Source organism: Emydura macquarii, unplaced genomic scaffold (assembly GCF_026122565.2).
Source record: "Emydura macquarii macquarii isolate MOO-44397 ecotype Brisbane River unplaced genomic scaffold, CSIRO-AGI_Emac_v2 contig_3384, whole genome shotgun sequence".
NCBI lineage: Eukaryota > Metazoa > Chordata > Testudines > Chelidae > Emydura > Emydura macquarii.
The window spans coordinates 22,276-89,561 of NW_027133521.1; the positions used below are offsets into that span (position 1 = coordinate 22,276).

The following is a 67,286-nucleotide window of genomic DNA, read 5'->3' on the forward strand; positions in this document are numbered from 1 at the left end:
TTCCCCCTCCAGCACAGCAGTCGAGGGCTGGACGGGCCATGGGAACAAGGTCCCTGGGACACGCTGGCGGGGGAAGGGCTACGTGGGTGGGCTGGGCTCACACTCTGATCTGCCCCTGCTCTGGGGAGGATCCAGGAACTGCCCGGCTGGGGAAGCTGTTCTCTGGTTATCAGCAGCACTTCCTGGGATGCAGACTGGGGGTCACAGACACACAAAGGCGGGCTCCAGCCCTCTCCTACCTTGATCCCCTTCCCAGGCACCTGCCGGTATCTCTGCACCATCTGCCGCTGGTCTTCCAGGAAGCGCCGGTAGCCCCCGGGCACCGCGTAGAGCCCCTGCTTGATCCGATCATCCAGCTCACCCGACAGCTCCTTCACAGCGGCCGTGCAGCGCTCTGTGGAGGCGAGCTTGTTGCGCCGGCACAGGTCCTGCTTCTGCTCCTCCAGCTGGTGCTGCCAGGATGGGCACAGAGAGGCCAGGCGTGAGGCAGCGTGGGGGGTGCACAACGGCAAGGGTGCGAGCCACGAGGGGGCCCCAATGGGGCAGAGGCGTGAGCTGATGCGCCTGCGCCTGGGCTGGAAATTGGGCGGGGTCCCCTTGGCCTGGCATCTCGGCTCTCCAGCTAGACAGGGGCTGGAGCACGGAGAACCTCAGGGAACAGGGTCAGGGGAGCCCAAGACCGGCCCACCCCACAGAGGGGCAGCTGTCCCATAACCCTTGGGGCCGGTGCGAGGGGCTGTACCATGAGCTCCCTTTGGAAGCGGCCGTCATCGTCCTTCAAGGAGCGCGCCATGAACACCCGCAGCGCCTCCCGCTCGCACTGGGCGTGCAGCTCCAGCAGCTCATCCGCAGTCTCCGTGGGCAGCACCGCCCGCTGCCCCAGCTGCTGCTCGTACACAGCCATGGCCTCCTGCACTGCTGCCGAGTTCTCGATCTGCGCCAGGGCCAGCACCGCGCTCTCCATGCAGGGCACCGCCCCGCTGCGGATGGTGTCCACGTAGGTCACTGCCAGGTTCCCCAGCACTGCCGGAGGGGCGGGGTCAGTGTGAGGTTCCCCAGCATAGCCAGAGGGGCAGGGGCCCCATCAGGGAGCCCATCTCCTCCCACAGCCTCACCGCACCCTGCAGAAGCCTGGCTGCTCCCTGCCCCATCCTGCACCCAAGCCTGGGACGTGCCCCCATCACCCCCGGATACACCCCAGTGCCCCATCCCAGATGGAAAAGCACCCTGGTCTCCCCCGAGCCTCGTCTCTCCTTGGGACACACCTGGTTTCACCCCCATTCCCCCCGCCATCCAGGCCTCTCCCCATCTCCCCTGGGACCTGCTAACCAGACCTGCTCTGTCGGGCTCCCTCCTCCCGCCACGGGTCATTTCCGTGCCTCTGCTCTGCCCTTGATGATTTTCCAGCGACCCTTCAAACCACATATCCTAGAGCTGGGTGCAGGCACCAGAATCGGCCCCACCAGTGCCGGACACTGGGGAACCCCTCCCACCTTGATTCATCCCGACCAGCCCCTCACGAGCCCTATTGGTCCCAGCGTGGCACAGGGAGCCGCTGACTCCCCAGTCCGAGGGCTACGGACACTCACTCGCTCCGGTCACCACATGGCCACCCGGGATGGTCTTGGGCTGCGACGTCTCCCAGATGTGGTGGCAGAACCCGGCCACCTGCTCCTGGAACTCAGGCTTCAGCTCAGCCTCCCGAACATCCTCCACGTCCCTCTGGCCGGCCGGCTGGACAAAGATGAAGCATTTCCGGGCCGGGAAGAACTGGCGGATGCACTTGCGGGGCAGGTTGTACAGCTGGGCTTCCTTGGTGCCACCTGAGGAGGAGACGAGCTGGGCAGCAGCCCTGCACAGAGATGCAGCTGCTTCTGGGGGGCAGCGTAGCAGCTGTTGGTCTCCTCCCCACAGGGGAATGTGTCCTCGCTATCCACGGGGATGGAGGGGAACTATCCCAGCTGGAATTTGGCTGGGACAGCAAATGCCCCAACTCCCAGGGACCAGTAACACCTGTGAGGTGTTGACGGCTTGGGTTTCTGTCTCAAGCAAACACCACCCCCGTAACACTGCCCTGAAGCCAGCACCGCTCCCCTACCTGGCTTTAGTTTCAGGGCGTTCTCCAGGTACTCGTCCTTGCTGATCTCCCGCCCGTCCAGCTCCAGCGTGAAATCCTGCACGGCCCACACGAAGGCTGGGAAGAACCTCACGAAATCAGCCGATTCCTCCCCATCCTGCCGGCTGCCCCCGCCCGCCGCCTTCACCTTGATGTGCTCTGTCAGCTCCGTCACGTAGCTGGGACCAGATAAGGAACTGGAGACACAGCGCCCCTCGCAGGGGGGTCCCACTTCCCCAGGGCCCCCCCAAACCCACCTGCAATGGGTGCTCAGAAGGAACTGGGGCAAAGGGAAGGATAGTCCATCACCACCCCAGAAACAGGAATTGAACCCACTACCCCCAGGGTTCAGAGAAGCTGCCTGCAGTACTGGAGCTGAAAAAGCAACTCTGCAGCTGAGGGCAGTAGTGGGTTGTTACCTCCTTACTCGGAGCAGCTGCTAGAGGGCACCGTGGAGCACACACTGCGCTGTGGGTCACAATTTCACTGGGGTGAAGCGTTTGGATAGAACCGCTGGACCCTTCCACAGGGAGATGGACCCCCCCCCCACCCCGCCGCCTGGCAAGGATACTGCAGCTGGTCCATGGCCTGCTGGTCAATGGTCCCTTTGCTGTTATAGACCAGGGTGCTGCTGAGCAGCACGGCCAGCGCGAAGATCCACGTGTCGTTCTTTGTGTCACCCTGGAACAACACCCACCGTCACCGTCCCGAGTGCGTCCCAGCCACAGAGCTCACAGCCCCTCGCAGGGCAGGGCGGGATCACCAGCCCCTTGGCACAGAGGGGGAAACTGAGGCACAGGGATCAGACTGGCCCAGCTCTCTGGAGCCCCAGCCCAGGGCTCTCTCTGCCAGGCCACAGCAAATTCCCGTTCTTCGAGCCGGGAAAGTCACTGTTTGAGGTTGGCGTATTTCCCCCGCACACACCCGTGAAATCTCCAGCTCCCGGAGGCACGTGAAGGGAGGGGCTCCCATTGCTCGCCTGTTACTGAAGTAAGTTTCTGACGCGTGTGGCTGTGTTAAAGCTTTGGGAAGGCAACACCCTCCCCTCCACCCCAGGGGTGCAGCTGCAGCAGCCTGCAGCAGGGCAGGGGGTTCAGTTGCTCTCATGCATCTTTGGCCCCCGGTGGCTGGTGATGCCGGCTCCTTCCTCCGCTAACGGCAGGGAGATGCTGACACGCGGCCAAGCCTGTGGGATCCTTCTCAATGGATCCATCTTATCTGCAGTGTCTGAGCCCTCGCCAGGCTGAATGTATTTATCTTCACACTCCCTCTGGCAGGCAGGGCGGGGCGTTGGCCCCACTGCCAACATCTTGGTAAATTTGGACCAAGAAAAGAAAGAAAAAAAAGCTGGAAATTCAAAATGAAATGTTTGAAAATTATCCAATTTCTTTCACGTGACCCAGCCCCAGGACACGTTTCCCATTTTCAGTCCCTGCCACTTTTTCCCCATTTTGACTTTTCATCACGATTCAGGACAGGAAAGTTTTTCTATATCTCAGCAGTTCTCCCAGGGGGAGCCAAGCACTTCCAGCCACGCACCTGGGCCTTCCTTCCCAGCCCCACACGGCATCCCCTGCACCCCAGCACCGGTACTGCTCCAATCAAAGGGCATCGGCTCTACCTCAGACAGCACCTCCTTCCCCAACAAGGAGCTCCTTTGCTAGGAATCTGGCCCTTAGCAGAGGGAGCTCCTTAAATATCTCATCCCCTTTCCCAGCATGCTTTGCCCTGAACTACAATTCCCAGCAGCCCCTGAGAACGACAAGTCCCAACAGCTCCTGTGTGCCAATGGGCTTTACAGCTGCTCTGCAAATTGGCTGATTCTCACACACTGTTCCCCCACCCCCCACTCACCTTCTCCACGTCGCCCAGCCCCTCGGTGTCCAGCAGCACCAGGGTGTGGCCAGCCCGGCGGGGGTGGGGCTCGCACCACATCCAGATGCCCTTGGTGTGAGACTGCTCCGTGGAGCCCAGCGAGAATCCTGGGGGAGAGAGGGGCGGAGCTGGGACAGACGCAGAGCGACAGAACCCAGGAGTCCTGGCTCCCAGCCTCCCTGCTCTAACCACTAGACCCCACTCCCCTCCCAGTGCCAGGGAAGAGAACCCCGTCTGTCTCACCTGTTCTCTTGCTGGCCAGTTTGTTCATGAGGTACGACTTGCCGGTGCGGTACAGTCCGGCGACGGCCACCACCACCACGGGCTGGTGCATCTCCGCCAGCACCTGCAGCGCCTCCTGCTGAACCTGCAGCTCCCCGGCCGGGCTGTTCTCGATCAGGCAGACGGGGGCCGGCATGGGGATCTCCATCGCGCTAGGCAGGCGGCCTACGGACAAAGAGTGGGGAGGGGTCAGCGCAGGGGGGAGGCGAGATGCAGGGGGCAATGAGATACAGGGCCAGGCCCCCCCACCCACAAGAGTCGCCCGCTGCAGCTCACCCCAGGTGCAGACAAGCCCTGGCAATTCTGCGCATGGCTGCACACCCCCGGCCGGTGCCTCTTTAATCGTACCTGGCAGGGCTGCTGCTGGAGAGGCAGGACGGTCCAGTGGTCAGAGCGTGAGCCTGGGATATGGGTCAAGTCCTTGCTCCATCACTGACTCCCCGGGCAAATCACTCGGGCCAGATTTTTAAAGGTGCTTAGGCATCGCTGCACTCAGCATTGCAAAGCCTAACCATCCCCCCTCTCAGCCGCTCTGTGCCTCAGTTTCCCCATCTGTACAATGGGGAGAACAGCGCCGCCCTGCCCCCCCAATGGGAGGAGGGTCCAATACATGAGGCTGCGATGGTGGTGCCCATTGAAAGAGCATAAACAGGGTAGCCAGAGGCCATGGGGATGAACTCCCTGGGGGCGTACGGAGACCTCTTGCCTCAGTTCCACCCCGTCTCCAAGCTCTGCCCGGCTGCCCTGGAGCCACTGTTTCCCCTTCATTTTTTCATTTCATTTATTCCCCTGCAGCCGCGCCATGGCTCGGTTCGACCCGCGCGGCCCGTGCCCGCTCTGCAGCGCCCTCCTGCTGCGCGAACCAGGCGCAGCCAGCGCGACGTGGGGTGATGGGGCTGAGTGGCCGGATCGCCTGGCGCGGGGTCACCGAGCGGGAAAGACGGGCGTGTCTGGGGGGAAGTAGCCGGCTGAGGGGTCGGGGCTGACCCCCAGGGGGCAGATCAGGCAGAGACATGGGCTGCGGCAAAGAGGTCAGGGTTCAGGTTGTGGGTCTAGGGCTAAGCGGTGATGGTTGGAGGCAGGGGCAGAGCTAGGGGGAGGGGCAGAGTTACAGGGCTGGGTAGTTATGGGGTGGGAGCTGTGGGGCAGAGATACAAGGATGGGGGGTTGGTGAGGGAGTGCGGGTCAGCGTTCAGGGGTTGGGAGACGTAGTTAGGGTCAGGGTCAGACCCTGCTCCCCACCCCCAGTGCTGAGTTGGTCTCCCTCCCACGGCCCGGATCGACCCGGGATCCAGGCCCCGCATCAGCAGCCGCTCCTTTTGCTCTAGCGCCCGGGCGAAGGCCCCAGGACATCCTCGTCCGCTGGCTGGCACCTGCCCGGGAACTGCTGCACCGGTGCCTGGCCCCCGAATGGATCCGTTACTGTTGGGGGGAGCTGAACCCTGGGGGAAGGGAGCAGCCGGTGCCCTACCTGGCCGGGGCGAGGGCTGCCCAGCTGCGCTCTGCGTCCGTTAGTTCCCTCCCGCGGGTCCGTCTGTCCTTCCGAGCAGCTCGGAGGCTCTGATTTATACCGCAGCGGGTCCAGGAGACACGTGCAGAGTCAGATGGAAACTGAAAGTAGAAGCGGTGCCGGTTTAACTCCTTCGCAGCCTCCAAGACTCGAGGGCCAGCGCCGAGCATCAAGATCAGCTGGTGCGAGTCCGACCTCCTGCCCCCGGCGGCCGCAGCCCCTCGCCCAGCCCGGCCCGCCTGGGACAGCCCTGAGCTCGGCCTGAGTCACGGACGCTCCAGCCACGGGGAGTGACGGGAACCGCCAGTGACACGAGTTTAACCTGCACGTGACCCGGGCCCGGCTGCAGAGGGAGGCGAGACCCCCCAGGGTCGCTGCAAAGCTGCCAGGGGGGGAAATCCCTTCCCGACCCCAGACCTGGCATGCAGTGGAGGGGCTGTGCTGCGTCCTCAGAACCGCTGCGGATCAGAAGTCCTGCCTGCCACCGGCTGGGAACCTAACTGCAGCGTCAGCCACCGGTTTGGGAGAACCTGCTCCCCTCCTGCAGCCTGCCCTGCCCTTGACATTTTCTGGTGGGCTGCCCTAGGCACGGACGGTCACACCCACTCCCCTCCCAGAGCCAGGGAGAGAACCCAGGAGTGAGCGATTCGGGGGGCTCAGCAACCCCCACTGCCCCCCACCCACTACTGAGTCCCCAGAACCACTCACTGCAAGGTGGTATCCCTAGCAGTGCACTGGGACCAGCACGACTGTGAGAGTCAGAGTGGGGGGCTGGGAGTCAGCTGGGTGCACTTGGGACCACTGTGCTGTGTGTCATGGCCCCTGTACTGCAAACAGTTCCCTCAGCACCTGGAAACCCAGTGTGGCAGACTCTGGGTTTACACCCCCAGATATCACCCAGGACGGAGGTGCAGGCCCCAATGACTCTGGCCTGCTGCTCCGGAGGCATCATCCCCATGAACTGGGTGGCTGCAGACTCAGCCGGGGTTAAAAACTTGGAGAGATTCCTCCTCCCCGCACCCTCCTTTTCCCCGAAACGATCCCAGTGCTAGGAAAGGCAACGGCTGCTTTCGGTTTTGTTAGCTGTTTTTAGAGACAGGCCAGGCCATTCCACTCTGTGCAAGGATCATGGAAAGTTTGCTGGAATGCAGAAGGAGATGAGCCTCAGCTGGATTAAACAAGCTATGTAGCCTTAATAGATAAGATGTAGCTAACTGTAAAGCATCAGCAAAAACACCTTATGAATAATGTATATCTTTGTAAGTAGAAATAGAAATAATATAGGCCAATAGTGAATGAGGGAATCGGTTCAGGCCCTTGTAAGGGGGATATGTATGGTCTTGTCATGAATGTTTAAGTAGCAATAAGGTATAAAACTGTCTGTAATCCTTTGTTCGGGGTCTTTTTCCACTGTCCACTTGTGGGCTTGGGAATTGACCTTCTGCAGAATAAACGCTGTTGGAGACTGTCCAGCCTGAAATTCTGTGTGGGTCTCTTATCGGTGCAGGGTAACGAACCACACTTGGAATCTTTTTCCGGCAGTTTCCATCTGACTCAGACGTGTTCACCCGTATTTAGAGCTGCCAGACCCGATCGTCCCCTCCCTGCCATGGTGCGTGAGTCGGCAACGTGGACAGGTCTACAAATATCTGTTCAATGTGCAGCAGGGACAGATGATCAAAGAAAGTCTCCTGCTGCCACTCTATAAATCCCTGGCGCCGCCATGGCCGTGATTCCTGCCTGCGCTTCTGGGACCCCCCGGCCCCAGCTCCAGATAGATCTTTCAGCCTTGGAAAAAGGGCCGAGCAGGGCAGCGAACATGATCAGGGGCACGGCAGGGCAGGACCCAGCTTCTGCGTGAGGGAGATTAAAAAGCCGGGGACTGTTCGTCTCAGGAAAGAGCCGACCCAGGGGATATGATCATCAAGGGCTGTAAAATCCTTACTGGTGCGGAGAGAGCGTCACCAGGGAAGTGTTGTTCACCCCTTCGCACAACACCCGAACCCCGGGTCACCCAGTGACATTAACAGGCGGCAGGTGTAAAACCGACTCGCGGATGACTTCCCCCAGCACACAGGCAGCCTGGGGAACTCCCTGCCAGGGGACGCTGGGAGGCCAGAGCGAGACCTGGGTCCAGAAAGAACGAGATAAGACCCTGGAGGACGCATCCATCGATGGCTCCTGGCCGAGGTGCTCAGGGACACCACCCCTGCTCTGGGTGTCCCGAGGCGTCTGACTGCCGGGAGCTGGGACTGGACGACTGAAATGGTCCGTCTGTCCATTCGCTCTGTCAGCTGTCAGTGCTGGGCACAGAGTGGTGCTAGGGGCACCATGCTGCAGGGAGTCGGGGGGGAAGGGGCTTAGCAGGGGGCGCTGTGAGGCATGGAGTAGGGCGGGGGGTTGGTAGCGGAACCGTGGTGCTGGGAATAGGGCAGGGGCTCGGCGTGGGGGCACTGTGATGCAGGCAGAGAGACGGGGGTGAGTAGGGGGCACTGTGGGGGAGGGAGTTGGTAGGGCCACTGGGGGGCAGGGAGCAGTGGGCCCGGTCCAAGTTTAAACGTCCTATTCCCGGGGATTTCCTGGCCTGAGAGGCGGGGTCGTGGGGCAGTGTTGAGCTGCTTCGAGCTCCCGCGAAGGTGCTGTGGAGCAGTGACCCCAGCAGAGGATCTTGGCCTGGGGCCAGGCAGGATGAGCCCCTGGCACGGCCTTGGTGAGGGACCTTTGCCAGCAGCGGGCGTGTGACTCCTGCCATGAACCCTGTGGTTTGGGGCACCATGATACCCTGGCTGATTTCCCAGGGTGCTGGCTGAGGGGGGCCTCGGAGGATTTCCCAGATCGGCCCTGCGTGTCCAGGAAGTTTATAATATTGGGCAACATGGCTGGGATGCTGGGGATCCCCCACCCCTGTTCTGCACGCGAAGGGCCACCGTTATGCTGAACACTTGTCTGCTGCTTGTTTGCCGCCCGTTCCCCTGCTCCACTCCTAGTTATCAGGTGGGGAGAGAAACTCCTTGGAGAGATACAAGAGCAAACAGCAACTCAGACTGTACGGTGAGAAAGAACCAATATGATCACCTAGTCTGACCTCCTGCACCGCGCAGCCACAGATCCTCACCCAGCCACTCCTGTAATAAACCCTGACCTGTGACTGAGTTATTGAAGTCCTCAGATCACGGCTTAAAGACCTAAAGGTGCAGAGAATCCAGCAGCCAGTGACCCGTGCCCCATGCTACCGAGGAAGGTGAAAACCCCCAGAGCCTTTGTAATCTGCCATGGGGGAAAATTCCTTCCCGACCCCAAATACGGCGATCAGCTAAACCCTGAGCACGTGGGCAAGACTCACCAGCCAGATACCCATGAAAGAATTCCCTGCTCTAACTCAGAACCCGCCCATCAAACGTCCCATCACAGGTCACTGGCACATCTACCAGCAGCAGTCGAAGATCAGTCAATTGCCAGACTAGGCCGGCCCATCGTACCGTCCCCTCCAGACATGTGTCAAGCTCAGGTTTGAAGCCAGCTCGGTTTTTAGCCCACACTGCTCCCCGTTGGAGGCTGTTCCAGAACTTCACTCCTCTGATGCTTAGAAACCTGCGTCTGATTTCAAGTCTAAACGTCCTGATGGCCACTTTAAATCCATTCATTCTTGTGTCCACATTGGTGCTGAACTTAAATAACCCCTCTCCCTCCCTGGTGTTTATCCCTCTGATGTATTTATACAGAGCAGTCAGATCTCCCCTCAGCCTTCTCTTGGTCAGGTTAAACAAGCCAAGCTCTTTGAGTCTCCTCTCATAAGGCAGGTTTTCCATTCCTCAGATCAGCCTAGTCGCCCTTCTCTGCACCTGCTCCAGTTTGAATTCATCTTTCTCAAACACGGGGACCAGAACCACACACACTATTCCAGATGAGGTCTCATCAGCACCTTGTATAATGGTGCTAACACCTCCCTGTCTCTACTGGAAATATCTCTCCTGATGCGTCCTAGGACCTCATTAGCTTTTTTAATGTCCACATCACATCGGCGGCTCACACACACTTCCAGCTGCTGTGTCCCCAGCTTATAGCAAAAGTTCTTGTTATTAGTCCCTAGGTGCCTGACCTTACACTTTCCACTATTAATGTCATCCTGTTCCTATTAGTCCAGTTTACAAGGTCATCCAGATCTTCTTGTATGATATCCCGGTCCTTCTCTATATTGGCAACACCTCCCAACTTCGTGTCATAATTCCTCAACGCCTTTCTGAAATCTAGGTAAATCAGATCCACTGCATTCCCTTTGTCTAAAATATCTGTTATCTTCTCAGAAAAGGAGATCAGGTTGGTCTGGCACGATCTGCCTTTTGTAAAGCCGTGTTGTATTTTATCCCAGTTACCATTAACCTCCATGTCTTTAACTACTTTCTCTTTCAATATTTTTTCCAACACCTCGCATTTTACTGAGGTCAAACTGACAGGCCTGTAGTTACCCGAATCACTTGTTTTCCCTTTCTTAAAAATAGGAACTATGTTAGCAATTCTCCAGTCATACAGTGCATGGGATAGACCCCCCAAAAAACCCCCAGTCCCAGATACAACCCCGGTAACTCCCGTCTTGCAGAGTTTACTGCTGTACACTGCACCCTGCAAGCTCATTTACAATTGTCTGTCAGTTTATTGAAGAAATGGCTATACACCAGCTCTGTCACTCTCAGGGAGGTCTCTGCTCACACTCAATCCACATGTCCAGTTTTAGATTGTTAGGCCTGAGGCAATTTTCAGCTAGCAAACTGCAGGCCGAAACTCACATAACTAACAGGCAGGCAGGCCAGAGCCTCCAGGACATACCTGATAACTCGGAAGGCCAGATGTCCACTCTGTGATTCTGTCTCACAATGAGAACAGCACATTCCTTACAAGTCCTCTAGCACGCACCCTGCTACCTGTAAGGACCCTTCTCCTCCACCCAACCCACCCCCCAACTGTAGTCATCGATTCTTTGATGTAGTTAGAGGATCTCTGCACGTATGTTCTGTCTCTGTCATTCTCACTTCGGTTCTCTCTGCGTGGAACAATGTCTGTATCTGTCAGTGGGTCCAAACGGAGCTGGGTTGTTTTCAAAACACAGGCACAGAAAAGGTAAAAACTGCTTAGAAATGTCCTGGGGGGGGGGGGGGGGGTGGTTTGGGATCGAACGGTTCAATGTGTCCTTGAAAACCGAAGTTCACAAGTGTGCCAAGATTCCCTGATGGAGCTGCATGCCCAGTGCGAGCGGGAGGCGCTGCGGGCGTTCATGGCGCGCGCCTTCAAGGACGATGAGCAGCAATACCAGCAGCAGCTGAAGGTACCAGGGACCCCGCCCTGGGGGCACCCCCCACCTGTCCCAGTCTGGGACCAGCCCACAGGGGAATGGGGCGCGGGGCCTTCCCACTCCGGGGGCGCTGGCCCCAGGCCGGGCTGGCTCTGTGGGCTGGGCAGTGGCGTGTGGGGCCTGTCCCCTCCGTGGGCGCTGGCTGCCATCTCCCGTCTCTGCGCAGGACAGGCTGGACTCCAAGCGCGCTGAGCTGTGCCGCCGGAACGAGCAGGCGTCGTCGGACCGGTGCTCGGCCCTGCTGCAGGAGCTGTCCCAGGAGCTGGAGGAGCGGATCTGCGAGGGGAGCTACTCGGTGCCCGGGGGTTACCAGCGCCTCCTGGACGACCAGCGGGAGATGGTGGAGAGATACTGGCTGGGGCCAGAGAAGGGGATCATGGTGAATTGGCTTAATGGCATTAACTGGGGCTGGGACCAGGACTCCTGGGTTCTGTCTGGGGTGGTGGCTCTGAGTTGCACACGCTGCCCGCGGGCGCCCTAAGGCGGGGAAGTGCTGATGGTGTTGCTGGATCCTGCTGTAGGGCTGTGGTCCAGACTCTGCCTTGGCTGATGGGATGAGAGGGCAGTGCAGAGGTTCCTGCTGGTCTGGGGTCCCTTGGTGTGTGGGGGGAGGATGCAGGTGGGAGGGGCTGTGGGCCCCGGCTCACCCCCTTTCTCCCCGGCTCCCCCAGGCGGCCGAGGTGCTGCAGCAGTTTCTCAAGTCCAAGGAGACGGCGGCCCAGGCCATCCTGCAGGCAGACCAGAGCCTCACGGACAGACAGAGGGAGATTGAAGGTGACCTCAGAGCTGGGGCCTGTAGTCCTGTGACCTACACGGGTCCATGGATCTGGTGATCCCTTGGCCACATTGACTCAGCCCCCCAGAACCCTATGGCCCCATAGACTCGTGACCCCTGGGCCTCCGACATCCCTTGCCCCATGGACCCAGTGACCCTTGGCCCTCACGGCTCCATATATCCTGTGACCCCTGGACCCCAGAGATGCTTTGACCCATGGCAGGGCTGTGCAGCCCCATAGATCTGGTGACACAGTGTAGGGGATCTGTAGCCTCACAGGCCCGGTGACCCCAGCACCTCATAGATCCAGTGCTCCCAGGGCCCCATACACCCACTGCCCCTTGGAGGCGATGACTCGAGAGCCCCATGGACGTGGTGACCCCAGGGGCAGGGCTCTGTGGCCCCAGAGCCCCCTGGCCCTGACCATGTGCCCCCCACAGCGGAGCGGGCGCGGGCCGAGGCGGCTGAGCGGGTGGCCCAGCTGCGCAAGGAGATGCAGGCCAAGACGGAGCAGCTGCTGCAGGACCAGGAGCGCAGTCACCAGGAGCACGTCCAGCAGCTGACGGCTAGGATGGAGGAGGACAGGAGGAAGATGCTGGCTGAGCAGCAGCGCATGCTGGACCTGAAACTGCAGGTACCTGCCCTGGCCCCCCCGGGGAGCTGGGACTGGGCTGTGTAGAGCGGGCAGGGCTGGGAGCCAGGACTCCTGGGTTCTCTCCCAGCTCTTCCTCAGCCTGGGTCCCCATGGCTCTGTGTCTGTGGAGCTAACCCTCGGCTCTGTCCCCAGGAGCAGGAGCGGCTGCTGCGGGAGGGATTCCGGGGGGAAGCGGCGGGGTTGGAGAAGGAGCTGCAGAAACTGCGGGATGAGATGAGCCGGTGCCGGAGCTCTGAGCCCTGTGTTCTCTTCTGAGGATGAAGACCCAGGAGGACCCGGGGGGGTCAGGGCTGGGCTGGCTCCCTCCAACCAGCCTGTCGGAGACGGGAGGGCTCTGGCTAGAGCCAACCACTTGGGCTGTTATACTTCTGGGTGTGGGGGGCTTCTGAAATCATGCTAAATGCTACTTGATAGAGGAAAGCTGCATGCACCAGTGTGTTATTGTAGGGTCTCATACACACTGCAGCTGCTGCTTGTTCTGGTTTGTTATTGTAGCTGCCCTCCTGTGCCAGCTGCCCCAGAGGAATCCAGGGCAGAGCGTGACTCTCCTCCCAGGAGCGGCTCTTCCGTTCCCTCCTCCTTGAAATAAGCTAAGGGGGAAGGAAATGAGCCCCTAGAAGCATCTTTCGGACGGCAGGACGGCGGGGGAGGGGGGCGGCCTAGAAGCCCAGTGAGAACGGGGGACGGGGGGGCAGTGCCAGGGATATATTTTTTGCAGTAAATCCCAGGGGGAGAAGCATCAGGCAGTTCTAGTGGCAGGCAGAGGACTCAGAGAACAGACGGCGCCCACAGGACTTGAGCCATCGCACGTCTTAGCGCCCGTGCACGCTGCCCCGGTGGGCCCAGCACAGCCAGCCATGATGGTGAGAAGCAACATTTCCGTCCTGCGCGGTCGCTTCGCGGTGCAGCGAGCGAGTTACTGAGCCAGGCGCAGGGCATGGTGCCCGCTTGGAGGACAGCCGATCTCTGTCCGAAAACCAGCCATCCTCCCTGCTCGGTGATAACCCCGTTCCCAGGAGTGCCCGAGAGCCAGATTTCCCGCAGCGTTCAGCTGAGCTCTCGTGACCAACACGCGCTCGCGGGGCAGTGTTTGTGCTTTCTCATCTGTCGCCGGGTCGCCCTGGTTCCCCTTTCCTCGCTCCTGCCAGAGCTGGGAGAACGGCAAAAGGCTGAGGGTTGGCGGCAGGAGTCACGCGCCCGCTGCTGGCAAAGGTCCCTCGCCAAGGCCGTGCCGGGGGCTTATCCTGCCTGGCCCCAGGCCCAGATCCTCTGCTGGGGTCACTGCTCCACAGCACCTTCGCGGGAGCTCACAGCAACTCAACGCTGCCTCATGATCCCTCCTCCTAGGCCGGGGAATTCCCGGGAACAGGACGTTTAAACCTGGACCGGGCCCACTGCTCCCTGCCCCACTGTGCCCCCCACCGTGCTCTCTGCCCCACGGCGCCCCTGCCGACCCTCTGCCCCACAGCGCCCCCTACTCACCCCGTCTCTCTCTCTCCCTGAATCACGGTGCCAAAACCCCACCAAGTCCCTGCCCTGCTCCCAGCACCTGTAGATCCCGCGCCCCACTCCCTGCCCCATAGCGCCCCCTGCTAAGTTCCGCCCCCCCGCTCCCTGCAGCATGGTGCCCCTAGCACCACTCTGTGCCCAGCACTAATAGCTGACAGAGCGAATGGACAGACGGACAATTTCAGTCATCCAGTCCCAGCTCCCGGCAGTCAGACGCCTCGGGACACCCGGAGCAGGGGTGGTGTCCCTGAGCACCTCGGCCAGGAGCCATCAATGGATCCATCCTCCAGGGACTTATCTCGTTCTTTCTGGACCCAGGTCTCCCTCTGGCCTCCCAGCGTCCCCTGGCAGGGAGTTCCCCAGGCTGCCTGTGCGCTGGAGGAAGTCATCCGCGAGTCGGTTTTACACTGGCCGCCTGTTAATGTCACGGGGTGACCCGGGGTTCGGGTGTTGTGCGAAGAGGTGAACAACACTTCCCTGGTGACGCTCTCTCCGCACCAGTAAGGATTTTACAGCCCTCGATGATCATATCCCCTGGGTCGGCTCTTTCCTAAGACGAACAGTCCCCGGCTTTTTAATCTCCCTCACACGGAAGCTGGGCCCTGCCCTGCCGTGCCCCTGATCATGTTCGCTGCCCTGCTCGGCCCCTTTTCCAAGGCTGACAGATCTATCTGGAGCTGGGGCCGGGGGTGGGGCCCAGAAGCGCAGGCAGGAATCACGGCCATGGGGGCGCCAGGGATTTATAGAGTGGCAGCAGGAGACTTTGTTTGATCATCTGTCCCTGCTGCACATTGAACAGATATTTGTAGACCTGTCCATGTTGCCGACTCATGCACCATGGCAGGGAGGGGACGGTCGGGTCTGGCTCTAAATACGGGTGAACACGTCTGAGTCAGATGGAAACTGAAAGCAGCCATTGCCTTTCCTAGCACTGGGCTGGTTTCGGGGAAAAGAAGAGGGGCAGGGAGAAGGAATCTCCCCAAGTTTTTAACCCCGGCTGAGCCTGCAGCCACCCAGTTCATGGGGATGATCCCTCCGGAACAGCAGGGTGGAGTCATTGGGGCCTGCACCTCCCTCCTGGGGGATCCATGGAGATGTTAACCCAGGGTTTGCCACGCTGGATCTCCAGGTGCAGAGGCAGCTGTTATCAGTACGGGGGCCATGACACACAGCACAGTGGTCCCAAGTGCACCCAGCAGAAGGCTTTGCCGTAAAAAATCACAGACTCCTAGAAGATTAGGGTTGGAGGGACCTCAGGTGGTATCTAGTCCCACCCCTGCTCAAAGCAGGACCAACGCCAACTAAATCATCCCAGCTAGGGCTGTGTCAAACAGGGCAAATTGGGGCACTCCGCTTGTGACCGGCTGCCAGCTAGACATGGAGCCTTTGATCACTACCCGTAGATCTAGCCAGTTTTCTCTCCACCTTATAGCCCATTCAACCAACCCACACGTCTTTCACTTGCTGATCAGAATACCGCGGGAGACTGTATCCAAAGCTTTGCTAAAATCAAGGTCTAGCATGTCCACCACGTTCCCCACATCCATAGAGTCAGTCACCACATCAGAGAAGGCATCAGGTTGGTCAGGCATGACGTGCCCTGGTGAATCCATGCTGACTGTTCCTGTCACCTTCCTAGTGTTTCAGCATGGATTCCTTGGGGACCTTCCCCATGATTTTGCAGGGGCTGAGGTGAGGCTGACGGGTCTGTAGTTCCCTGGCTCCTTCTTCCCTTTTTTGCAGCTGGGCGCTGTCCCGCTGTCTGGGTAAGGGGGGCTTTGAGGTGTATTCAGGAGCTCTGATTACGGCAGTCTCGCGTTGGGCTGTCATGCTGGGTAGATGGGGGAGGCATTTGATATATTGTTTGACATCAGTACGTCAAAACCCTAATAATCCGTTTGAGATATGCCAGGCCAGGTGCTGTTAGGACGGTTGTAATGTGCGGAGTTAGGTGATGATACTTATGTTCACGTGTGAAATGGACATTATGGCTATATTTGCTGTGTCTGTGTTTCAAATTGTGCTGTCTGGGCAACCCCCAGACAGGCTGGCGGCAGGACAATGGCCTGCTTAATGGCCCATTAAGACATCCCCAGGTGAAGGGGCCCAGGGGAGAAACCAGAGATACACCTGATGAGGCACCAGGACTGGCCCATGTGGCTCTGGACTCCATTTCAGTTCCTGTAAAACTCTACAAACCACATGGCCAGGGCCAGAGTCTATATACGGCAGAGGCCTGGGGAATCCATTTGTCTTCAGTCACCAGGCTTTCAGTCAGACTCAGCCTCAGACACCTGTCTGCCTCGGAGTCAAGCCATCTGCAACTGAACTGTGAACAAAGGCCTGGGGCCCATCCAGGTACTGGGTGTATGTCAGGAACTGTACAAGCTGCAACTCCACCATTCACCCGGAAACCTGATGTATCTGGACTTTCAATCATGTGTATGTGTCTGATTTGCTCTAACCCTGTAACATTTCTCTTATGGTTTGTTTCTTTCTTTTTTCAATAAACCTTTAGTTTAGTTACTGAAGGATTGGCTGGCAGTGTGGTACTTTGGGTAAGATCCACACTTACATTGCTCTGTGCTGTGGTGACCCCTTGGGGTCAGAGGGAACCTTTGTAGTAAAGAGCAGAGAGTTAAATAACTGGTCTCTCTACTGGACATGGTGCTGATTTGGGAGCCTGGAGCTGCAATGCAGTAAAGGGGCTGTGGGTATTTGTGGACTGGCTTCTGTGTGGAATCAGAAGTGCAGTTTGTGGCTGGTTGGGAAGTCTGTCTTCAGTGTCACCCACCAGTGCTGGGAGAATCTGCTCTCCGTTTGCAGCCTGCCCAGACCTTGGCATTTTCAGGTAGCTGCCCTGGGCACGGGACGGGTCACAGGCGCTAGATTTCCTATCGTCCGGGACCTCCCCCGATCACCACAAGTTCTCAAAGATAAGGCCAATGGCTCTGCAATCACACCAGCCAACTCCCTCAGCGCCCTGGGGTGCATCCGGCCCATGGACTTGTGCATGTCCAGCTTTCCTAAACAGCCCCGAACCTGCTCCTTCACCACTGGGGCTGCTCACCTCCTCCCCGTTCTGTGCTGCCCCTGCAGTAGTCTGGGAGCTGTCTGCGAAGACGGAGGCAAAAAAAGCATTGAGTATTCCTGGGTTCTCTCCCTGGCTCTGGGAGGGGAGTGAGGTCTAGTGGTTAGAGAAGAGGGCTGGGAGCCAGGACTCTTCGGTTCTATTCCCCTCCCGCATGTTCTTCATTGGCCCTCTCTCCGGAGGTGCGGGTTGTCCCCCTTGCTAAGGGCTGCGATGGGCTCCGTAATCCAATGTCCTTTTCAAACCCAGCCTTGGGGTGATTTAATGGGGCTCCAGGGGCCACGGGGGGACGGAGGCTGGGAATTCCCGGGCACACACACAGACTGAGCCGGTGCCAGCTGGTGTCCAGCCGGGCCTCTGACTAGCTGCCCCGTACCTGCTCTGGCCAGCCCGGCTCTGTGCCCCATTAGAGCACCGCCGGGTGCCCGGCCCAGCCCCTGCCTGGGCGTCTCTAGGAATTCTGGTCTCCCGTGTGTAACCCGTCTGCCAGGCCGAGCCGGCAGCAGCCAGGGCTGGGTTCTATATCTAGGGGTCCCTGTCAATGATACACACCAAACTGGCTCGAGCCCCCACCCAGTCACTTGGGAAATTACACACTATCCCCTGGGCGCCCCAAAGGGCAATACTGCCCCTCTCGCACGCACAGAGTCTAGTGTAGAAAGAAACCTTTTAATAGCAGAGGAGAGGTAACACCGCACTGGTTGGAGGCAGTGCAAACAGCGTTCATGAACTCAATGAACCAAACCCCTCCCAGAGCACAGGGCGTGTCCTGCGCCTCCCCCTTCCTTCTTCTCCTGTATGGACCATGGCCACCTCTTGGGTGTAGCTCCACCCCCCCATGCCGCTCCTGTCCAACACAGGCTTGACCAGGCACCCTCTGCTGCTGTCTCCTACTGCCCTTGGGCCTCGCTGAATCCCTGACCACTAGCACCAACCACGCCTGGCTCCCGCCAACCGCTGGCACTGACCGCACCTGGCTCCCGCTGACTGCACCGGGCTGGCACCGACTGTGCCGGCCCCTCTGCCAACCGCTGACCGGGCTGGCATCAACTGTACCAGCCTCTCCGCCGACCACACCGGCCCCGACCGCATCAGGCTGGCACCGACTGTGCCAGCCTCCCACCAGAGTTGCCTGGTGCGCACTCAGCGCTGTCAGTTGTCAGGCAAGGTTTCCCAGGTCCTCTACGGGTTCAGCTCTTAGTGAGTTCAGCGCATGGTAAACCTGCTGACACACAGCCAACGGCCCTGCTTTCCAGACACAAAAGACTCCAAGATGAGTCATTAATTCTACCTTTTAACAACAGAGAGAGAGAGAGAGAGAGAGACGCGCCAGGCCTGGGAGCAGCCCTTGGCCAGGGCCAGTGCAATCCCCACAGGAGACTGCTCCACCTCCCGCATTCCCAGGCGGGAACATCGTCTGCCAGCCGTGTAGGGCTCTGGGGGCAGATTCTGTCAGACCAGACTAAGCACGGCTCTGCTGACATCTGTTCACACATTTCAGCACCCAGCAGTTCACACACAAGTGGTTTGTAGCCCAACACCAGCCCTGCTAGCCATCTCCCATCATGCTCAGCACCTAGGTCAGTTATGCTAAATACTTCCTTGTCCTCCTGCCGATACAAAGCCCATGCGAATAAAGTGCCCCCTGTCAGCTGCTGCGCAGGGAGAGCCACCGAGACACTCAGCCCTGCCTACACGTGTTACGAAAGCTGAATACAGAGTGGAGCCCGCGGGGGCAGAGACGGCGCGAGGATGATCCGAGGGCTGGAAAACCGGCCTGAGGAGAGGAGGCTGACGGAGCTGGGCGTGTTTAGCCCAAGCAGGCGAAGGCTGAGGGGAGATTGGATCGCACACTAGAAACACGGCGGAGGGACAAACACGGCGGGGGGGGGGGGGGTGTATTTCAGTTAGCGCCAGTGTGGACACAAATGGAACAAATGGACAGAAACTGGCCAGCAGGAAGTTTAGGCTCCAGGGAGGCGAAGGTTTCTGCCCATCGGGGAGTGAAGTTCTGGAGCAGCCTCCCAAGGGAGCAGCAGGGGCAAAACCCTAAGTGGCTTCAAACCGGAGCGTGATTCGTTTCTGGAGGGGCTGGTCTGCCAGCCAGGACAGCGTCTGTGGCCGATGCCGGTGATGGGGAGGGCTCCGAGGTAGGACAGAGAATCCTTTCCCTGCGTCTGGCCGCTGGGTCTTGCCCACACGCTCAGGGTCTAACCGGTGGCCACATTTGGGGTCGGGAAGGGATTTTCCCCCCCGGCAGCTTTGTAGCGACCCTGGGGGGGTCTCGCCTCCCTCTGCAGCCGGGGCCGGGTCACGTGCAGGTTAAACTCGTGTCACTGGCGGTTCCCGTCACTCCCTGTGGCTGGAGCCGTCCGTGACTCAGGCCGAGCTCAGGGCTGTCCCAGGCGGGCTGGGCTGGGCGAGGGGCTGCGGCCGCCGGGGGCAGGAGGTCGGACTCGCACCAGCTGATCTTGGTGCTCGGCGCTGGCCGTCGAGTCCTGGAGGCTGCGGAGGAGTTAAACCGGGCGCCGCTTCTACTTTCAGTTTCCATCTGACTCTTCACGTGTCTCCTGGACCCGCTGCTGTATAAATCAGAGCCTCCGAGCTGCTCGGAAGGACAGACGGACCCGCGGGAGGGAACTAACGGACGCAGAGCGCAGCCGGGCAGCCCTCGCCCGGGGCAGGTAGGGCACCGGCTGCTCCCTCCCCCCAGGCTCAGCCCCGCCCCACGGCCCGGATCGCTCTGGGGCCGGGCACCGGGCAGCAGTTCCCGGGCGCTAGAGGAAAGGAAGCGGCAGCTGCTGCGGGTGGATCCCGGCTCGCTCCGGGCGCTGGGGGGAGCCGATGGGTGGCGTGGGGCAGGCGGGCGGGGGAGCCCCCAGGGACGCCGGCCCCGGGCACGATGCCCCGTCAGCACGGCCGTGCATGGCCCGTGGACCCAGCGCCGCTTCCTCGGCCGCCGGGGGCTGCGTCTGCAACGAGACCCGCCTCCGCCCCGCAGCCCCGGGCGCTGCGCCCCCTCCCTGGGCCGGCTCCGCTCAGCGCCCGCGGCCGCCCGGCCTGTGCTGTCCCCGCACCGCCCCCGGGGCAGCGCTGCCATCCGCGGGCCGCGAGCAGAGCCCGGGCTGCACCGGGGCCGGGGCTGGGGCCGGACGGAGGGTGAAAGAAACGCAGCCGGGTCACGGCCGGTCTCCAGCCGGGGATAACTGGAGGGGAAACGGCGGCACCGTCTGGCTCCGAAGGGGCGGTTCGGGTCTGAGCCGCGCTGGGTTGTTTTCAAAGGACGGGCACCGAAGGGGGGAACCCGCCGAGACAGGCCCGGGGGGTCGGTTCGGGGCCGAGCGGTTCGACGTGTCGCTGGGACCCGGAGTTCCCAAGTGGGGCCAGATTCGCCTTCAAAAAACATAAAAAACCCGCCCAGAAATGAAATGAAAAATGATCATTTTGGGGTCAAAACGTGTCCTGCAGCCCCCGAACGACTGAACACCGGACACCGGCCCCTCTGGGTGGAGTCGAAACCATTTTCCCCCTGGGTTTTCCGGCCACTGAATGAAAACGATCAACCTCAGCTCAGCCCATGGCTGCAGGCGGCCGGACAGAGCTTGGAGACGGGGTGGAACTGAGCCAAGAGATCTCTGTGCGCCCAGGGAGTCCATCCCCGTGGCCTCTGGCTGCCCTGTCTGTGGTCCTTGTATGGACTCCGTCATTGCAGCCTCATGTATTGGACCCTCACCCCCCTGAGGGGGGGCAGGGCAGCGCTGTTATCCCATTGTACAGATGGGGAAACTGAGGCACAGAGCGGCTGAGAGGGGGGATGATTCGGCTTTGCAATGCTGAGTGCAGCGATGCCCAAACACCTTTAAAAATCTGGCCCAAGTGATTTGCTCAGACAGTCTGTGGTGGAGCAAGGACTTGACCCCATGTCCCAGGCTGATGCTCTGACCACTGGACCATCCTGCCTCTGCAGCAACACCCCCACCAGGTACGATTAAAGGGGCACCGGCCGGGGGTGTGCAGCCATGCGCAGGATTGCCAGGGCTTGTCTGCACCTGGGGTGAGCTGCAGTGGGCGACACTTGTGGGTGGGGGGGCCTGGCCCTGTATCTCATTGCCCCCTGCATCTCGCCTCCCCCTGCGCTCACCCTCCCCGCTCTGTGTCCGTAGGCCGCCTGCCTAGCGTGATGGAGATCCCCATGCCGGCCCCCGTCTGCCTGATCGAGAACAGCCCGGTCGGGGAGCTGCGCGTGCAGCAGGAGGCGCTGCAGGTGCTGGCGGAGATGCACCAGCCCGTGGTGGTGGTGGCCGTCGCTGGGCTGTACCGCACCGGCAAGTCCTACCTCATGAACAAACTGGCCGGCAAGAGATCAGGTGAGTCAGATGGGGCAGCAGGACACCTGGGTTCTCTTCCCTGGCTATGGGAGGAGAGTAGGGTCCAATGGTTAGATTGCGGAGGGCTGGGAGCCAGGACTCCTGGACTCTGTCGCTCTGCATCTGTCCCAGCTCTGTCCCTCCTTCCCCAGGCTTCTCGCTGGGCTCCACGGTGCAGTCTCACACCAAGGGAATCTGGATGTGGTGTGTGCCCCACCCCCGCCGGGCCGGCCACACCCTGGTGCTGCTGGACACCGAGGGGCTGGGCGACGTGGAGAAGATGAGTGGGGGGCAATGGAGGGGCTGGTCTCAGGTCTGGGGTCCGGGGAGTCATGGGGGGACCAGGGACCCCCTGAATGTCGGGTGGGGGTCTGTCTGAAGATCAGTATAGGTCAGTCTCCCCTATACCTTAACCCCTATCCGTCCGCCTCTGCAGTGGGGTCTGACGGGCCATGTTGCCCCCACTTGACCTGAAGGGGGAGCACCAGCTCCCTGCCCCATATCCCCCACCACTCTGGCCCTCTGCCGTGGGGCCCGAATCTGACATCCCGTGACTCCTACCCCCCCTCTCCCCCCAACAGGGCAACACCAAGAACGACGCGTGGATCTTTGCGCTGGCCGTGTTACTCAGCAGCACCCTGGTCTACAACAGCATGAAAACCATCGATCATTTCGCCCTGGAGCAGCTGCAGTATCCTGCCCCTGCTGGGAGGGACCCGAGTCCGGGAGATGGGGGCAGCTGGGTGAGGGCTGTGGGTGCTGGGCTCAGGGATCCCCTTGCGGGGGGTGCAGCATGTCCGGTTCCTTAGCCAGCCCCAGCTACGTGACGGAGCTGACGGAGCGCATCAAGGTGAAGGCGGAGGGTGGAGGCGGCCGGCAGGAGGGGCAGGATTCGGCCGAGTTTGTAAGTTTCTTCCCGGCCTTTGTGTGGGCCGTGAGGGATTTCAAGCTGCAGCTGGAGCTGGACGGGCATGAGATCAGCGAGGACGAGTACCTGGAGTACGCCCTGAAACGCAGAGAAGGTGCCAACAGTGGTCAGGGCGTGGGTCAGATGGGCCTGGGGGCCTGATCCTGGGAGGCAGGAAGGGCACAAGATACCAGGGTAGATAGGCCGGGGGGGCTGATCTGGGGTGTGGGATAATGGGCTAGGTGGGCCTGTGGGTCTGTTCTGGGGGCGGGATACCAGCCTGGCTGGCCTGTGGGTGTGATGGGGGCAGCAGGGTGGGGCTGGGGTACCAGGCTGGCTGGGTCCATGGGTCTGACCGTGGGGGTCTCTCCTAGGCCAGCCTGAGAAGCTGGATCTGCCCAAGAAGTTCCTGCGCCAGTACTTCCCCTCCCGCAAGTGCTTCGTGTTCAATTGCCCGGCCAAAGGCTGCGACCTGCCCCGGCTGGAGGAGCTGCCCGAGGAGGCGCTGAGCCGTGAGTTCCTGGAGCAGGCGCACCGCTTCTGCCACCACATCTACCAGCACGCGGGCACCAAAGCCCTCCCAGGAGGCCATGTACTGACGGGCACCAGTGAGTGCGGATCAGGAGCGGCCCTGGGGGGGATCGGGGTGTGTCCCGGGATGGGAGCCTGTTCTGAGGGGCTGGGGCATCGCGGTGCGGGAGGAGGATGGGACGCGTCCCAGGCTCAGCGTATGTGCTGCAGGGGCAGGGCAGGTCTAGGGATGCTGGCCAGGCCAGGCAGCAGCTGGGCCATGGGGTGGGCTCCAGGGCCAGTACTGGCAGGCCATGGCAGGGGCTGGGTGGGGAACGCTGCCCCTGCCCCCCTCTGGCTATGCTGGGCACCCTGGTGCTGACCCCACCCCTCCGGCAGTGCTGGGGAACCTGGCGGTGACCTACGTGGACGCCATCCGCAGCGGGGCGGTGCCCTGCATGGAGAGCGCGGTGCTGGCCCTGGCGCAGATCGAGAACTTGGCGGCGGTGGGGGAGGCCGTGGCTGTGTACGAGGAGCAGCTGGCGCGGGAGGCGACACTTCCCACGGAGACGATGCTGGAGCTGCTAGAGCTGCATGCCCAGTGCGAGCAGGAGGCGCTGCGGGCGTTCATGGCGCGCGCCTTCAAGGACGAGGAGCAGCAATACCAGCAGCAGCTGAAGGTACCAGGGACCCCGCCCTGGGGGCACCCCCCACCTGTCCCAGTCTGGGACCAGCTCACAGGGGAATGGGGTGCGGGGCCCTTCCACTCCAGGGGTGCTGGCCCCAGGCCAGGCTGGCTCTGTGGGCTGGGCAGTGGGGTGCGGGGCCTGTCCCCTCCGGGGGCGCTGGCTGCCATCTCCCGTCTCTCTGCAGGACAGGCTGGACTCCAAGCACGCTGAGCTGTGCCGCCGGAACGAGCAGGCGTCGTTGGACCGGTGCTCGGCCGTGCTGCAGGAGCTGTCCCAGGAGCTGGAGGAGCGGATCTGCGAGGGGAGCTACTCGGTGCCCGGGGGTTACCAGCGCCTCCTGGACGACCAGCGGGAGATGGTGGAGAGATACTGGCTGGTGCCAGGGAAGGGGATCATGGTGAATTGGCTTAATGGCATTAACTGGGGCTGGGACCAGGACTCCTGGGTTCTGTCTGGGGTGGTGGCTCTGAGTTGCACACGCTGCCCGCGGGCGCCCTAGGGTGGGGAAGTGCTGATGGTGTTGCTGGATCCTGCTGTAGGGCTGTGGTCCAGACTCTGCCTTGGCTGATGGGATGAGAGGGCAGCGCAGAGGTTCCCGCTGGTCTGGGGTCCCTTGGTATGTGGGGGGAGGATGCAGGTGGGAGGGGCTGTGGGCCCTGGCTCACCCCCTTTTTCCCCGGCTCCCCCAGGCAGCCGAGGTGCTGCAGCAGTTTCTCAAGTCCAAGGAGACGGTGGTCCAGGCCATCCTGAAGGCAGACCAGAGCCTCACGGACAGACAGAGGGAGATTGAAGGTGACCTCAGAGCTGGGGCCTGTAGTCCTGTGACCTACACGGGCCCATGGATCTGGTGATCCCGTGGCCACATTGACTCAGCCCCCCAGAACCCTATGGCCCCATAGACTCGTGACCCCTGGGCCCCCAACATCCCTTGCCCCATGGACCCAGTGACCCTTGGCCCTCACGGCTCCATATATCCTGTGACCCCTGGACCCCAGAGATGCTTTGACCCATGGCCAGGGCTGTGCAGCCCCATAGATCTGGTGACACAGTGTAGGGGATCTGTAGCCTCACAGACCTGGTGACCCCAGCACCTCATAGATCCAGTGCTCCCAGGGCCCCATACACCCACTGCCCCATGGTCGCGATGACTCAAGAGCCCCATGTACGTGGTGACCCCAGGGGCAGGGGGGGGTGGGCCCAGAGCCCCCAGGCCCTGACCATGTGTCCCCCACAGCGGAGCGGGCGCGGGCCGAGGCGGCTGAGCTGGAGGCCCAGCTGCGCGAGGAGATGCAGGCCAAGACGGAGCAGCTGCTGCAGGACCAGGAGCGCAGTCACCAGGAGCACGTCCAGCAGCTGACGGCCAGGATGGAGGAGGACAGGAGGCAGATGCTGGCTGAGCAGCAGCGTGTGCTGGACCTGAAACTGCAGGTACCTGCCCTAGCCCCCCCGGGGAGCTGGGACTGGGCTGCCTGGATCGGTCGGGGCTGGGAGCCAGAACTCCTGGGTTCTCTCCCAGCTCTTCCCTCAGCCTGGGTCCCCATGGTTCGGTGTTGGTGGCGTTAACGCTCGGCTCTGTCCCCAGGAGCAGGAGCGGCTGCTGTGGGAGGGGTTCCAGAGGGAAGCGGCGCAGTTGCAGTTGCAGCAGCACATGCAGAACCTGCGGGTTGCGATGAGCCGGGGCCGTAGCTCTGAGTCCTGCGTTGTCTGCTGAGGATGAAGACCCAGGAGGACCCGGGGGGTCAGGGCTTCGCTGGCTCCCCTCCCATCCGCCTGTTAGAGACGTGGGGGTCTGGCTAGAGCCAACCACTTGGGTTGTTGTACTTCTGGGGGTGGGGGGCTTCTGAAATCATGCTAAATGCTACTTGATAGAGGAAAGCTGCATGCACCGGTGTGTTATTGTAGGGTCTCATACACACTGCAGCTGCTGCTTGTTCTGGTTTGTTATTGTAGGGTCTCTTGTAAACCCTGGTGCTGCAGTGTGCCATGGTGTGTTATTCCTGGCTCCGGGGAAGGTGGAGGACGGGGCTGGGGAGGAGGCTTGGCAAAGTCCTTTGACAAATCTAATAAAAATGTATTTTAACTCCTCTGCCCCGGACTCCTGATGCCTGGGGGTGGCAGGGTGGTTTGCGGGGGTGTGTGATCTGAAGGGATTTCTTCCTTCAATTACTTCGTGGTCCACAAAGCCCCCCTCATCGGCCCATGGGATGGAGGCCTCCCTCTACCCCAATCCCTGCCCTGCCCCAGGGGTCCACGTGGACCCCAGGAACCAGGACAGAGCTGGCTTTGTGTGCACAGGCCTGGCTCTGGGAGGGCAGTGGGGTCTGGTGTTTGGAGCAGGTGATGCTGGGATCCAGGACCCCTGGGTTCGTTCCCTGTGTCCTGTACTGTCAGCCTGAGTAATTTTGGGCTAGTCAAATCACCTTTCTGTGCCTCCGTTTCCCCCCTGCCTCCCGGGGCTGTGAGGACGAGTGGATGGTGCTATCTACACACACAGTGTTAATCCGGGGATCTGCTGCCAACAGCCCCGAATCCTCTTTCTGCCCCTATGACCGTGTAAGTGCCCCCCTGCTCCTAGGGCCTCCACCCTGCCGGTGCTGTAACGGGGCCTCCAGGTGCCTGAGCTCAGGGCTGAAGCGCCCTGGGTGGGGGGAGTGGTGGGATGGCTCCAGATATGTCTGAGCTCTGCTCCCAGCCCGTATCTGGTGTTTGAGCTGGAGCGCGAGTGACAAAGCCCCCGTCCCGTCCCCAGCAACGCCTCTCCCGGGGTGAGGCCAAGACTGCGTGGAGGGAGGTCCCCCCCCAGGGGATCTGCATCTCACTGGCGCTGCCCTCCTGTGCCAGCTGCCCCAGAGGAATCCAGGGCAGAGCGTGACTCTCCTCCCAGGAGCGGCTCTTCCCTTCCCTCCTCCTTGAAATAAACAAACGGGGAAGGAAATGAGCCCCTAGAAGCATCTTTCGGACGGCGGAGGAGGGGGCGGCCTAGAAGCCCAGTGAGAATGGGGGGTAGGGGGCAGCGCCAGGAATATATATATTTTTTGCAGTAAACTCCCAGGGGGAGAAGCATCAGGCAGTTCTAGTGGGAGGCAGAGGACTCAGAGAACAGACGCCACCCACAGGACTTGAGCCCAGCACAGCCAGCCACGATTGTGAGAAGCCACGTTTCCGTCCCACGCGGTCGCTCTGCGGTGCAGCGAGCGAGTTACTGAGCCAGGTGCAGGGTGTGGTGCCCACTTGGAGAACAGCCGATCTCTGCCCGAAAACCAGCCATCCTCCCTGCTCGGTGATAACCCCGTTCCCAGGAGTGCCCGAGAGCCAGATTTCCCGCAGCGTTCAGCTGAGCTCTCGTGACCAACACGCGCTCGCGGGGCAGTGTTTGTGCTTTCTCATCTGTCGCTGGGTCGCCCTGGTTCCCCTTTCCTTGCTCCTGCCAGAGCTGGGAGAACGGCAAAAGAAGGCTGAGGGTTGGGGGCAGGAGTCACGCGCCCGCTGCTGGCAAAGGTCCCTCGCCAAGGCCGTGCTGGGGGCTTATCCTGCCTGGCCCCAGGCCCAGATCCTCTGCTGGGGTCACTGCTCCACAGCACCTTCGCGGGAGTTCGCAGCAGCTCAACTCTGTCTCATGACTCCCCACCCCAGGCCGGGGAATCATCGGGAACGGGACGTGTAAACCTGGACCGGGCCCACTGCTCCCTGCCCCACTGTGTCCCCCACCATGCTCTCTGCCCCACGGTGCCCCTGCCGACCCACTGCCCCACAGCACCCCCTACTCACCCCTGTCCTTCTCCCTGCATCAGGGTGTCCCCCAGCCAAGCCCCTGCCCTTCTCCCAGCACCTGCAGACCCCCCGCCCCGCTCCCTGCCCCACAGCGCGCCCCCCCCCCACGCTCCTTGCAACCTGGTGCCCCTAGCACCACTCTGTGCCCAGCACTGACAGCTGACAGAGCGAATGGACAGACGGACAATTTCAGTCGTCCAGTCCCAGCTCCCGGCAGTCAGACGCCTCGGGACACCCGGAGCAGGGGTGGTGTCCCTGAGCACCTCGGTCAGGAGCCATCGATGGATCCGTCCTCCAGGGACTTATCTCTTTCTTTCTGGACCCAGGTCTCCCTCTGGCCTCCCAGCGTCCCCTGGCAGGGAGTTCCCCAGGCTGCCTGTGCGCTGGAGGAAGTCATCCGCGAGTCGGTTTTACACCTGCCGCCTGTTAATGTCACTGGGTGACCCGGGGTTCGGGTGTTGTGCGAAGGGGTGAACAACACTTCCCTGGTGACGCTCTCTCCGCACCAGTAAGGATTTTACAGCCCTCGATGATCATATCCCCCTGGGTCGGCTCTTTCCTAGGACGAACAGTCCCCGGCTTTTTAATCTCCCTCACGCGGAAGCTGGGCCCTGCCCTGCCGTGCCCCTGATCATGTTTGCTGCCCTGCTCGGCCCCTTTTCCAAGGCTGACAGATCTATCTGGAGCTGGGGGCGGGGCCCAGAAGCGCAGGCAGGAATCACGGCCATGGGGGCGCCAGGGATTTATAGAGTGGCAGCGCGAGACTTTGTTTGATCATCTGTCCCTGCTGCACATAGAACAGATATTTTTAGACCTGTCCACGTTGCCGACTCACGCACCATGGCAGGGAGGGGACGATGGGGTCTGGCAGCTCTAAATACGGGTGAACACGTCTGAGTCAGATGGAAAACAAAAGCAGCCGTTGCCTTTCCTAGCACTGGGCTGGTTCCGGGAAAGGGCGGGGGGCAGGGAGGAGGAGGAGGGACTCCGCTTGTGAGCGGCTGCCAGCTAGACATGGAGCCATTGATCACTACCCATAGATCTAGCCAGTTTTCTCTCCACTTTATAGCCCATTCATCCAACCCAGACGTCTTTCATTTGCTGATCAGAATACCGCGGGAGACTGTATCCAAAGTGTCATGCAGGCTGGCTTGAGTGGGGGGGCAGTTAGTATATTGGGTGACATCAGCATGGCAGAATCATAATAATCCATGTGGGTAGGCCATGTCAGGTACCGTCAGGAAGGTTGTAATGTGCTAAGTAAGATAATAATACTTATGTCCATGTGTAACGTGACATGGAAGTTCTAGATGTATTTGAGATGTCTGAGTTTCAAATTGGGCTGCCTGGACAACACCCCAGATAGGAAGGCTGCAGAACAATGGTCTGCATAATGGCCCATTAAGGCATTCCCAGGTGCAAGGGGCCCAGAGGGAGAAGCCAGCATCACCACTGAGTCACCAGAACCTGCTTACGTGACTCTGGACACCATTTTGGGTCTTGTGACTGTCCACAGGCCGCATGGCCAGGGGAGGGGGTTTATAAGATCAAACCACAGGATCCATCTTGGTCTATGATCCTGTCCAGCTGCAGACACACACCTACCTCTGGATCTATTCATCTTGCAACTGAACCGAAGGACTTAGACCCATCCAGGTACTGGATGTGAACCAGAGGGAACTATACAAGCTGCAACTCCACATGTCTTCCAGAAACCTGATGTAAATGGACTTTGAATCATTTGTATATCTGTGATTTACTTTAACCCTTTAACATTTCTCTCATGGCTTATTTCTTTCTTTTTACAATAAACCTTTAGTTTAGACACTAAAGGATTGGCTGCCAGCGTGGGATTTTAGGTAAGATCCACACTTCTATTGCTCTGGTGCTGTGGCTGACCCTTTGGGATCAGAGGGAACCTTTGTAGTAAAGAGCAGAGAGTTCTAGTAACTGGTCTCTTTACTGGACCTGGTGCTGATTTGGGAGCCTGGAGCTGAAATGCAGTGAAGGGGGCTGTGGGCGTTGGTGGACTGGCTTCTTGATATCCAGTGTGGGGTGATCAGAAGCAGTTCGTGGCTGGTTGGGAAGCCGGGCTTCAGTGTCACCCACCAGCATGGGGAGAATCTGCTCTCCTTTTGCAGCTTGCCCTGACCTTGGCATTGTCAGTTGGCTACCTTGGGCACGGTCGTATTACACAAAGCTTTGCTGAAATCAAGGTCTACCATGTTCACCACGTTCCCCACATCCACAGAGTCAGTCACCACATCAGAGAAGGCAATCAGGTTGGTCAGGCATGACGTGCCCTGGTGAATCCATGCTGACTGTTCCTGGTCACCTTCCTAGTGCTTCAGCATGGATTCCTTGGGGACCTTCCCCATGATTTTGCAGGGACTGAGGTGAGGCTGACGGGTCTCTAGTTCCCCGTCTCCTTCTTCCCTTTTTTGCAGATGGCGCTAGATTTCCTATCGTCCGGGACCTCCCCCGATCACCACCAGTTCTCAAAGATAAGGCCAATGGCTCTGCAATCACACCAGCCAACTCCCTCAGCACCCTGGGGTGCATCCGGCCCATGGACTTGTGCATGTCCAACTTTCCTAAACAGCCCCGAACCTGTTCCTTCACCGCTGGGGCTGCTCACCTCCTCCCCGTTTTGTGCTGCCCCCTGCAGTAGTCTGGGAGCTGACCTGGTCTGCGAAGAAGGAGGCAAAAAAAGCATAGAGTGTTCCTGGGCTCTCTCCCCGGCTCTGGAGGGCAGTGAGGTCCAGTGGTTAGAGCAGTGGGCTGGGAGCCAGGACTGCTGGGTTCTATGCCCATCCAGCCTGTTCCTCATTGGCCCTCTCTCCGGAAGTGCGGGTGATCCCCCTCGCTAAGGGCTGCGATGGGCTCCGTAATCCAATGTCCTTTTCAAACCCAGTCTTGGGGCGATTTAATGGGGGCTCCAGGGGCCACGGGGGGACAGAGGCTGGGAATTCCCGGGCACACACACACACTGAGCCGGGTGCCAGCTGGTGTCCAGCCAGGCCTCTGCCCAGCAGCCCCGTACCTGCGCTGGCCAGCCCGGCTCCGTGCCCCATTAGAGCATCGCCGGGCGCCCGGCCCAGCCCCTGCCTGGGCGTCTCTAGGAATTCTGGTCTCCCGTGTTTACAAAAGCTGAATTCAGAGTGGAGCCCGCGGGGGCAGAGACGGCGTGAGGATGATCCGAGGGCTGGAAAACCGGCCTTAGGAGAGGAGGCTGACGGAGCTGGGCGTGTTTAGCCCAAGCAGGCGAAGGCTGAGGGGAGATTGGATTGCACACTAGAAACACGGCGGAGGGACAAACACGGGGGGGGTGTATTTCAGTTAGCGCCAGCGTGGACACAAGAACAAATGGACAGAAACTGGCCAGCAGGAAGTTTAGGCTCCAGGGGAGGCGAAGGTTTCTGCCCATCGGGGAGTGAAGTTCTGGAGCAGCCTCCCAAGGGGAGCAGCGGGGGCAAACCCCTAAGTGGCTTCAAACCGGAGCGTGATTGGTTTCTGGAGGGGCTGGTCTGCCAGCCAGGACAGCGCCTGTGGCCGATGCTGGTGATGGGGAGGGCTCCAAGGTAGGACGGAGAATCCTTTCCCGGCTTCTGGCTGCTGGGTCTTGCCCACATGCTCAGGGTCTAAGCGGCGGCCACATTTGGGGTCGGGAAGGGATTTTTCCCCCTCGCAGCTTTGCAGCGACCCTGGGGGGGTCTCGCCTCCCTCTGCAGCCGGGCCCGGGTCACGTGCAGGTTAAACTCGTGTCACTGGCGGTTCTATCTTTGAGTGATTGCTCATATGCATTCCAATGTAGGTGTGCACGCCCCGTGCACAGATTCCCGGAACTTTTTTCCCTAGCAAGCCCCGCAGGGCCAGCTCAGGCGCCCCTGGAGTGCCGTGCTCATGTTGCGGTATAAAGAGCGCTGCTGGCCCCCAGTCCCTTCTTTCTGCCTGTGACGGTTGCTGGAACTATCGCCTCTTGCTGTGTGCAAGTAGCACTCGTACCCTAGCTTGTTGATTGACTGTTCTTTAGAGTTTTCGTGTTAAGTAGTTGTTTATAGTGTTAATAGTTAAGTGTTAGATAAGTACCCCTAACGGGGATCTTTTCTTGGAGCCATGCCAGGCTCTTCAGGCTTTAAGAACTGTGATCTCTGTACTAAAGCCTTTCCGGTCAGCGACCCACACGACCATTGCCTCCGGTGCCTCGGGGAGCAACACAGACGTGACAAGTGCCGGATCTGTAAGTCCTTCAAGCCCCGACTCAAAAAGAAAGAGACGCTAGGCTGAAGGCTATCTTGATGGAGTCAGCGCTCCGGCCAGCGTCCGAGCCATCTCGATCACCGTCGGCACCGAGTGTGTCGTCGGTGCGGAGCGCACCTCCACCGGCACCATCCTCGACGCCGGCACCGAAGGTGCCAAAGAAGACGGCACGGTCCCTGACCGCACCTAAGGACTCCTCCCTGCTACCGCAGCAAGGAGTGAGCAAGGAGACACCCCAGCCACGGGCCGTGGAGATTACTCCGGCCTCAGTGTCTCCACGCGGGCTGCCTCCCCCACCTCCTGGGGGTGGAGGAGTGCACCTGCAAGGGCCGTCGACGCCGGAGGCGTTTACTGCGGCACGCACCCTCATGGCCATGCCTACGCCTCCGTCCCCCCCTCGGCCGAGGGACAAGGGACCTGCATCTCGGGGCAAACCCGCGCTGGGTGGTCCCAGGGGGTGGAGACGTCCTCAATCTAAGTCTCCATCCAGACGGTCACGGAGGGTGGAGTGCGTCGACTCCCCTCCGAGCTCCGACTCTAGGTCGTCGAGCGACTCGGTACCGCGGTACCGTGGGCGGTCCCGAGTCCATCGCCGGAGTCGCCGTCGGTCCAGCTCCGATCCCGGCAAAGGCCGTAGTTCGGGCTCGCGAACTCCGGTACGGAGCCCGTCCCGGCACCGGTCCAGGTCTCTGTCCGGTATATCAAGGGACAGTAGCCCACGACCGTCGGCACCGGAAACCCGGGAGCCTCCTTCCACGCCGGCACCGATGGGCCCGGCACCGACGACTTGGAGGACAGAGTCTCCTCCGCTTCGCCGGCACCGGCACCGCTCCCGCTCTAGAGGAGGTAAGCGGCACCGCAAGTTGTCCCGGCGTAGGGGCAGGTCCTCGACATCATCTTCCCCGGCCTCCTCCTCCCACCGGCACCGCAGACGTCGGCACAGGTCAACATCGTCGTCGTCCAGCCGCTCTCCACGTCGGAGTGGCAAGCGACGCATGGGAGGTTCTGGAGGCAAACGGGCTACGGTGCAGCAGCCATTACCCTTGCAGGCACCGGGTTGGGGCCAAGGGCCATGGCAATGGCCATACTGGGGTCCATGGAATGCTCCCATGGCCCAGGGGTCAGTGTCCCTGCAATCTGCAGGGGCTCCTCAGGTACCCCCACCGCCTAAAACACAGGGGCAGGTCTCAGAGGAGGACTCTGAGCCAGGAGAGGGACCCTCCACTGGACCCATACCTCCTTCCTCCTCCTCATCTCCAGATGAGGCGGCGGCCAGGGATCACAGGGCACCCCTGTTTGATTTCCGCGCCCATCAGGACCTCCTGGAAAGGGCAGCTGAGAACTTGGGCATGGAGTTTAAGCTCATGTCTGAGGAGGAGGACCCTTTATTTGGGCCCTCAAGGTCTCTGGGGCCATCTAGGGCTACCCTACCAGTTCATGACAGGGTCATGAAGATTGCCAGGAATCTCTGGCAGACTCCTTCCTCTCTACCTTCCACATCCAAGGCGGTAGAGAGAAAATACTATGTCCCCAAGGAGCCTTTTGAATTTTTGTATAATCACCCTGCCCCAAGCTCTTTGGTGGTCGATGCGGCCAATCAAAGAGACCGCCAGGGGAACCAGGGGAACACTCCCAAAGATAAGGAGGGCCGGAAAATGGACTTATTTGGGAGGAAAATCTACTCTACTGCAGCCTTGCAGTTTAGAGTAGCGAACCACCAGGCCCTGTTAGGCAAATATAACCTGAACCTCTGGGCCTCGATGCAACGGTTCGCAGCCACACTACTGCCTGACCAAGCGGCGGACTTTGCCACAGTGCTGCAGGAGGGGGAGGCGGTGGCAAATGCGGCCCTGCAGTCCGCCAGCGATGCGGCGGACACTGCTAGCAGGGCGATGGCCTCCGCTGTCGTCATGCGCCGCTGTTCTTGGCTTCAGGCATCCGGCCTGTCCCAGGAGGTTCAACAGGCCATACAGGACCTTCCCTTCGACGGGTCGGGGCTTTTTTCGGAGAAAACGGACGAAAAACTGCATGCCCTCAAGGACTCTCGGGCTACCCTGAAGTCCCTTGGGCTGTATACCCCCCAGGCCTCAAGGCGTCAGTCCCGGCCTCAAGTCCAGAGGCAGCCGCCACCCCCACCAAGGCAGGCGCCTAGACCCGCCCAGCAGAGGAGAGGTCGTGAGCGCTATCGTGGGCCCAACAGAGGAGGCCGGCAGGGGTCCTCTGCTGGGGGCCAGCAAGGGCCTTCTAAAGGGGGTAATGTTAATAAACGTTTTTGACCCTGTGCAGGAGGGTAGTACTCTTCCTTCTCCCTCTCTTCTTAACCGACCGTTTGCAGATAGGCTCCGTCCCTTCTTCACAGAATGGGAAGCCATTACTACGGACCGGTGGGTCCTAGAGGTGATCGCTAAGGGTTATACCCTCCAGCTCACGGCTTTTCCCCCCGACTCCCCCCCTAGGATGTCCCCCATTGGGGACCCTGCCCATGCTCAGCTCTTGCTACAGGAGATTGATTCACTCCTGGAGCTGGGGGCGGTAGAGGAAGTCCCGGTGACAGAGCAAGGTCGGGGATTTTATTCTAGATATTTCTTGATCCCCAAGGCGAAGGGAGGGCCTTAGACCCATCTTAGACCTACATCGTCTGAATAAGTACATCAGACGCGTTAAGTTCCGCATGGTTTCCCCCGCCACGATCATTCCGGTCTTAGACCCTGGGGATTGGTTCGCTGCCCTGGATTTGAAGGACGCGTACTTCCACATATCTATATTACCCAGCCATAGAAGGCTCTTACGGTTCATGGTAGCCGGGCGACACTACCAATTTCGGTCCCTACCCTTCAGGCTCTCCTCAGCACCCAGAGTCTTTACTAAATGCATGGCAGTGGTGGTGGCCCTCCTGCGTCACAGCGGGGTACAGGTCTTCCCCTACCTGGATGACTGGTTGATCCGGGGGAAGTCGAGGGCCCACATGAGAAGTAGCTTACGTCTCACCTGCGAGACATGCACCAGACTGGGGTTGCTTATTAATGAACAGAAATCCACTCTCTCCAGTACAACGTATAGAGTTTATTGGAGCTACATTGGATGCGGTTCAGGCCAGAGCCTTCCTCCCACAGACTCGGTTCGAGGCAATGGCGGACATTATCTCTGATCTCCACAGGTCCCCCACGACGACGGCCAGACATTGTCTGCAGCTGTTGGGACATATGGCAGCCTCCACGTATGTAGTGAGGCTGGCTCGCCTTAGGCTTAGGCCTCTACAGGCATGGTTAACCTCGGTGTACGTGCCAAACAGACGTTCTCTAACTAGAGTGGTCATGGTTCCCCCACAGGTGCTGTCCTCCCTCAATTGGTGGAGGGACCCAAGGGAAGTGATGAAGGGAGTCCCGTTCAGAGACCTAACCCCATCAGTGACGCTCATCACAGATGCATCCGATATGGGATGGGGAGCCCACATCAGTCACAATCGGGGCACCCAGGGGCTGTGGTCACCCGAGGAAAGGGCTCTGCACATCAATGTGCGTGAGCTCAGAGCGGTCCGCTTGGCCTGCAAGGTTTTCCTTCCATTTCTGAAGGACAGGGGTGATCCAGGTCCTCATGGACAATATGGCGGCTATGTTCTACATGAACAGACAAGGGGGAGCACGCTCCTCGGCTCTCTGCCAGGAGGCTATCCGCCTGTGGGATTTCGCGGTGAGGCACGATTTTCACTTATCTGCCTCTCACCTCCTTGGGGTCAGGAACAACGAGGCGAACCGCCTCAGCAGGTCGTTCTCACCCCGCCACGAATGGTCCTTACACCAGGACATAGTGACTTTAATCTTCCAGAGGTGGGGTGTTCCCCATCTAGACCTGTTCGCGTCAGCCTGGAACAGGAAGTGCCCGAGGTTTTGCTCGCTCAGGGGTCGCGAGCCGGGCTCGTTGTCAGATGCATTCCTGATAGACTGGACAGGGGGCCTAATGTACGCATTCCCCCCCATTCCGCTCCTGCCCAAGTCCTTCTCAAAATCAAGAGGGACAGGGCGAACATCATCCTTATCGCCCCAGCGTGGCCGAGACAGCATTGGTACAGCATGCTGCTCGACCTCTCCATCTCCGAGCCGATTCCGCTACCCAGACGATGCGACTTGATCTCCCAGGACCAGGGGCGCTTGTTGCACCTGGACCTGAACTCCCTCCACCTTACTGCCTGGAGACTCTGTGGCTGACGGAGGGAGAGAGAGCCTGTTCCCTACAGGTCCAGCAGGTTCTCCTGGGTAGCAGAAAACCATCCACGCAGGTTACGTACAGGGCTAAGTGGAGGAGGTTTTCGGGGTGGGCAGAATCTAAGGGGTTACAGCCGAGTCTCTCCCCCATACAGGCTATCTTAGAATACCTACTGCACCTTAAGCTGCAGGGCTTGGCCCTGGCTTCCCTCAAGGTACACCTGGCAGCCATTTCGGCCTTCCACCAGCCGATGGATGGGCAGTCCCTATTCTCTCACCCCATGTCAGTGAGGTTCCTTAAGGGGGTGGAGAGGACCTTCCCTCAGGTCCGGGACCCGGTACCGCCATGGGACCTCAATTTGGTCCTTAACATGTTGATGAGACACCCCTTTGAGCCCATGGCCACATGCTCCCTTCTCCTTCTGTCTTGGAAGGTAGCCTTCCTGGTGGCCATTACCTCGGCTAGGAGGGTCTCCGAACTAAAGGCACTGACCTTGGAGCCCCCCTACACTGTTTTTTATAAGGATAAGGTCCGGCTCAGGCCCCACCCAGCATTTATGCCTAAGGTGGTGTCCCAGTTCCATTATAATCAAGATATTTTACTTCCTGTGTTCTTTCCAAAACCCCACGGTTCGGAGGAAGAAAGGAGAGGACATTCGCTGGATGTCAGGCGAGCCTTGGCCTACTATATTGAGTGGACCAAGCCTTTCCGGAAGTCGACACAGCTCTTCGTGGCTGTGGCGGACAGGATGAAAGGCTCACCTGTCTCCACCCAGCGAATCTCCAACTGGATTACCGCCTGCATCAAAGCATGTTATGAGCAGGCAGGGGTGCCCTTTCCAGGTGCGGTGAGGGCACACTCAACTAGAGCCCAGGGCTCCTCCGCGGCCTTCCTGGAGCGGGTGCCCCTGCAGGACATCTGCAGAGCAGCGACCTGGTCATCGGTCCATACGTTCACGTCGCACTACGCCATCGTGGAGCAGGCAAGGGAAGATGCGGGGTTTGGCAGATCCGTGCTGTCAAGAGCAGGTCACCGATAACTCCTACCCTCCTCCAAGGTATGGCTAATTAATCACCTATATTGGAATGCATATGAGCAATCACTCGAAGAGAGAAAACAAGGTTACTTACCAGTAACTGTTATTCTTCGAGATGTGTTACTTAGATCCATTCCAAACCCACCCCCCGTCCCCGCTGTCGGAGTCGGCAGAAAGAAGGGACTGGGGGCCCGCGGGGCCAGCAGCGCCCTTTATACCGCGACATGAGCGCGGCACTCCAGGGGGCGCCTGAGCTGGCCCTGCGGGGCTTGCTAGGGAAAAAGTTCCGGGAATCTGTGCACGGGGCGCGCACACCTACATTGGAATGGATATGAGCAACACATCTCGAAGAACAACAGTTACTGGTAAGTAACCTTGTTTTCCCGTCACTCCCCGTGGCTGGAGCCGTCCGTGACTCAGGCCGAGCTCAGGGCTGTCCCAGGCGGGCTGGGCTGGGCGAGGGGCTGCGGCCGCCGGGTGCAGGAGGTCGGACTCGCACCAGCTGATCTTGATGCTCGGCGCTGGCCCTCGAGTCCTGGAGGCTGCAGAGGGGTTAAACCGGGCGCCCCGCCTGCAGTATCAGCTTCCCTCTGACTCTTCACGTGTCTCCTGGACCCGCTGCGGCAGGAATCAGAGCCTCCGAGCTGCTCAGAAGGACGGACGGACCCGCGGGAGGGAACTAACGGACGCAGAGCGCAGCTGGGCAGCCCTCGCCCGGGGCAGGTAGGGCACTGGCTGCTCCCTTCCCCCAGGATTCAGCCCCGCCCCACGGTCAAGGATCGATCTGGGGCAGGGCACCGGGGCAGCAGTTCCCGGGCAGGTGCCAGGCATTGGGCGAGGGCATCCTGGGGCCTTTTCCCGGGCGCTAGAACAAAGGCTGCAGACTCCGGGCCTGGATCCCGGGTCGATCCGGGCGGTGGGAGGGAGCCAATGGGGTCACCCCGGGTTGGCACTGGGGGTGGGGGTGTGGAGCAGGGTCTGACCTTGGCTGTAACTACATCTCCCAACCCCTGAATGCTGACCCGGACTCTTTCACCCACCCCCATCCTCGTATCTCTGCCCCCTGCTCGCTTAGCCCTCAGGCCATGACGCAAACCTGACTCCTGACCCCTTCAACCCAGCCCATGTCACTGCTGATCTGGCCCCTGGGAGTCAGCCCCGACCCACTCCGCCAGCTACTCCCCCCCCAGACACGCCTGTCCCTCCTGCTCGGTGACCCCGCGCCAGGCGATCCAGCCACTCAGCCCCGTTGCCCCACGTTGGCGCTGGCTGCGCCTGGCTCACGCAGCAGGAGGGCGCTGCAGAGCGGGCACATGCTGTGCTGGTCAGACAGAGGCATGGCGCGGCTGCAGGGGATAGCATGGAGTGGCCGGGCGGGGGAGCCCCCAGGGACGCCTGCTCCGTCAGCACGGCCGAACATGGGCTGGGGTCACCACCGATTTTCAGCTGGCGAAAAACTGAAGGGGAAATGGTAGTGATGTTTCGGTTCAAAAGAGCGGTTTGTGTCCAAACGGAGCTGGGTTGTTTTCCAAACAGGCACAGAAAGGGTAAAAACTGCCCAGAAATGCCCTGGGAGGTGAATCGGTTCTGGGGTCTGCGGAGGGTTCGTGCTTTGAGATCTCGTTAGTGAGAAAAGAGCAGCCGGATGAGGAATTATCCACACAGTCGTTTATTTAAGCTGGTAACTGCTGTTACAATACCTCAAGCTGCTAGAATCATAAATCAGGCGCCTGGGAACCGAAGATCCCAAGAAAGGGGAAGCCCATTGTCCTTTCTGTAAGTGAGTTGCAACCAGGGGGTAGACCTGCCACGCTGCGCCTGCTGGATCCTCTACAGGCCGGCGGAGAGCTTCGGGGCAGGGCGGCACCCGGGGGGTCCTGATATACTCTTTCCCCCCCAGTTTTAGCAATAAGCTCATTGGTTACATCTCAGTCCACTTGGGGATTGAGTCCTAACATTTGTTATTCTCTCTGCTATTGGCACTTAGCCAGGGACCAATCCACTATAAGCTGCAGTCACTTCTTTACAACTTCTGCTGACTTCTTGCTGGCTTAACCTGGTTTTGTGGTTAGCCTAGTTTCCTACAATTGACCTAGTTTTTCGCAGTTAGCCTACCACTGCGTGTCGGCCCGAGTTTATGCCCAGGTCATGAGGCACCCTAGCTTTTGCTCATGGGGCCTAGCTATTGTTACTTATGCTAACTCAGGCCTAGCCATTGCCACTTACACTGCCCTGCGTCACAAAATTCTTCCGCTCCTTACAGGTTTGGGGGTCGAATGGTTTGACGTGTTGTTGGGAACTGAAGTTCCCAAGGGGGCGAGATTCATCTTCAAAAAACCATAAAAAAGGTAAAAAACTCACCCAAAATTAAATGAAAAAAAATTTGGGGGGTCAAAACGTTTCCTTCAGCCCCTAAACTTATTTACTTTTCGGGTGTTTGCTTCGGCGAGAACACCAGACACCTTCCTCTTTGGGTGGAGTCGAAACCATTTTTCCCCTGGATTTTCTGGCCACTGAATGAAAAAGATCCACCTCAGCTCAGCCCGTGGCTCCAGGGCAGCCGGACAGAGCTTGGAGACGGGGTGGAACTGAGACAAGAGGACTCCGTGCTCCCCCAGTCATCACAGCCTCATGTACTGGATCCTCACTCCTCCTGGGGAAAGAAAGGGGGGCAGGGCGGCACTGTTCTCCCGATTGTACAGATGGGGAAACTGAGGCACAGAGCGGCTGAGACGGGGGATGGTTAGGCTTTGCAATGCTGAGTGCAGCGATGCCTAAACACCTTTAAAAATCTGACCCGAGTGATTTTCCCGGGGAGTCTGTGATGGAGAAAGGATTTGACCCCAGGTCCCAGGCTCACGCTCTGACCACTGGACCATCCTGCCTGTCCAGCAACAGCCCCGCCAAGTACAATTAAAGGGGCACCGGCCGGGGGTGTGCAGCCATGCGCAGGATTGCCAGGGCTTGTCTGCACCTGGGCTGAGCTGCAGTGGGCGACACTTGTGGGTGGGGGGGCCTGGCCCTGTATCTCATTGCCCCCTGCATCTCGCCTCCCCCCGCGCTCACCCTCCCCGCTCTGTGTCCGTAGGCCGCCTGCCTAGCGCGATGGAGATCCCCATGCCGGCCCCCGTCTGCCTGATCGAGAACAGCCCGGCCGGGGAGCTGCGGGTGCAGCAGGAGGCGCTGCAGGTGCTGGCGGAGATCGCCCAGCCCGTGGTGGTGGTGGCCATCGCCGGGCTGTACCGCACCGGCAAGTCCTACCTCATGAACAAACTGGCCGGCAAGAGAACGGGTGAGACAGACGGGCACCGGGACACCTGGGTTCTCTTCCCTGGCACTGGGAGGGGAGAGGGGTCTAGTGGTTAGAGCGGGGCGTTGGGAGCCAGGACTCTTGGGTTCTGTCACTGCTTCTGTCCCAGCTCCGCCCGTCTCTCCCCCAGGGTTCTCGCTGGGCTCCACAGTGCAGTCTCACACCAAGGGCATCTGGATGTGGTGCGAGCCCCACCCCCGCCGGGCCGGCCACACCCTGGTGCTGCTGGACACAGAGGGACTGGGCGACGTGGAGAAGGTGAGTGGGGGGCGGGCGGACAGTGTGTGAGAATCAGCCAATTTGCAGAGCAGGCTGTAAAGCCCCTTGACACGCAGGTCCTGTTGGGACTTGTAGTTCCCAGGGGTTGCTGGGAATTGTAGTTCAGGGCAAGGCATGCTGGGAAAGGGGATGAGCTATTTAAGGAGCTCCCTCTGCTAAGAGCCAGACTCCTAGCAAAGGAGCCCCTTGCTGGTGAAGGAGGTGGTGTCTGAGGTAGAGCCGACACCCTTTGATTGGGGCAGTGCCGGTGCTGGGGTGCAGGGGATGCCGTGTGGGGGCTGGGAAGGAAGGCCGAGGTGTGTGGCTGGAAGTGCTTGGCTCGCCCTGGGAGAACTGTTGAGATATAGAAAAACTTTCCTGTCCTGAATCGTGATGAAAAGTCAAAATGGGGAAAAGTGGCAGGGACTGAAAATGGGAAACGTGTCCTGGGGCTGGGTCATGCAAAAGAAATTGGTTAATTTTCAAACATTTAATTTTCATTTTCCACTTTTTTCTCTTTCTTAACTCAGTCCAAATTTACCAAATCACTGGCAGCGAGGCAGCGTTTTGCCTCGAAAAACGGGACGTTTCCGTTTACAAAAACAGCCGGTCGGGTCGTTTCCACAATTCTGACATTTTTTTGCCAATAATTTTTCAAGTTGGGAAATTCATCTCAGCCGACCCTGTTTCACCCCTGGTTTTGGTATCAACAATTCGACGTCCTTCTGTGAAAGTTTCCCAAGCTGTTGTCGTGCTGGAGCACAGGCCTGGCATTCGGGAACCCGGGTTCAAATCCCTGCTGGATTGCCCCTTGAGCTTGGACTCAATTTCCCATTTAGACGATGGGGCCAACGCCCCGCCCTGCCTGCCAGAGGGAGTGTGAAGATAAATACAGTCAGCCTGGCGAGGGCTCAGTCACTGCAGATACGATGGATCTGTTGAGAAGGATCCCGCAGGCTTGGCCGCATGTTGGCATCTCCCTGCCGTAGGCGGAGGGAGGAGCCGGCATCGCCAGCCACCAGGGGGCCAAAGATGCATGAGAGCAGCTGAACCCCCTGCCCTGCTCTGCAGGCTGCTGAGGCTGCACCCCTGGGGCGGGGGGGAAGGGGGTGTCGCCGTCCCAAAGCTTTAACGCAGCCACACGGGTCAGAAACTTACTTCAGTAACAGGCGAGCAATGGGAGCCCCTCCCCTTCACGTGCCTCCGAGAGCTGGGGATTTCCTGGGGTGTGTGGGGGGAAATACGCCAACCTCAAATAGCGACTCTCCCGGCTCGAAGAATGGGAATTCACTGGACCTGGCAGCGAGAGCCCTGGGCTGGGCTTCCAGAGAGCTGGGCCAGTCTGTGCCCTGTGCCTCAGTTTCCCCCTCTGTGCCAAGGGCTGGTGATCCCGCCCTGTCCTGCGAGGGGCTGTGAGCTCTGTGGCTGGGACGCGTTCAGGACGGTGACGGTGGGTGTCGTTCCAGGGTGACACAAAGAATGACACGTGGATCTTCACGCTGGCCGTGCTGCTCAGCAGCACCCTGGTCTATAACAGCATGGGCACTATCAACCAGCAGGCCATGGACCAGCTGCAGTATCCTTGCCAGGCAGCTGGGTGGGGGGGCCCATCTCCTTGGGGAAGGGTCCCGCAGTTCTATCCACACACTTCACCCCAGCGAAAGGGTAACCCAAAGCGCAGTGTGTGTTCCATGGCGCCCTCTAGCAGCCACTCCGTGTAAGGGGGTAACAACCCACTACTGCCCTCTGCTGTGGGGTCGCTCCTTCAGCTCCAGTGCTGCTGGTGGCTTCTCCTAGATCCTGAAAGTTGTGGGTTCAATCCCGGCTTCCGCGATGGTGAAGGAATATCCTTCCCTTCGCCCAGTCCTTTCTGAGCCCCCATTGTAGGTGGGCTGGGGGGCCCTGAGGGAGAGGGACCCCTGTGGGGGCAGTGCATCTCTGGTTCCTTAGCTGGCCCCAGCTACGTGACGGGGCTGACGGAGCGCATCAAGGTGAAGGCGGCGGGCGGGGGCGGCCGGCAGGAGGAGGATGATTCGGCCGAGTTCGTGCACTTCTTCCCGGCCTTCGTGTGGGGCGTGCGGGATTTCACGCTGCAGCTGGAGCTGGACGGGCGGGAGATCAGCGAGGACGAGTACCTGGAGAATGCCCTGAAACTAAAGCCAGGTAGGGGAGCGGTGCTGGCCCCATGGCGGTGCTAAGGGGTGCCAGGCTGCATGCGGCAGTGGTGGTGAGCTCCCTGGCAGTCAGGGCTGGCCCCAGGGTGCACCATGCTGCACGGGGGTGGCAGATTTTGCATGAGCCACAAATATAAGCAGTCAACACTTCATGGGCGTTACTGGTTCGTGGGAGTTGGGGCATTTGCTGTCTCCTCCCCTCCAGCCCCGTGAATAGCGAGGTCTCGCCATGCCAGGGGAATGTTTCCAACAGCTGCCCCGCTGCCCCCCAGAAGCAGCCGCATCTCAGTGCAGGTCTTCTGCCCAGCTCCCGTCTCTTCCCCAGGCAGCAGCCAGTGAGCCCAGCTGTACAACCTGCCCCGCGAGTGCATCCGCCAGTTCTTCACGGCCCGGAAATGCTTCGTCTTCGTCCAGCCGGCCGGTCAGAGGGACCTGGCCCGGCTGGAGGAGCTGGAGGAGGATGAGCTGGAGCCCGAGTTCCAGGAGCAGGCGGCCCAGTTCTGCCGCCACGTCTGGTAGACGTCGCAGCCCAAGACTATCCCGGGTGGCCACGTGGTGACCGGGGCCAGTGAGTGTCGGTGGCCCGTGGGCCAGGGGTCAGCAGCTCACTGTGCCACGCTGGGACCAACAGGGCTCGTGGGGTGCTGGGCAGGATGAACCGAGCTGGGTGCGGTTCCCCAGTGGCCGGCACTGGTGGGGCTGATGCTGGCACCTGTGCTCAGCTTTGGGGTTAGGAGGGGCACTGGAAAATCGTCAGGGGCAGAGCAGAGGCATAGAAATTACCTGCCGGGGGGGAAGTGGGTGGGGGGAGACCAACAGAGCAGTTCTGGTTAGCGGTCCCAAAGGGCTCTTGGGCTGCAGAGAAAGGCAGAGCAGGGCCCCACAGATTGGGGGTGAAGCTGGGTGTGTCCCAATGAGAGACAAGGCTCGGAGGGGACCATGGTGCATTCCTGGCTGGGATGGGGGAGTGGAGTCCATCTGGGGGTGATGGGGGCATGTCCCAGGCTCGGCATCCGTCCTGCAGGGGGAGGGCAGGTCAAGGGGTGCAGGATGCGGCAGGGAGCAGCCAGGTTTCTGCAGGGTGCGGTGAGGCTGTGGGAGGGGCTGGGCCTCATGGCATGGCCCCTTCCCCCTCTGACTGCACTGGGCACCCTGGCACTGACCCCGCCCCTCCGGCAGTGCTGGGGAACCTGGCAGTGACCTATGTGGATGCCATCCGCAGCGGGGCGGTGCCCTGCATGGAGAGCGCGGTGCTGGCCCTGGCGCAGATCGAGAACTTGGCGGCGGTGGGGGAGGCCGTGGCTGTGTACGAAGAGCAGCTGGCGCGGGGGGTGGCACTGCCCACGGAGACGATGCTGGAGCTGCTGGAGCTGCATGCCCAGTGCAAGCGGGAGGCGCTGCGGGCGTTCATGGCGCGCGCCTTCAAGGACGAGGAGCAGCAATACCAGCAGCAGCTGAAAGTACCAGGGACCCCGCCCTGGGGGCACCCCCCACCTGTCCCAGTTTGGTACCAGCCCACAGGGGAATGGGACGCGGGGCCTTTCCGCTCCAGGGGCGCTGGCTGCCATCTCCCGTCTCTCCGCAGGACAGGCTGGACTCCAAGCGCGATGAGCTGTGCCGCCGGAACGAGCAGGCGTCGTCGGACCGGTGCTCGGCCGTGCTGCAGGATCTGTCCCAGGAGCTGGAGGAGCGGATCTGCGAGGGGAGCTACTCGGTGCCCGGGGTTACCAGCGCCTCCTGGACGACCAGCGGGAGATGGTGGAGAGATACTGGCTGGTGCCAGGGAAGGGGATCATGGTGAATTGGCTTAATGGCATTAACTGGGGCTGGGACCAGGACACCTGGGTTGTGTCTGGGGTGGTGGATCTGGGTTGCACACGCTGCCCGCGGGCGCCCTAAGGCGGGGAAGTGCTGATGGTGTTGCTGGATCCTGCTGTGGGGCTGTGGTCCAGTCTCTGCCTTGGCTGATGGGATGAGAGGGCAGTGCAGAGGTTCCCGCTGGTCTGGGGTCCCTTGGTATGTGGGGGGGAGGATGCAGGTGGGAGGGGCTGTGGGCCCGGCTCACCCCTTTCTCCCCGGTTCCCCCAGGCGGCCGAGGTGCTGCAGCAGTTTCTCAAGTCCAAGGAGACGGCGGTCCAGGCCGTCCTGCAGGCAGACCAGAGCCTCACGGACAGACAGAGGGAGATTGAAGGTGACCTCAGAGCTGGGGCCTGTAGTCCTGTGACCTACACGGGCCCATGGATCTGGTGATCCCTTGGCCACATTGACTCAGCCCCCCAGAACCCTATGGCCCCATAGACTCGTGACCCCTGGGCCCCCGACATCCCTTGCCCCATGGACCCAGTGACCCTTGGCCCTCACGGCTCCATATATCCTGTGACCCCTGGACCCCAGAGATGCTTTGACCCATGGCCAGGGCTGTGCAGCCCCATAGATCTGGTGACACAGTGTAGGGGATCTGTAGCCTCACAGACCCGGTGATCCCAGCACCCCATAGATCCAGTGATTCCAGGGCCCCGTACACCCACTGCCCCATGGACGTGGTGACCCCAGAGGCAGGGCTCTGTGGCCCCAGAGCCCCCTGTCCCTGACCATGTGTCCCCCACAGCGGAGCGGGCGCAGGCCGAGGCGGCCGAGCGGGAGGCCCAGCTGCGCGAGGAGATGCAGGCGAAGACGGAGCAGCTGCTGCAGGACCAGGAGCGCAGCCACCAGGAGCATGTCCAGCAGCTGACAGCCAGGATGGAGGAGGACAGGAGGCAGATGCTGGCTGAGGAGCAGCGCGTGCTGGACCTGAAACTGAAGGTATCTGCCCTGGTGACCCCCGGGGAGCTGGGACTGGGCTGTGTAGAGCGGGCGGGGCTGGGAGCCAGGACTCCTGGGTTTTCTCGCAGCTCTGGGACGGGAGTGGGGTCTAGTGGTTAGAGCAGTGGGGAGCCAGGACTTCTGGGTTCTCTCCCAGCTCTTCCCCCGCCCCGGGTCCCCACGATTCCGTGTCAGTGGCGCTAACCCTCGGCTCTGTCCCCCAGGAGCAGGAGCGGCTGGTGCAGGAGGGGTTCCAGGGGGAAGCGGTGCAGTTGCAGAAGGAGGTGCAGAACCTGCGGGATGAGATGAGCTGGAGCCGGCGCTCCCGACGCTGCGTTGTCTGCTGAGGATGGAGACCCAGAGGGATCCGCGGGGCAGGGCTGGGCTGGCTCCCTCCCACCAGCCTGTCGGAGACGTGGGGGTCTGGCTAGAGTGTTACCTCACAGACTGGGATCTGCTATTAGTGTGCTCAGGAATTGACACGACTCTCGTTTGATAATGACAGAAAGGCTTTAATTACTACACTTATAAACATATAAAATGAGCCCCCAAACCAAAAGTCCAGTATATTTTAGCTGCAAAAGCGATTATCCTCACCAATGCAGGCAAGAGGCGGTGATGGTTTCTTAGCAGCTTCCCCCGAGAGCCTGGATCCGTGGTCTCAGAAGGCAGCTGGGCAAGATGGTAGTTCTTCTCAGCTTCTTGTCAAGAGTGATTCTTCTTCTCTTAAAGCTCGCCTGCTTGCTTATATCCATTGCTTCTCTTTTATATTCTTCAATCCAATGTTTTTCAAAGCATTTTGGTAATTTGCATGAGTAAACACAGGAATTCCAGAAAACAATACAAGAGGGACAGACCCATGTGCTTTACTTAGTGAAAAGGTGCTAGCCATCTAGATTTATTCTTTAGTTTCAGTGTTCCACCCTTCAAACAAAGGGGTATTGGGGTTGTTGTGATTAAATTGAGCAATACCTGTGGTGGCATCCAGCCATTAGCTTTGATCAGAAGGTATTTTGAGAGGTCTGGAGCCGTGGAGGTCTAGCACGCCCTGCATTTAACACATTGCTGTTTACTGCATAGATGAGTTACTCCCAGAGGATAAATTCATTAGGGAAAATGGTCCAGACAAGAGAGGCAATTAATAAACTGTTATCTTAATGAAATACCAGACATACTTTGAGAATAGAAAGACAGCATGGGTGTGTTGCAATGAGAAACAATCACCCCTTTTCAAAAGGGACTCCAGCCACCATTTCACATATTCTGCAATATGCACGTATTAATTTGGTAGTTTAATTTTATAAGTAGGCCCAGCTTAGCTGAAGTTCCACGGTCTACAAGAGTCAACCACTTGGGCTGTTGTACTTTTGGGGATGGGGGACTTCTGAATTCACGCTTAATGCTGCTTGATAGAGGAAAGCTGCACGCACCGGTGTGCTATTGTAGGGTCTCATAACCACTGCAGCTGCTGCTTGTTCTGGTTTGTTATTGCAGAGTCTCTTGTACACCCCGCTGCTGCTGATACTGCTGTATGCGCTGGCATGTTATTGTAGGGTCTCTTGTAAACCCTGGTGCTGCTGTGTGCCATGGTGTGTTATTGGGCCTGCCTCCAGGGAAGGCGGAGGACGGGGCTGGGGAGGAGGCTTGGCAGAGTCCTTGGATGAATCTAATAAAAATGTATTTTAACTCCCCTGCCCCGGACTCCTGAGGCCTGGGGGTGGCAGGGTCGTTTGCGGGGGGACGGGGTGGGGGGTGTGATCTCAAGGGATTTCTCCTTCAATTACTTTGTGGTCCACAAAGCCCCCACATCGGCCCATGGGATGGGGGCCTCCCCCTACCCCAACCCCAGCCCTGCCCCAGGGGTCCACGTGGACCCCAGGAACCAGGACAGAGCTGGCTTTGTGTGCACAGGCCTGGCTCTGGGAAGGGAGTGGTGTCTGGTGGTTAGAGTAGGGGATGCTGGGATCCAGGATGCCTGGGTTCGTTCCCTGGCTCCTGTACTGCCAGCCTGTGTAATTTTGAGCTAATCATGTCACCTTTCTGTGCCTCAGTTTCCCCCCTGCCTCCCGGGGCTGTGAGGACGAGTGGGTGGTGCTATCTACACACACGGTGTTAATCCGGGGATCTGCTGCCAGCAGCCCCGAATCCTCTTTCTGCCCCTATGGCCGTGTAAGTGCCCCCTGCTCCTAGGGCCCTCCACCCTGCCGGTGCTGTAACGGAGCCTCCAGGTGCCTGAGCTCAGGGCCGAAGCGCCCTGGGTGGGGGGAGTGGTGGGACGTCTCCAGATATGTCTGAGCTCTGCTCCCAGCCCGTATCTGGTGTTTGACCTGGAGCGCGAGTGACAAAGCCCCCGTCCCGTCCCCAGCAAAGCCTCTCCCGGGGTGAGGCCAAGACTGCGTGGAGGGAGGTCCCCCCCCCCGCGGGGATCTGCATCTCACTGGCGCTGCCCTCCTGTGCCAGCTGCCCCAGAGGAATCCAGGGAGAGCGTGACTCTCCTCCCAGGAGCGGCTCTTCCGTTCCCTCCTCCTTGAAATAAACGAACGGGGAAGGAAATGAGTCCCTAGAAGCAACTTTCGGATGGCAGCACGGCGGGGGAGGGGGCGGCCTAGAAGCCCAGTGAGAACGGGGGGCGGGGGGAGCAACAGTGCCAGGGATATTTTTTTTTGTAGTAAATTCCATGGTGGAGAAGCATCAGGCAGTTCTCGTGGGCGGCAGAGGACTCCGAGAACAGACGCCACCCACAGGACTTGAGCAATGGCACGTTTTAGCGCCCGTGCACGCTGCCCATGGTGGGCCCAGCACCTCGGCCAGGAGCCATCGATGGATCCGTCCTCCAGGGACTTATCTCGTTCTTTCTGGACCCAGGTCTCCCTCTGGCCTCCCAGCGTCCCCTGGCAGGGAGTTCCCCAGGCTGCCTGTGCGCTGGGGGAAGTCATCCGCGAGTCGGTTTTACACCAGCCGCCTGTTAATGTCACTGCGTGACCCGGGGTTCGGGTGTTGTGCGAAGGGGTGAACAACACTTCACTGGTGACGCTCTCTCCGCACCAGTAAGGATTTTACAGCCCTCGATGATCATATCCCCTGGGTCGGCTCTTTCCTGAGACGAACAGTCCCCGGCTTTTTAATCTCCCTCAGGCAGAAGCTGGGCCCTGCCCTGCCGTGCCCCTGATCGTGTTCGCTGCCCTGCTCGGCCCCTTTTCCAAGGCTGACAGATCTATCTGGAGCTGGGGCCGGGGGTGGGGCCCAGAAGCGCAGGCAGGAATCACAGCCATGGGGGCGCCAGGGATTTATAGAGTGGCAGCGTGAGACTTTGTTTGATCGTCTGTCCCTGCTGCACATTGAACAGATATTTGTAGACCTGTCCATGTTGCCGACTCACGCACCATGGCAGGGAGGGGACGATGGGGTCTGGCAGCTCTAAATACGGGTGAACACGTCTGAGTCAGATGGAAACCGAAAGCAGCCGCTGCCTTTCCTAGCACTGGGCTACATCTGTGATTTACTTTAACCCTTTAACATTTCTCTGATGGTTTATTTCTTTCTTTTTACAATAAACCTTTAGTTTAGACACTAAAGGATTGGCTGCCAGCGTGGGATTTTAGGTAAGATCCACACTTCTATTGCTCTGGTGCTGTGGCTGACCCTTTGGGATCAGAGGGAACCTTTGTAGTAAAGAGCAGAGAGTTCTAGTAACTGGTCTCTTTACTGGACCTGGTGCTGATTTGGGAGCCTGGAGCTGAAATGCAGTGAAGGGGCTGTGGGCGTTGGTGGACTGGCTTCTTGATATCCAGTGTGGGGTAATCAGAAGCAGTTAGTGGCTGGTTGGGAAGCCGGGCTTCAGTGTCACCCACCAGCATGGGGAGAATCTGCTCTCCTTTTGCAGCCTGCCCTGACCTTGGCATTATCAGTTGGCTACCTTGGGCACGGTCGTATTACACAAAGCTTTGCTAAAATCAAGGTCTAGCATGTTCACCACGTTCCCCACATCCACAGAGTCAGTCACCACATCAGAGAAGGCAATCAGGTTGGTCAGGCATGACGTGCCCTGGTGAATCCATGCTGACTGTTCCTGTCACCTTCCTAGTGCTTCAGCATGGATTCCTTGGGGACCTTCCCCATGATTTTGCAGGGGCTGAGGTGAGGCTGACAGGTCTCTAGCTCCCCGTCTCCTTCTTCCCTTTTTTGCAGATGGGCGCTAGATTTCCTATCGTCCGGGACCTCCCCCGATCACCACCAGTTCTCAAAGATAAGGCCAATGGCTCTGCAATCACACCAGCCAACTCCCTCAGCGCCCTGGGGTGCATCCGGCCCATGGACTTGTGCATGTCCAGCTTTCCTAAACAGCCCCGAACCTGTTCCTTCACCACTGGGGCTGCTCACCTCCTCCCCGTTCGGTGCTGCCCCTGCAGTAGTCTGGGAGCTGACCTGGTCTGCGAAGAAGGAGGCAAAAAAAGCATTGAGTATTCCTGGGCTCTCTCCCCGGCTCTGGGAGGGCAGTGAGGTCCAGTGGTTAGAGCAGAGGGCTGGGAGCCAGGACTGCTGGGTTCTATGCCCATCCAGCCTGTTCCTCATTGGCCCTCTCTCCGGAGGTGTGGGTTTCCCCCTCGCTAAGGGCTGCGATGGGCTCCGTGATCCAATGATCCTTTTCAAACCCAGCCTTGGGGCGATTTAATGGGGCTCCAGGGGCCGCGGGGGGACGGAGGCTGGGAATTCCCGGGCACACACACACACTGAGCCGGTGCCAGCTGGTGTCCAGCCGGGCCTCTGCCCAGCTGCCCCGTACCTGCGCTGGCCAGCCCGGCTCCGTGCCGCATCACAGCACCGCCGGGCGGAGTTAAACCGGCGCCGCTTCTACTTTCAGTTTCCCTCTGACTCTTCACGTGTCTCCTGGACCCGCTGCGGCAGGAATCGGAGCCTCCCAGCTGCTCGGAAGGACAGACGGACCCGCGGGAGGGAACTAACGGACGCAGAGCGCAGCTGGGCAGCCCTCGCCCGGGGCAGGTAGGGCACCGGCTGCTCCCTCCCCCCAGGCTCAGCCCCGCCCCACGGCCCCGGATCGCTCTGGGGCCGGGCACCGGGCAGCAGTTCCCGGCGCTGGAGGAAAGGAAGCGGCGGCTGCGGGTGGATCCCGGCTCGCTCCGGGCGCTGGGGGGAGCCGATGGGTGGCGCGGGGCAGGCGGGCGGGGAGCCCCAGGGACGCCTGCCCCGGGCACGACGCTCCGTCAGCACGGCCGTGCATGGCCCGTGGACCCAGCGCCGCTTCCTCGGCCGCCGGGGGCTGCGTCTGCAACGAGACCCGCCTCCGCCCCGCAGCCCCGGGCGCTGCGCCCCCTTCCTGGGCGCGGCTCCCCTCGGCCGGCTCCACTCAGCGCTCGCGGCCGCCCCCTGGGGCAGCGCTGCCATCCGCGGGCCGCGAGCAGAGCCCGGGCTGCGCCGGGGCCGGGGCCGGGGCGTCGGACTGAGGGTGAAAGAAACGCAGCCGGGTCACGGCCGGTCTCCAGCCGGGGATAACTGGAGGGGAAACGGCGGCACCGTCTGGCTCCGAAGGGGCGGTTCGGGTCTGAGCCGCGCTGGGTTGTTTTCAAAGGACGGGCACCGAAGGGGGGAACCCGCCGAGACAGGCCCGGGGGGTCGGTTCGGGGCCGAGCGGTTCGACGTGTCGCTGGGACCCGGAGTTCCCAAGTGGGGCCAGATTCGCCTTCAAAAAACATAAAAAAGGTAAAAAACCCGCCCAGAATGAAATGAAAAATGATCATTCCGGGGTCAAAACGTGTCCTGCAGCCCCCGAACGACTGAACACCGGACACCGGCCCCTCTGGGTGGAGTCGAAACCATTTTCCCCCCTGGGTTTTCCGGCCACTGAATGAAAACGATCAACCTCAGCTCAGCCCCTGGCTGCAGGCGGCCGGACAGAGCTTGGAGACGGGGTGGAACTGAGACAACAGATCTCTGTGCGCCCAGGGAGTCCATCCCCGTGGCCTCTGGCTGTGCTGTCTGTGGTACTTGTATGGACTCCGTCATTGCAGCCTCATGTATTGGACCCTCACCCCCTGAGGGGGGCCAGGGCAGCGCTGTTATCCCATTGTACAGATGGGGAAACTGAGGCACAGCTGAGAGGGGGATGGTTCAGCTTTGCAATGCTGAGTGCAGCGATGCCTAAACACCTTTAAAAATCTGGCCCAAGTGATTTGCTCGGACAGTCTGTGGTGGAGCAAGGACTTGACCCCATGTCCCAGGCTCACGCTCTGACCACTGGACCATCCTGCCTCTCCAGCAGCAGCCCCGCCAGGTACGATTAAAGGGGCACCGGCCGGGGGTGTGCAGCCATGCGCAGGATTGCCAGGGCTTGTCTGCACCTGGGGTGAGCTGCAGCGGGCGACACTTGTGGGTGGGGGGGCCTGGTCCTGTATCTCATTGCCCCCTGCATCTCGTGTCCCCCCGCGCTCACCCTCCCCGCTCTGTGTCCGTAGGCCGCCTGCCTAGCGCGATGGAGATCCCCATGCCGGCCCCCGTCTGCCTGATCGAGAACAGCCCGGCCGGGGAGCTGTGGGTGCAGCAGGAGGCGCTGCGGGTGCTGGCGGAGATCGCCCAGCCCGTGGTGGTGGTGGCCGTCGCCGGGCTGTACCGCACCGGCAAGTCCTACCTCATGAACAAACTGGCCGGCAAGAGAACGGGTGAGACAGACGGGGCACCGGGACACCTGGGTTCTCTTCCCTGGCACTGGGAGGGAAGTGGGGTCTAGTGGTTATAGCAGGCGGATGGGAGCCAGGACTCTTGGGTTCTGTCACTCTGTGTCTGTCCCAACTCCGCCCGTCTCTCCCCCAGGTTTCTCGCTGGGCTCCACGGTGCAGTCTCACACCAAGGGCATCTGGATGTGGTGCGTGCCCCATCCCCACCGGGCCGGCCACACCCTGGTGCTGCTGGACACCGAGGGGCTGGGCGACGTGGAGAAGGTGAGTGGGGGGTGGGGTGTGTATGAGAGTCAGCCAATTTGCAGAGCAGGCTGTAAAGTCCCTTGACATGCAGGAGCTGTTGGGACTTGTAGTTCCCAGGGGCTGCTGGGAATTGTAGTTCAGGACAAGGCATGCTGGGAAAGGGGATGAGGTATTTAAGGAGCTCCCTCTCCTAAGGGTTGGACTCCTAGCAAAGGAGCCCCTTGCTGGTGAAGGAGGAGCTGTCTGAGGTAGAGCTGACACCCTTTGACTGGGGCAGAGCCGGTGCTGGGGTGCAGGGGATGCCATGTGGGGGCTGGGAAGGAAGGTCCAGGTGTGTGGCTGGAAGTGCTTGGCTCGCCCTGGGAGAACTGTTGAGATATAGAAAAACTTTCCTGTCCTGAATCGTGATGAAAAGTCAAAATGGGGAAAAGTGGCAGGGACTGAAAATAGGAAACGTGTCCTGGGTCTGGGTCACGCAAAAGAAATTGGATAATTTTCAAACATTTCATTTTCCTTCTTTTTCGCTTTCTTAACTCGGTCCAAATTTACCAAATTGTTCCATTTAGGAAAACAGCCGGTCGGGTCGTTTCCACAATTCTGACATTTTTTCCCAATAATTTTTCAAGTTGGGAAATTCATCTCAGCCGACCCTGTTTCACCCCTGGTTTTGGTATCAACAATTCGACGTCCTTCCGTGAAAGTTTCCCAAGCTGTTGTCGTGCTGGAGCACAGGCCTGGCGTTCGGGAAACCCGGGTTCAAATCCCTGCTGGATTGCCCCTTGAGCGTGGACTCAGTTACCCATTTAGATGATGGGGCCAACGCCCTGTCCTGCCTGCCAGAGGGAGTGTGAAGATAAATACATTCAGCCTGGCGAGGGCTCAGTCACTGCAGATATGATGGATCCGTTGAGAAGGATCCCGCAGGCTTGGCCGCGTGTCGGCATCTCCCTGCCGTAGGTGGAGGGAGGAGCCGGCATCGCCAGCCACCAGGGACCCAAAGATGCATGAGAGCAGCTGAACCCCCTGCCCTGCTCTGCAGGCTGCTGTGGCTGCACCCCTGGGGCGGGAGGGGGTGTCGCCTTCCCAAAGCTTTAACACAGCCACACAGGTCAGAAACTTACTTCAGTAACAGGCGAGCAATGGGAGCCCCTCCCCTTCACGTGCCTCCAGGAGCTGGGGATTTCCTGGGGTGTGTGGGGGGAAATATGCCAACCTCAAATAGCGACTCTCCCGGCTCGAAGAACAGGAATTCACTGTGGCCTGGCAGAGAGAGCCCTGGGCTGGGCTTCCAGAGAGCTGGGCCAGTCTGTGCCCTGTTCCTCAGTTTCCCCCTCTGTGCCAAGGGGCTGGTGATCCTGCCCTGCCCTGCGAGCTCTGTGGCTGGGACGTGCTGGGGACGGTGATGGTGGGTGTCGTTCCAGGGCGACACAAAGAACGACACGTGGATCTTCGCGCTGGCCGTGCTGCTCAGCAGCACCCTGGTCTATAACAGCATGGGCACTATCAACCAGCAGGCCATGGACCAGCTGCAGTATCCTTGCCTGGTGGCTGGGAGGGGGGCCCATCTCCCTGGGGAAGGGTCCCGCGGTTCTATCCAAACGCTTCACCCCCAGTGAAATGGTGTCCCACAGCGCAGTGTGTGCTCCACAGCGCCCTCTAGCAGCCGCTCAGTGTAAGGGGATAACAACCCACTACTGCCCTCAGCTGCACAGTTGCTCCGTCAGCTCCAGTGCTGCTGGTGTCTGTTGCTGGACCCTGAAGGTTGTGGGTTCAATCCCTGCTTCCGGGATGCTGACTGAATATCCTCCCCTTTGCCCAGTCCCTTCTGAGTCCTCATTGCAGGTGGGTCTGGGGGCCCTAATGGAGAGGGACTCTATGGGGGGGGCAGTTCATCTCTGGTTCCTTAGCCGGTCCCAGCTACGTGACGGAGCTGACGGAGCGCATCAAGGTGAAGGCGACGGCCGGGGGCAGCCGGCAGGATGGGGAGGATTCGGCTGATTTTGTGAGGTTCTTCCCAGCCTTCGTGTGGGCCGTGCGGGATTTCACGCTGCAGCTGGAGCTGGACGGGCGGGAGATCAGCGAGGACGAGTACCTCGAGAACGCCCTGAAACTAAAGCCAGGTAGGGGAGCAGTGCTGGCCCCAGGGTGGCGCGAGTTGGTGCCAGGCTGCATGAGGCGGGAGTGGTGAGCTCCCTGGCAGTCAGGGCTGGCCCAAGGGGGCACCATGCTGCACGGGGGTGGCAGATTTTGCTTGAGTCACAAACAAGGAGTTGATGCTTCGTGGGTGTTACTGGTTCCTGGTTGGAGTATTTGATGTCCCGGCCAAATCCCAGCTTGGATGGTTCCCCTCCAGCCCCCGTGGATAGCGAGGTCTCTCCATGCCAGGGGAATGTTTCCAACAGCTGCCCCGCTGCCCCCCAGAAGCAGCTGCATCTTGGCGCAGGGCTCCTGCCCAGCTCTCATCTCGTCCTCAGGCAGCAGCCAGCGAGCCCAGCTGTACAACCTGCCCCGTGAGTGCATCCGCCAGTTCTTCCCAGCCCGGAAATGCTTCGTCTTCATCCAGCCGGCCGGCCGGAGGGACCTGGCTCGGCTGGAGGAACTTTCGGAGGCTGAGCTGGAGCCCGAGTTCCAGGAGCAGGCGGCCCGGTTCTGCCACCACGTTTGGGATACGTCACAGCCCAAGACCATCCCGGGTGGCCACGTGGTGACCGGGACCAGTGAGTGTCCGTAGCCCTCGGGCCAGGGGTCAGCAGCTCCCTGTGCCATGCTGGGACCAACAGGGCTCGTGCGGTGCTGGGCGGGATGAACCGAGCTGGGAGGGGTTTTCCGGTGGCCGGCACTGGTGGGGCTGATGCTGGCATCTGGAATCTGGGTGCCTCCCAAGGAGAGAGGAGGCTCGGGGAAACCACGGTGCATTCCCAGCAGGGATGGGGCAGTGGGGTGTATCTAGGGGTGATGGGGGCATGTCCCAGGCTCAGTGTCCATCCTGCAGGGGGGAGGGCAGGTCAAGGGGTGCAGGGTGAGGCAGGGAGCAGCCAGGTTTCTGCAGGGTGCAGGGAGGCCATGGGAGGGGCTGGGCACCATGGCATGGTTCCTTCCCCTCTGACCTCACTGGGCACCCTGGTGCTGACCCCACCCCTCCGGCAGTGCTGGGGAACCTGGCGGTGACCTACGTGGACGCCATCCGCAGCGGGGCGGTGCCCTGCATGGAGAGCGCGGTGCTGGCCCTGGCGCAGATCGAGAACTCGGCGGCGGTGGGGGAGGCCGTGGCTGTGTACGAGCAGCAGCTGGCGCGGGGGGTGGCGCTGCCCACGGAGACGATGCTGGAGCTGCTGGAGCTGCACGCCCAGTGCGAGCGGGAGGCGCTGCGGGCGTTCATGGCGCGCGCCTTCAAGGACGATGACCGCCGCTTCCAAGGGGAGCTCATGGTACGGCCCCTCACGCTGGCCCCAGTGGTTACGGGATAGTTGCCCTGCTGTGGGGTGGGTGGGGCTGGGGCTCCCCTGACCCTGTTCCCCGGGGTCTCCTAGCCCGGGCTGTGCTTAGCTGGAAAGCCGAGGTGCCAGGCCAAGGATACCCTGCCCAATCTCCAGCCCAGCCTCTGCCCCATTGGGGTCTCTCCTGGCTCCCCTCCCTGCCTCTCTGAACCCCCCACACTGCCTCACTCCCGGCCTCTCTGTGCCCATCCCGGCAGCGCTGCCTAGAGAAGCAGAAGCAGGCCCTGTGCCGGCACAACGAGCTCATCTCCACAGACCGCTGCACGGCCGCCCTGCTGGAGCTGGCAGACGAGCTGGACGAGCAGATCAGCCGGGGGGTCTACGCGGTGCCCGGGGGCTACCGGCGATTCTTGGATGCCCAGCGACAGGTGGTGGAGAGATACCGGCAGGTGCCGGGGAAGGGGATCCAGGTAGGAAAGGGCTGGAACCTGCCTGTGTGTGTCTGCGACCCCCGTTCTGCAGCCTGGGCAGTGCTGCTGACAACCGGACATCACCTTCCCCAGCCGGGCAGTTCCTGGATCCTCCCCAGAGCAGGGGCAGCATCAGAGCGTGAGCCCAGCCCACCCACGTACCCTTCCCCCGCCAGCGTGTCCCAGGGACCTGGTTCCCGTGGCCCGTCCAGCCCTCGACTGCTGTGCTGGGACTGCTGGAGGGGGAACGGTCAGTGCCCGTGGGTGGGGCGATTTGTGCTTTAAAAACCAGGTTCAGGCCCCGCTCAGCCAGAACAGGCGCTGAGGGTGTCGAGTGGGAACCGAAGGATGACTCCGGGGCCGGATGGGAGCCCACGTTCCCTAGAGGGGAAAGGCCCCATGTCCCAGCCCCACCCGCCTGAGCCAGCCAGTTCCCCGTTGCTCTCCGGTGCTGTGATCCAGAATCCAGACCCGGATCTGGATCCCCAGGCAAACCCCCTGAGCCTGTGACTCCCGCTCTCCAACCCCAGGCTGACGCGGTGCTGCAGGAGTTCCTCCAGTCCAAGGAGGCCGTGGCCCAGTCCATCCTGCAGACAGACGAAACCCTGACAGAGAAGGAGAAGGAGATGGCAGGTACCCAACGGGGGAGACGTTGTGCCACTGGGGTGGGGGGAGGGACACAGAGTCACCGTGGTGCTCCTCGCGCTGACCCACGGCTCTATCCCCATCCCAGCCCTCAAAGTCCAGGCCGAGGCAGCCGAGCGGGAGCAGCAGATCCTGCGGCAGAAGGAGGCTGAGCTGCAGCAGAAGCTGGAGGACCAGGACCGCAGCTACCAGGAGAACCTGCGGCAGCTGCAGGAGAAGCTGGAGGGCGACAGGAAGAAGCTGCTGGAGGAGCAGGGCAAGATGGTGGATCAGAAGCTGAAGGTAGCGGGGGGCCCGTGGGTGCTTGGAGCTGTGGGGGTGACCCGCAGGATGGGCAGAACCCGGTCGAGGGCGCCTCAGCCTGCCCAGGGGTGGGAGGTCTGTGCATGGGGCAGCCGGGGTGCTGGCAAATGGCAGGCAGGGGGCAGGATACCAGGCTAGATGGGCCCATGGGGCAGAGCCAGTGACAGGATTGCTGGTGAGTGCAGTGCGGGGAATGACACGTGCACATATACAGCAGGGAAAGGGGGACACACACACACACACACACACACACACACACACACACACACACACACACACACACACACACACACACACACACACACACACACACACACACACACACACACACACACACACACACACACACACACACACACACACACACACACACACACACACACACACACACACACACAGCGCGCGCGCGCGCTCCGGGGTTGTCTCCTCCAGCAGGGTGCACAGGGACAGACCCAACCCCAGCCCCCCTCCCCTGGGCTCTCATCCGTCCCAGCCCTGCCCCACACTATTACCGTGACCCCTCCTAACCCATGGGAAGAGGCTGGGGTCCCCCCTGACACTCTCGCTGTTCCCCAGGAGCAGGAGGCCCTGCTGAGGGAGGGTTTTCAGAAGGAGGCCGGACGCATGGCGGACGAGATCCGCCGGCTGCAGCAGCAGAGCGAGGAGATTCAGAAGCCGTCGTGGATCTCTTCCGCGCTGGAGACGTTGGGTGAGGTGGCAGGGCTCGTGTTACCCGGTTTCATCGGCAAGGCTGTCGGGGCCGCCGGCCGCTTCTTCAGTCGCCTGTTCTGATGAGGAGCCTCACCACCTGCTCGCCCCTCCACCCCAGCGCCCCGTTCACCCGCGACACCCCCCGCCACAGGACACTCCTGTGGTGAGCAGCTCAGTAACTGCCAGCAAAGTGCTGGGTCGTTCTGACTGCAACGCCGAGGGCCCCCAGCCCCCATGCTGCGTGGGCTGGGCTGGACCCCGGCTCGCGGGGGAGGAGGAATATCTCACCCCACAAGGTGTTGCAGGCAGGTTGCATTGTGGGAGTCTCGCCACCTCAAGATGCTCAAGTGCTGTGGGAGATGGATACCGGGATGGATGGGCCCATTGGCCTGATCTGTGGGGCAGGAAACAGGCCAGGTGGCTACCACAACACCACCGGCAGGGCAGGGAGACACTGGCCACACCTAGGAACCCAGAGTCCCCTGGAGCCGAGGCAGCCTTTGCCCAGAAGGTTCCATCCGGCAGCAGGTACCTCCCCATCCCTGGGCATGGGCTGGGGGCGTCGCTTTCTCGCCTTGCAACCAGGTGGCTTTAAACTCTGCAATTAAATAAACCTCCCATGAACCTGGCTGGTGTCTGCGTTTCTGCTGCTCTTCTCTCTGCTGACGTGAATCGAGGGCCCTGAAAGTGGCGTGCAGAGCGCCTACATGCCAGGACGAGCTGCGAAACCCGCCTGGCTGCCCTGGACTTGGGCTGTGGCTGTGAGATTGCTAAGTGGCAGGGTGTCTAGTAGTTACCGCAAGGGGTGACGGAGGGCTGGGCAGCAGGACTCCTGGGTTGTATCCCCACCTTGGGGAGGGCAGTGAGGTCTGGTGGTTAGAGCAGGCTGGAGTTGGGCGTAGACAGCCAGACCTGGTGGCTGATTATGGGGCACGGGCAGAGCTGTGGGGGGCAGCTGAGGGCTGGCAGAGCAGGTGGCTGCGGGTCGGGATTGAGGGGCACGGCCAAGACTGTTCTAATCCCGGCTCCTTGGGCCCGTTCCCTGGGCCCGGTGCCTTTGGGCATCCCTCCGTGGCTACTCGGTGACTGGAACAAGTGAGTTGATTGGTTGGGGTTTGCGGCCCGTGGCTGATACCCAGCGAGAGCCGCCCAGCCCAGCGGGTTCTCCCCGTGGCACCTGCTGGGAGGGACCCAGGGCTGTGACTCTACGTGGCAGGGGGTGAGGTCGGGGTGCCCAAGGCCTGCCAGGGGCGTCTCTGTTGTTTTCAGTCTGTCTACATAACCAGGAGGAAAAGGAAGCCGAAGGGGAGCCGGGGGCCCTGCCCATCAGGGGCGTTGGTGGACAGCTCGCCCACCCGCTCCCGGCTCGCCGGAGCCTCCAGTCTCGCCGGCCACAGCAACCGTGGTCCCTGCAGTCTCCTGGCCGCTGTGAGCCCAGCGTAGCCTCTGTGGCTGGCAATTGGGGGGTTCCTTGTTCATGTTTCCTCTTGGGCTGGAACCTGGAGACCCGGCTCAGCTTGGGTCCCGCGTGCAAATGGGCAGCCCCTGTCCACACCCGCACAGCGACGCCAGGTGTGCTGGGCTGTGACACGCTGGAGGGGGGGGAGGAGCGAGCTGGCGTGGTGGCAAGACACTGGCTGGGGCAGGAGTTACCTCACCCCTGCGTTCTCCTGAGCGCCCCAGCCTGGAGCAGTTCGGCCCCTGGCTCGGGAGGTTGTGGGGAGTGCGGGTGCGCCCAGGGGAGGGACGCGGCTGTGCTGTGCCCTGGCTGATGGGGGGTTTGTCTGCCGGGTACAAATGTGGGCTGACTCCAGAGCAGTGGGAGCTGTGCCCGGCACACGGGGCTGGCTGGGGGATGGGGTATCGGCACCGCAGGGCCTTGGGCAGGCTGCCTGCGAGACCCCACGTGTGCAGAGAGCAGCCCCCAGCCTGGCCTGGCGCTTCGGTGCCTCGGCATGTCCCGGTGCCTCAGAGCCAGGACGCCTGGGTTCTCCCCCTGGGTGTGGGAGGGTTATGGGGGCTAGTGGTTGGAGCAGGGGGTCTGAGACCCAGGACTCCTGGGTTCTATTTCTCACTCTGTGCCCTCCGCCCGCCCCCCACTGCCAGTGACAGGTGCCCATGAGCAGGTGGTTTCTGTATTTAACGTTTTAACACCCAGGGCTCTGCCTGTCGGCTGCCCGGCCACTTAGCAACAACCTGCAGCCTCAGGAGCCCTTCACCCGCCGGTTTAACTGACAGTCGGATTTCAGCTGGACGACAGCTGGGCCTGGTCAGTGAAACCCCGTCCTCACCGGGCTGAGCCAAACCCACCTTGTGTGTGTGTGTGTGTGTGTGTGTGTGTCCCTGCGCCCCCTGCTGGAAGGGCTGTGCCCTGCTCTGTGTGTGTGGGGGGCGGGGGGAGGTTCACAGAGGGGCTTCAAGGGCTGCTCGGGCTCCTTCCCGCCTCCTTCCCGCCAGGCCGGGTGGACATTGTGGGTCCCAGACGCTGCTCTGGGTCTCAAAGTGGCCGGGCAGCATTTCCCGAGGAGGTGGGAGCTTTGCCTCTCCCCACATCAGAGTGACTCTGTAGGGAGTGCAGAAGGGGTCAGTGGGGCGCTGTGCTGCAGGGATTGAGGAAGGGGATCAGTTGGGCGCACCGTGGGGCATGGCAGGGGTCAGCGGGAAGGCTTTGCTGCATGGAGTGAGAAGGGGGTGCTAGTAGGGGGCACTGTGGGGCAGGGGTCAGGGCGGGGGCTCAGTAGTGGTCGCTGGGATCCCAGGTGCCAAGGACGGTGGTGTAATGATTCCTCATGAATTTCGTTGCCCTGGAGGAGGGAAGATTTGCAGTTTGGCTGGGAGGGGAGACTGAGGCAAAGGGGGTGGGGGGCTGGCTGCATCTGAGTTTGGAGATGGCCACCCTCTCCCAGCGCACCGGGCCTCATCTCTGCTCCCTAAACAGGGGGCAGCAGGAGTCTGCAGTGAGGCTTTCTGCTAAGTGCACTTGGGACCGCTGTGCTGTGTTTCATGGCCCCCGTACTGCGAACAGCTGCCTCTGCGCCTGGAAAGCCGGCATGGCAAACCCGGGGTTAAACGCCCCCCCCCTGCACTTCCAGGATGGAGCCCCAGGGGCTCTGGCCTGCTCACCCTGCGAGATCGGCCCCATGGGCTGCAGCTGCAGGCTCAGCCAGGGTCCCCGACTCCCGCGATCCTGTCGTGAGTCTCATGATAATTCTTGTTTTCCTTAAAGCCCCAGCGCCTGGCGTCAGCCTCCAGTGTTAGAGAAAAGGCCGTTTCCACCCAGCAAAGGGGGGATTGTAGCTTCTGGGACTAGCCCGCTTGCTTGCACATTGATACTGTTCTTTATAAATCGAAGTGTTTGTGTTGTTATAATAGGGTCATAGCTTCATGTTAAAGTATTACAGCTGTAACGCAGCGTGACCCGGCCGTGCCCAGGGCAGCCACCTGAAAATGCCAAGGTCAGGGCAGGCTGTAAACGGAGAGCAGATTCTCCCAGCACTGGTGGGTGACACTGAAGTCAGGCTTCCCAACCAGCCACAAACTGCTTCTGATTCCCCACACCGGTTATCAAGAAGCTAAAACAAAATGACACAGCCCCTTTACTGCATTTCAGTGTCTGCTTCCCAATCCGCCACCAGCTCCAGTACAGAGAGAAGTTATTTAAACTCTCTGCTCTTTAACATTTCTCTTACGGTTTGCTTCTTTCCTTTTATAATAAACTTTTAGTTTAGTTACTAAAGGATGGGCTGGCAGCCTGGGATTTTGGTAAGATCCAAACTTACATTGCTCTGGTGCTGTGGCTGACCCTTTGGGATCAGGAGAACATTTCTGGTAAAGGATTAGAGCAATCACATACATAGAAATGATGTGAAAGTCCACATGGATCAGGTTTCCAGTAGAACTGTGGAGTTCACAGGCTGGTACAGTCCCTCTGGTGCGCACCCAGTGCCTGGCTGGGTCTCAGTCCTTCGTTTCACAGCGTCAGTTGCAGATGAGTTGATCCAGAGGTAGGTGAAGACTGAAGACAAACTGGATGTGGACGTGCAGCTGCCTTTGACGTCCCTTGGCCTTTGCCAGGCTGCTTGTGGAAGCTGACAGCAATGAGATGGAGTCCAGGGTCACACGAGTAAGTCCTGGTGACTCATCAGGTGTAGCCCCAGCTTCTCTCCCCGGCCCATCGTACCTGGGAGTTTCCTCAATGGGCATTAAGCAGTTTATTGCTGCTGCCATCCTGCCTGGGGAGTAGCCCAGGAGCACAGCCCAAGTTGAAATACAGACAGTCGAACACCTCCATCACGTCCAGGGCAAATATGCCACGTGCAAGAAACAATAGCATCATCCTTAGCGAGCCGGAGCCTCTAACGGCGCCTGGCCTGGCCTAGCTCGTGGGAATTAGTGTCACTGGGACACATGGATGTTCAATCACTTGATAAACGGCCCCTAATCCAGCCAATGTCACAGCACCACACCTGCAGGCCACGTCCTGGCTGGAAGCTAAGGCCGGAGCGGACAGAGGGTCGGGACCTTTGGCCCAGCTAAGTAATGGTGAGTTACAGGAGAAGACACGTGTGGTCGTAACCTTTACCCTAGATAAGTCAGGTGGCATCAAAACACGGGGGGGCTGCCTCAGTTTAGGCCCCCAGTAAACGTCCCAGGTACGCCACAGAGCCCACAGAACTGGCCAGCAATAACGCAGGTGAGCCCAGCGAACGGCCTGCGAAGGACGTGGGTCTGTCACTGAGATACACAAACCTGCCGGCCTGTAGAACCAGGCCGAGGTTTTCACTGGGGGGGGGGGTACGCGTGCCCCTGGGGTATGTCAGAGTAACACGGGGTACGCGGCGGCTGTAGCTCGCCTCCCGGCTGGACGCAGGGAGTAGGCGGGAGCTGGGCAGGCACCGACCCAGGAGACCTCCAGGCACTGTCCTGTGGGGGGGGGGCAGGGGCGTCGGGTCACGATGCGCAGTGGGGACGAGCATTATCTTCTGATCAGATCCATGGGCCAGCCCGGAACCCGCTCGGTTACTAAACAGCCAAACCCAGGACACGTCTCGTGCTAATTCGAGTTTCCTTAAAGCCCCAGCGCCTGGGCTCAGCCTCCAGGCTTCGAGAAAAGGCCCTTTCCAGCCCTCCCGGCTGCGGAGGAAGCTTCCCCCTGCCACCGCCCCAGGCAACCCCCGGCAGGTTTCCCGGAATCAGCCCAGTGCTAGGAAAGGCTCCGGCTGCTTTCGGTTTCTGTCTGACTCTTCACGGTATTTAGAGCTGCCAGACCCACCCCAGCCTGCCACGGGAGGTGAGCCGGCAGCTGTCAGTGCTGCTGGGAGAGGGCTCAGAACCCCCCCGCTCTAACCACTAGCCCACACGCCCCTCCCAGAGCTGGGAGAGAACCAGGCGTCCTGGCTGCCGGCTGGCGCAGAGGTTCAGGTTGAGCTGCTGCCGCCAGCCTTTCCTTTTGCTTTCCAGACTGACCGAGCCTGGTGACACAGCAGGAAAGACGCTGCCTGCCGCTGAATTCAGCCGGCTTCCGCACTGAACGACCAGCCCTGGTAAGAAACACCTCCCCACCCCCCGCTCTCTCCTTGTGTCCCTAGCGAGCTGGCCTGGGGGAAATATCTGCCTTGCTGTGCCCTGGAAAAAGAACCCACATGTCCTGGCTCCCAGCGCCCCTGCACTAACCACTAGACACCACCCCGCTCCCAGAGCTGGGAATCTGAGCTAGAACCCAGGAGTCCTGGCTCCCAGCCCCTCTCAGAGCTGAGGGTAGGACCCATCAGGGCATAAAGCTCTCCCGGGCTCCTTAGTGCGTTCCCCAGGCAGGTCCTGGTAGCACAAACGCTGGAGGACAGTTTAAGCAGAGGGACTGGCTGGCACTGGGCGGGGGGTGTCAGGAAATGGACACAGAACCCCCCCACCCCCCACGTGAAATCCCAACCCGATCGGGGCCCTATGGGGGCGGGATTATGTGGAGGTTGCTGGCTGGCAATGTGTTGTTTAACCTGCGCTCTGGGATCTCTCTGGCCCTGCCCCCCCAGCCTCTGAGATCTGCCCCGTCCTCCACAACAACACAGAAGAAGCACAGGGGCTGGGCTGGCGTTCCTGCGAAACGACGAGCAGTAACACATTAGCACCGTCATCGTTAGGTTCCAGGGGCAACACGCCATTGCTGTGAAAATCACAACTCACACTGGGGCCAGGCTCTCTCCAGACACAGGCAGGAACCCAGGTGGGCTCCACTCTCGTTTGGAGGGTTCTGTACTGGCGCGGCAGGGCTGGAGTCTCACTGACGCTGAGCCTCATTTGGCCTGGAAGTGGGTGACAACATAATGCCGGGCTGCTTTGTACTTCCCGAGCTATGTGAAGGGGCCCTACGCCAATGGGAATCCAGCCCTGCGCTGCCAGCTCTTCTGGCCACAAAGGAAACATTTCCAGATGTGACAGCTTCCACGCAGGGTTTTCTGCCTCAGTTTGCCAAGAGCCTGAGCCGAAAGCCCTGCGAGTGGTGAGAGCTGCCCTGTTTCTAGTGATCTGTTAACTCTGGAACCTAATGATGACCCAGTGACCTGCTTTGCTGATCATTCCAGCTGTGGATCAGCACAGGCGTAGCGGCAGAGGTTGGAGACCTTTGTTGCTGTGGGGGATGTGGGATAAAAGGCTTACTTCCCCTTTATTGTGAAGCCCCAAAGGAGCCAGAGACAGAGTTCATGCACGCTGCTTCCTCATAATAAAAGCCCCAACTTCAGCTAAAATCCCAGTGGCTGGGGAAGCCCTTCAGGGTTTGAAGAAGGGCTGCATGCGTGTGACGTGCAGCAAGCGCTTGGACCTGAACAGAAAATAAACCTGCATATCACGAACTCTGCTCAGCCCGTCGGTGACATGCGTGCACCTCTGGGGTGGAGCGCTTTGGGCAGCAACTGTTGAAACCCACCCCACTCTTGTGCAGGGCTCTCTGCTGCTCCCTGTATTTACAGCATGGCCTCGAGGATGCCCATGGAGGGGCCCGTGTGCCTGGTGGGGAACAGCGCTGATGGGGAGCTAGAGGTGAACCCCGAGGCGCTGGCGATCCTGCGCAGTGTTGCCCAGCCCGTGGTGGTGGTGGCCATCGTGGGGCTGTACCGCACCGGCAAGTCTTATCTCATGAACTCCTTGGCCGGGAAGACGAGAGGTGAGAGGTTTTCCAGGTCTCCTTCCCGTCACCCCCGGGCTGGAGCCGGGAATGAGGGGGCAGGTGCGTCTGGCACCGGGTCTCCATCCTGTCTCCTCTCTGCCCCCAGGCTTCGCGCTGGGCTCCACGGTGCAGTCGCACACCAAAGGGATCTGGATGTGGTGCGTGCCCCACCCGCAGCGGCCGGACCACACCCTGGTGCTGCTGGACACGGAGGGGCTGGGCGACGTGGAGAAGGTGAGGCGGGGGAGGCGGGGGGCTGCAGGAAGGGTCCTTGATTCCTAGACTCCAGGGCAAGACCCCGTGACCCGGGTTAACACCGGCCAGAGACCTGCCCCACAGGAATTCCCAGCACAGATCGAGACTGAGTTCAAAATGGCCTGTGACGGCACATCCACCACCCCCCTTCGTCAGTTGTTCCCACGTTAATTCTTCTCCCTCTTAAAAACTGACCCCATATTGCCAGGCTGCATTTGTCCAGCGTCACCTGCCAGTCGCTGGATCGTCTCAGCCCCTCCTGTGCTGGAGAGAACAGCCCACAAGCAAACCTTTGCCCCCCGCAGGCACGGACAGACGGGGGTCGAGTCACCCCCGACCAGTCTCTGGGCTCTGCTGAGTACCTGAGCTCCTGGCCTCTCTCGCTCTGCGGCAGGTTTTCTAGCCCTTGGATCATCCTCGGGGCTCTTCTCTGACCCCTCCCCGACATATCACCAGCCTCTGGGACCAGAACCGGGCCCAGCTCCCGGCCGTGTCACCCCAGGGCCAAACCCCGAGGGGAAATTCCCTCCCTACCCCCACTGGAGATTCCTGTTTGTGCATCCCAGGGGGCGTTAGCCAGGGCGGCAGGGCGCGCCCGGCAGTGGGGCAGTCACCGTCTCTCCCTGTGCTGGGCCCCGGGCCCGTGTTTCCATCCAGCCCCCCTTCAACCAGCGTCCTTGCCTCCCCAGGGCAACACCAAGAACGACACGTGGATCTTCGCGCTGGCCGTGCTGCTCAGCAGTGCCCTGGTCTACAACAGCAAAGGGACCATCGACCAGTACGCCATGGAGCAGCTGCAGTATCCTTGCCAGGGGGGAGGCCCCCCGGGGGGCACGTGGCTGGGACTCCCGGGTGTGGTCCCTGGGGGGCACAGGGCTACGGGGCTGGGACCGACCCCCACGTTCAGTCCCATGATCTGGCCCCAGTTTGAGTCCTCAGCCCCCGGCCCAGCTTCGTGTCGGAGCTGACGGAGCACATCAAGGTGAAGATGCAGGCAGGGGACGACTCGGAGGAGGACACGGAGTTCGTCCGCTTCTTCCCCAGCTTTGTCTGGGCCGTGCGGGATTTCACGCTGGAGCTGAAGATCGAGGGGCAGCCGGTGACGGAGGATCAGTACCTGGAGCACGCGCTGGCCCTGAAGCCAGGTGAGATGGGGACAGCTGTGCACAGGAGGGGCCCGTCTAGCCTGACTCCTCCCTGCCCACCCAGATCAGACCCATAGGCCCATCTACCCCAGCATCCTGCCCCCTGCCTCCACGGATCAGATCCAGGGGCCTGTCCAGCCCAGTCATGGCCCAGGAGCCCCATACGCCATACAACAGAGATTGAAAATCCCGTCCATGCCCCAGTGAGCCGACACCTAAGAGACATGCGGCGAGACAGAGAGACGGGGGCGTGCAAGGGAGCATGGGGACAATATTGAGGGACATGAGCTGAACGGCCCTTCTCGGCCACAGCAAATCTGAAAGTTCCCTGGCCGGGCCCAAAACGCAACACTGCTGTGCTCCCTGTGAGCTTCTCCGTGCTCCACGGCCCCCGCTGCCGGACGCGCCGTCATCCGCATCTCCAGTCGGCCGCACGCGCCCCCGGGGCTAGCTAGCGGCAGATGGTGGAGGTGAATATTGGCAGCCTCCCTCCATTGGGTTTTGCAGGAAACCTGCAGGTGACATTCGGCAGGTTGGGGGGCTTTGTTGAACTGTTCCTTTTGGGGAGGGAATAAATAGAAACATTTAAAACAGGTTTGATTTCTTTTTTGGTTCCAAAAATTCCTTTTCATTTTATTCCATGTCCAAATGTTTGACGTGTTTAAAAACGGCTGTAATGGAAACACGTTTTGTTCAACCCCAAAGTCGGTCTTTTTCCACTTTTCAGTTTGCCAAAAAATTGACATTTTCCACCTGACCTGACCTGAATTTCCCCA

At 60.4% G+C, this 67,286-nt stretch overlaps 5 protein-coding genes and 1 pseudogene across 5 annotated transcripts in view; 5 read left to right on the forward strand and 1 right to left on the reverse strand.

The window, feature by feature from the left end:
* Positions 1–4,436, reverse strand: part of LOC137143992 (guanylate-binding protein 1-like) — a 5,594-nt gene extending 1,158 nt beyond the window's left edge. The window contains exons 1-7 of the mRNA XM_067534075.1: positions 4,235–4,436; positions 3,971–4,098; positions 2,688–2,797; positions 2,099–2,295; positions 1,590–1,823; positions 743–1,023; positions 240–452 (exon numbers count right to left, since the gene is read on the reverse strand). Of these exons, the coding sequence (XP_067390176.1) occupies positions 240–452; positions 743–1,023; positions 1,590–1,823; positions 2,099–2,295; positions 2,688–2,797; positions 3,971–4,098; positions 4,235–4,421 (1,350 nt within the window). The 5' untranslated portion in view covers positions 4,422–4,436. The remainder of the gene's footprint in view (positions 1–239; positions 453–742; positions 1,024–1,589; positions 1,824–2,098; positions 2,296–2,687; positions 2,798–3,970; positions 4,099–4,234) is intronic.
* A 6,571-nt stretch (positions 4,437–11,007) lies between these two features.
* Positions 11,008–12,815, forward strand: LOC137143993 (guanylate-binding protein 1-like). Its single transcript, XM_067534076.1, has 5 exons — positions 11,008–11,103; positions 11,297–11,509; positions 11,802–11,904; positions 12,346–12,539; positions 12,693–12,815. Exons 1-5 carry the CDS (start codon positions 11,008–11,010, stop codon positions 12,813–12,815), a joined length of 729 nt encoding a protein of 242 aa, XP_067390177.1.
* Positions 12,816–21,352: 8,537 nt separating this feature from the next.
* LOC137143997 (guanylate-binding protein 1-like) lies at positions 21,353–25,344 on the forward strand. The gene is made up of 10 exons (XM_067534080.1): positions 21,353–21,527; positions 21,680–21,805; positions 22,107–22,218; positions 22,347–22,549; positions 22,809–23,042; positions 23,344–23,624; positions 23,818–24,030; positions 24,323–24,425; positions 24,868–25,061; positions 25,216–25,344. The coding sequence occupies exons 1-10, from the start codon at positions 21,353–21,355 to the stop codon at positions 25,342–25,344; spliced, it is 1,770 nt and encodes a 589-aa protein (XP_067390181.1).
* Positions 25,345–39,993: 14,649 nt separating this feature from the next.
* LOC137143996 (guanylate-binding protein 1-like) lies at positions 39,994–45,794 on the forward strand (annotated as a pseudogene).
* A 6,125-nt stretch (positions 45,795–51,919) lies between these two features.
* On the forward strand, positions 51,920–58,029 carry LOC137143994 (guanylate-binding protein 1-like). Its single transcript, XM_067534078.1, has 10 exons — positions 51,920–52,121; positions 52,273–52,400; positions 53,804–53,913; positions 54,300–54,502; positions 54,857–55,099; positions 55,530–55,810; positions 56,077–56,289; positions 56,820–56,922; positions 57,023–57,216; positions 57,814–58,029. Exons 1-10 carry the CDS (start codon positions 51,935–51,937, stop codon positions 58,027–58,029), a joined length of 1,878 nt encoding a protein of 625 aa, XP_067390179.1. The 5' UTR covers positions 51,920–51,934.
* Positions 58,030–63,134: 5,105 nt separating this feature from the next.
* LOC137143995 (guanylate-binding protein 1-like) lies at positions 63,135–66,510 on the forward strand (the record flags this gene model as incomplete). Its single annotated transcript, XM_067534079.1, has 5 exons — positions 63,135–63,491; positions 64,914–65,107; positions 65,217–65,344; positions 66,055–66,164; positions 66,317–66,510. Coding segments are annotated over exons 2-5 (625 nt in total), but the record flags the coding sequence as incomplete, so codon positions are not given.
* Positions 66,511–67,286: the final 776 nt, after the last annotated feature.

Bases quoted from the DNA above. Each gene is read 5' to 3' on its own strand.
- LOC137143993 (XM_067534076.1), top strand. From the start codon at position 11,008: ATGGAGCTGCATGCCCAGTGCGAGCGGGAGGCGCTGCGGGCGTTCATG. The intron at 11,104-11,296 runs GTACCAGGGACC...GTCTCTGCGCAG, and splicing joins AATACCAGCAGCAGCTGAAG to GACAGGCTGGACTCCAAGCG. The intron at 11,510-11,801 runs GTGAATTGGCTT...CGGCTCCCCCAG, and splicing joins GGCCAGAGAAGGGGATCATG to GCGGCCGAGGTGCTGCAGCA.
- LOC137143997 (XM_067534080.1), top strand. From the start codon at position 21,353: ATGCCGGCCCCCGTCTGCCTGATCGAGAACAGCCCGGTCGGGGAGCTG. The intron at 23,043-23,343 runs GTGAGTGCGGAT...CCCCTCCGGCAG, and splicing joins CCATGTACTGACGGGCACCA to TGCTGGGGAACCTGGCGGTG. The intron at 24,426-24,867 runs GTGACCTCAGAG...TGTCCCCCACAG, and splicing joins CAGACAGAGGGAGATTGAAG to CGGAGCGGGCGCGGGCCGAG.
- LOC137143994 (XM_067534078.1), top strand. From the start codon at position 51,935: ATGGAGATCCCCATGCCGGCCCCCGTCTGCCTGATCGAGAACAGCCCG. The intron at 52,401-53,803 runs GTGAGTGGGGGG...GTGTCGTTCCAG, and splicing joins GGCTGGGCGACGTGGAGAAG to GGCGACACAAAGAACGACAC. The intron at 55,811-56,076 runs GTACGGCCCCTC...CCATCCCGGCAG, and splicing joins GCTTCCAAGGGGAGCTCATG to CGCTGCCTAGAGAAGCAGAA.